We start from the raw sequence: 71,452 nt of genomic DNA, 5'->3' as shown, positions 1-71,452 counted from the left end.
GAAGCGGTACGGACTCCAGCATGGCCCACCTCACATTATCACCATATATTTCTTGGAGTCCATGCGCGGCAGACGGGCGATCTCTTCTCCCTCCCTCGTTTCTCTCTTCTAAGCCGACACCCGCCGAGCGATTAGATTTCGGCTATCGACTATTTATTCAATTACAGTCCCACATGTCAGTGAAATTGCAAGACAACGCGTGTCCCCTGTGGTGAGCGGCATGCGAGCCAGACTGTCGGGAGTGCGACGCGTACGAGTCGTAAGTGTGCCGCCGTTTCCTTTCGAACTTGCGAAGCGTAACATTTTCATGCGATCGATCGATAAAATGACGAGGGCGGTGCTTTCCCGCTCGTTAGGCGGGCTAGTTCGAGTGATATGACGTGCTACAGTGCCGTCCACTTGCTCCATTTTTATGTAAGCAAGATAAAAATAGAGGACTGTTAGCAATTATAGCATGATAGTTAGGGCATCTCCAGCGCTGGCCCACATATTTACACCGACATTTGTCCGAGGACACTGATGGATGCCATCTGATGCTGCCCGCATACCTTTCGACAACTATATGAACTAACCGGACGAAATTCATGCAAACAAAGCAAATTTCAAATTAACTGGATGAAATTCACTACATTTCGAAAACTATTCCTACAAACTAGACGAAATTCATTACATATTTCGCACAAACCGTACTAAAACCTACTGTAAACCTAATCTAACGATCGCCGGCGCCCGACCACCATGTCCGGCCATGAACCCGAGAAAGCCGGCCATTGCCTTTGCCTCCTCCTCATCCGCCTCGATAACCTCCTCCTCCGGAGCACAAGGTTCTGAAGATTTCTGCCTCCACGTCACCGTCAAGCGGCTAATCCGCCGCCGATGTTTACCCCACCAAGCTTGGCGTCGACTGAGTGGAGTAGCGGTGGCCTTCCCGGGACCAAAGCGGCGGCAACCTACCGTGTACTACTCTTCCTTGCTGCCGGCTGCGCCCATGCACGCACGCCGTCATCGTGGTCGTGGCAGTGGTGGGCGGCCGGGGGGGTGCCGGCGATCTCCTTCGTTTGCCTGCGACAGTACGTCGAAGAGAGCTTTGGAGCGCGCCCGGAGCGGAGCCGCCGATGTCCCTCGTCTGCTCCTGCGACAGTACGTCCAAGAGAGCTTCGGAGAGCCAGGAAGCCATGGTTGGAGTGGTGCCGACAGAAGGAAGGGGCCGGAGGAGGATAAGTGTGGGTCTTTGGCTATGGCTGGGAGCTGGGGCTCAAGTTAATATAGCGGGCGAATGGCAATGAGCCGCGGTAGATCGATGGACAACTGGCACCGGAGTTGGTTCGTTGGGCGTGAATGCGGACGCTGCTTCGGTGACTTAACTGCAGATGCGTTGAGTTACTAACATGTGGGCCCAACGGGCATCTGGCCCGCATGTCAGTGACACACCAATTGCACCTGCAGTTAAGTCCGGTGAATGCGGCATTGACATTATGGAGAGACGGTGACCGTTTTAGGCGGGAAGCGTGCGCTAGCGATGGAAGGGGTTTCGGTGTGCAGTGGCACTAAGATCGGTCGCTCACAATAGTACATACTCCATACCATACTACCATAGTACCCTCTCTAGCTAGGCTGTTTTATAGATTGTCGTTGTGATGGACGATATACATGAGAAAGGCCTTCCGAGTATGACTGTTGGTGTTGAGCCAGGTGAATACATGCTCGGCGTTCGCGTATGCCTCCATCAAACGTCTAAACAGTAATGTCAGGCACCGCCAGGGCGCGCAGGTGATGGGCTCGCCGTTTGCGTTGTGCCATGAGCAGGACTTTGATTTACAGGGCGACGTGCATGCATTAGCATGCTTTGACAGTGTGAGCGTGAGTGTCTGACGCGAAGTATTTCATTTTCATTTGGCTGACGAGGGTGCGTTGCAGCGACGGGTCCGTGGTTTGATTCCCCACATACGCATAATTTTGGTTTTTACAGTATTTCTTTCTCCATTGACAGGTAGGCCCGCGTAGATAGATAAAGAACACGAGCTGATGAGGCGCATGCGAACTGTTTGACTGGTCAACCAGACAAATACGGAGCTATACGCTGAGCCAGTGACCGTATAACCACCATATCTCGTATACAATGATCAAAGTGAGCTATCAAGACAAGTTTGATGACCGCCAATGCATTTTACTCGGTAATAAATGACCAGGATTAAAGGGGAATCCAAATTTGCTTCGTCTTCTGTCCTTGAGCTCTTGACAAACCAATCCACTATACGGTTGTCCAGCCACTCCACCCCAGAGCTCTCACCAAGCATCGTTCATGCCACCGTGCCGCACACTAACCGGTAAGGCAGCTAGGGCATCCCGCCGTGCCGAGTTCCTCACCGCCCATGACCGCTCACAAAATGGTAGGGAAGCGGTGGCATCCCGCCGTGCCGAGTTCATCGCCGCTCGCGACCTCACAACTATGTGGGAGGAATTTGAAGATGCCAAGGCCGACTGGGCGGTAGAGCAAGAGGCGGCCAAAGCCACACAGAGGGAGCGGAAAAGTCAGAAAGCACTCAAGAAAAGAGAGGCCTGCCGCCGCAAGAAAGAAAAGGACGCATGCGCTGCTGCGGAGAGGTCGGCGGAGATCCAAGCACGGTGGGGTGTCGCCAACAAAGCCGGGAAGGAGAACGACGGCGTTTGGCTAGCATGTGAGAAGTAGTAGTACTAGTAGTTAGTGTGTGTCTGTGTCTGAGTACGAGCATGTACCAGTACTACTAGTTATTACTGTAGTTTTTAGAGCAAATTACCAGTACATTAGCCTAGACTAAATGGAAAAATTCCTATCCTATAGCATCAAATGGCATCTCTTTCTCTATAGGAATTGAGATGCATGTCATCTCACTTCCTATGATTTTCATATTCCTATAAATTCCTATCCTATGAACGAAAGGAGGCCTCTGTTGGAGTAACTACTGTAGCTAGCAGTACTGCTGGTACAGTAGTTTTCTTCAAGAAGCGGAATTCAACGAAGTCATGATGGTTCCTTCGTCCGAGCAACTTCAAAGTGGGAAGTGGGCCTGTGATTTGACGGCTCATTAGTCATTGTTACTGCGGCGCGACGACCTGGGTGACTCTCCCTTGGAGTTCTGCGTGCATGGCAAGTGGACCAGGATGGTCGACGTCCCACATGTTGGCGAACGGAAGTATTCTTTCCGATATCGAGGAGCAAGGAAACCGCGTGGTATAGTATCACTGCTGATTGGTTCGCAAAAAAATAGTATCACTGCTGATTTATAATTATTTTTTATTTCTGATGAATGCTAGCGTTTCAACTCTTACGATGAAGGGTGCCAAACACGGCACGTGCTGGATGTCCCACACGTCAGCGAAAGGAGTGGGACATGAACAGCGTGGTAGAGCCCAGCGTAAAAAAACAGCGTGGTAGAGCGTCTCCACTTCTTCCACTTCTGGGTCGGAGACCACACGTAGTAGTACTTAGTGGTATGAACGATACAAAGTGCGACCTGGAGAGAAAGACACGTCTAGTTGGAAGGTCTCGGGGCATACACGTAAACAAATATAAAAGTTAATATGTGCCTCCAACTAATATAGTAGTAGTAGAGTACTTAGGCACGTACTCCATAACATCACCGTGCATTGCACGTACAACATTTAGTGGTAGTACGTAGTAAGAGACAAATGCCGCCCAAGAGTTCCCTTCTCGACCCACTTTTGGGTGTTTGGTAGAGTGTATGGAGGGTGCATGAGTCCACACTAGTTTAGCACAAATACACTAGAAGCATGCATGAAGAGAGCATGCATGAAGAGGGGTGTTGAGTTGAGCATGCATGAAGAGGGAACAACTATGCTGAGACGAGAACGCAACCAAACACACCCTATATGCCACGCATGTTCATACCATTTGTGCCTTTCTACTTCACTTACTGCGCTACATTACTCAGGTTCGTACGTCCACTCCTGGGTACATGTCCGTCTCGTAGTTCCAGTCCCACGTGTTCTTCATATAGATGGAACGATCCTTGCATAACACGTGCACCTTGATGCTAGATGTCTCGCGTGTTGGCAAAAGGATGAACAAAGCTCACGTAAAAAAATAGAGTGGAAGAACATAGATTCCGGACGACCGAGAAGGAGCAAGGAACCTCGTGGTGGAGCGTCTGCACTCATAATATTTAATATTATTCAGCGATATAAAATTAACCAATCATCTCCACAGTGGACTGGAAGAGTACGAAACACGGCAGCCCAGTGTAGTTACATCATACTAGTACATGGCTAACCCACGCTATCACCATATTTCTTGGCTTCCGTGCGACACCTATCTCTAGTAATCCAGCAGCCTGTATCGCTTCTCCCTCCTCGTCTCTATCAAAGTGCGGCGGGCTGGCGTTTTTGCCGTCTATTGAGGTCGGTTAACTCATCACATGTTAGCGACATGCCAAGAGCATTCTAAAAAAATTCCTTTCACGTTCCGTTTTCAAAAAGAAAAAAATCCTTTCACGTACGAATTTGCCTGTATGCTTTGAGCAACTTGCATGTCCTATACTGCTCCTGTTTGATACTCTAACTTAGCTAGAGGTTAGACTAACTCATGACTAACCCTGAACTAACTGTAGCCAAAGAGGTGTTTGGGTGACAGGGTTAGATTGACAATAAATGCACTTGATGGAGAGAGAAAAGTGATTTTTCAGTGGTCCCAATGAGAACTATCTCCAGTTAGCACCTCTTGGGTGGGATAGTTTTTTTTGGTGGGTTCGGTGCAACTTGCTCCAATTTAAACCCTCATGCTTGGATACTTTAGGGCTATTTGAGCCCCAACTAGCTCAAACTAACTCTAACCCATGGATCCAAACAGGGCCTATGGCCAGTCTCGACGCGGAGCAGTCGCGTGCACCGGGAAGCGGCGCTCTCTCGGCCGTCGCGCCACTTCAAAGCCGGCGCCAGTGAGAGGTCGCCTCCGCTCTGGCCAGGCATTAATGCGGCACTGACGCTCCAGGGCGACGCTGACCGTTTCACGCGGGAAGCGCGCGCTGGCAAGGGAGTATAGGTTTTGAACCGTTTCAGGTGTAGTACTGGTAGTTTGCAAAACTACTCAATTATTGCACTCAGTTTCCTAAGAAATTGTGGTAAAAAACGTTACTCCACAGCCCGCTTCCCTTCTCCTTCCTCTTCCACCGCCCGCGCATGTCCGCGGGAAGCGACCGGTCAACCCTTATATAGGAGTGCTAGCACAAAAAGATGCATGCATGACCACTAAAATTTCCATATTAAAGCGCCGCTCCGGCGGGAGTATGGCGTATGTTGTTACCTTCGGCCGGGCCATGGCTACCGGGCGACGGCGACCAGAGAAGAGGCGGCGGGAGGGGAATGAATGCAGCTACTGTTTGGGTTCGCCTTCCGGCTTAAATAAATGCGCAGCATCACGTGTACCCGCGGGTGCACAAATTGTAACATACGTGTCTGCTTAAGTGGGCGTCACGTAACTGGTGTGTGTGAGAGATTCTGAGAGACAGACTACGTGTGTGCGAATCTACTCTTCGGACATGTACTCAACCTTTTGCACTGGGATATAAGTATAATGGTATTTACTTTAGCTAGTGATTTACGTGGCCATGTTAACGTGGTTGTGTCAAAAAAATGTCACTTCCTGCTCGTGATTTGCGTTATATAATTACAAGCAAGATTCTCGTGCATTGCACGGAACATCAATATGCATTTTTTTTACAAAACACCTATTGTGATTGACCCATGCAGGAGTAATCTCATGTGTAAAAATTAATGATATCTCGAGAATTTTATCGGAAAACTGGTATCTCGAGAATGTCATCGAAAAAATGAAAGATGAGAGATAAGGCGAGGAGGAGTGGAGCATAGTGGTGACTGGTGGTCAGAATGGGTGGAGGCATGGGGATGGAGGGCACCGGCAGGCGGCAGCGACCACCATGCATGCTAGATTGTTCCAGAGACTTATTCCTTTTTTAATTGCTGAGCAATGAGGTTGTGGGAGATAATGATGTGGAGAGAGGTGCGGGTATCTTTGGTAAAGTTATCATAGTTTGCTTTCTATCCGTCAGATATAGATCATACCGTGTGTATTAAAAGATGGCAGGCACACCATCATTGCCAACTCGTTTTTTATAAGGGTACAGATGATAAGTTTGCTGACTACTAAAGTAAAGTGGAATTTGTCCATGTTATGCAAGTAAATAAAGGTGATTGTTTATCATACGGGTAAGGTTGGATGAAGGGTGGTAGGAAAAAATGCTCCGCCTAGAGCATGTGTGTGTGAGATGGAGTCTTATTGTGTGTGTGGGGTGTGTGTGTGTGTGAGAGAGAGAGATGGAGTCTTAGTTTGTGTGCGTGTGTGAGAGAGAGAGATGGAGTCTTAGTGTGTGTGCGGAGGGTGTGCGTGCGTGCGTGCGTGTATGTGTGTGTGAGAGAGAGAGAGAGAAAGAGAGGGAGAGAGAGAGATGGAGTCTTAGTGTGTGGGGGGGTGCGTGTGTGCGTGTGTGTGTGTGTGTGTGTCACGGGGTGCTCTATGGCGGATGTAATTTAAGTGTGCATGACTTCATCATAGAGAGGTGATGTGTATGGCAGAGGCCACCAACGATGGGGTGCGAGATAGAAAATGCTCGTAGAGAGGGAAGAGAAGGTGTGTGCGCGTGAGAGGAGTCGATATCGAGAGAACGTGTTTGTTCGAGAGACACCGAGGAAGACTACTATATATCGATGGTGCATGTAGGCGGGAATTAAACAAAGGGATGGTCTTATTGGTTTCGGGGATATAGGGGAAGAGTGAGAGGCGGGGGGTAGCTAGAAGGAGATTGTTAAGTGTGAGTGTGTGTTTTACCCATCCAGGCGGAAGTTATGTGCACAAAAGAGGAGAACGATTCGATGTGGCGTTAGGATTGAGGGTAATTAACTACGTATGGAGACATAGAGACCTTGAACGTGCATGTGTGAGAGGTATACATGTATACGTGGGATGTGTGTGTGTGCGCGCCCATGATCGAGATAAAAGAAAGAAGACATAAGTCATAAGATCAACGACATGGGAGAGACGGATCAGTATGACAATATGCATGCATGTGAGAATGCAGGGAAGAAGGCCCGACAATTGAGCATGTGTTTTTGTCTTTAAGAGATAGTGGCGTGGGCTGGAGCATGCATCTATGGCGAGCAGAGGGAGTGAGGCACAACGATTGTGCAAAAGAGATCAACCTATAAATGCATATGTATGGAGAGACATATATAGTGTGGGTGATAGGAAGCAAGACTCCGTGCGAGAAAGAAATGTTGACGGAGAAACTACAGATAGATACAGAGATGGAGATGCTAGCTAGAGGGACATCCGCTAGTTTGGGTGTTGGAGATGACCGCCGGGTGGTTCAGAGGGTGAAGTTATATATGTGTGTGAGAGGGCACTTGACTGCATGTAGAGAGAAACATATGTAGTGTGCGTGATAGGAATCAAGAGTGAGGGCGAGAAAGAAGGTTGATGGAGAAACAGATAAATAGAAAGATAAAGATGCTAGCTAGTGTGCGTTAGAGATAGGAGTCGAGTGGATCAGAAGGCTGAGTTATGTGTGTGGGTGTGAGAGAGATAGAGAGAGGGTGCATGTGAGTCACATACAAACAGATATCAGAGAGAAATGAGATCCCGAGAGACGGAGTTTTGTGTCTGCGAGAGAGAAAGATATTTCACAACGAGAGTGATAGCTAGAGAGACATATGAGGGAACGCAAGATATCTCTAGGGAGAGAGAGTGTGTGTGAGCGACATACAAGAGAACAATGGAGAAATATGAGACCCTGGGAGACAGAGTTTGTGTTTGTGTGTGAGAAAGAGATATTTAAGAGGAAGAGTCGTAGGTTCTCATATCTAAGGAGCGAAAGACATCTCTGTATGAGGGGTGTGCGAGTGGCACACATGGGAATAGTAGAGAGAAATGAGACCCCGGGAGACAAAGTTTTGTGTTTGTGTGAGAGAAAGAGATTCCACATGGAGAATCATAGTTAGAGACACATAGCAGGGAGCGAGATATACTTAGAGAGAGATAGAGTGATGAAGGTCGAGGGAGAGAGTACCGTCAGTGTGTTACGAAGATAAAAGATCATTGTCGACATACAGGTAGCACGAGAGATACCTGAGAGACGATGAACGCGTATAGGTCCAGAGAGATAGTCCTATATAAGCATGAGTGATAGCTATATGAGACGAATATCTGGATTAAAGGGGATTCAAATATTTAAACTGGAGATCACGACATCGATAATATCATAACGCAAATTGGTGTATCAAACATGCATATTCATTTGAATTTGGGCACACGTGTAATGTTATATAGTTTATCAATATTGGTGATCCATAGATTCTTTAATTACAAACAATGCATGGTTTATATGCAATTAATGTCTAAACGGGATTACACTATATGTTGCGTGTGTGAAACACATTATACATGTTTGAGAAGTAAAAAAAACCGCATGAAACACACATTAATTGGAGACAGTTAGCGAGGAATGCATACATTGGATTTCAACATAAAGTGGTTTCAAATATTTGAAAATCCAAATTGATGGATACAACCTTATGAATCTGAGATCATGCCATTTGTAAACCATATTTATGTATAAATGGTGTTGTGCTTTTGAAAGTATATATAAAAAATGATGTATATAGAATGTAATTCCAATTGAAAATGGATCCCGCCCGAAAAAAATAGAATACAAACGGGATTCGAATTGAGTTGGCACGGTAAACGTGCACTCTGCAAAATTTGAACGAAGCGGGGAAAGTCGCAGTAACCGCCCGAAACCAAAATCTGCGAGATGGAAATCACTACTGCCTATCCCTGCCACGCAAAGCCTATCTGCTGGATTTCTATAGGTTTCGATAGGGGTAGGTTTGTAATTTCACCCAAACGTGACGTAACCGCCTCTCACCCGGATTCATACACGGTGGGCGCCAAAACACAGTGTGTCCTCGGCCGAAATCGACTCCCTCCCCGATTCATATTCATACACGGTGGGCGCCAAAAACAAACTCTCGTCGGCAAATATTCGGTGTATGCGAGATTACCGTCCTATCCCCAACCGACTAATGTTGCTGTGATGTAGTAGAAATTTGAAACGGGGGCTAAGTTTGTAAATTTCCTCGCATTTGAGACAAGCGCGCCCTGAATACATGGTTCCCCCTTCCTCTCTACCTCCCTTTTCCCCATTCGTACTCCGTGGGCGCCAAAACACCCTCTCCACCCCACCCTCCTCCGTCCGCCGCCGTCCGCCACCCCATCCACCGCCGTCCTCCTCCACCATGCCGAAGCTGATACCCCGACGCCGTCGTCCATTACAAGAGATCGACCTCTCTCATCCACGGCTTCGGACCGGGATCCTTGCATCCCGTCCTCTCGCTTCATCCCCGCCGTCGTCCACCTTGCCGGCGCCGCTCCTACGACCGTCTCGTCCACCGCGCCCCACCGCCACCGTCTACCCTCCTAGATCTGGTTCCACGCTGCCAACAGCCATCGCTACCGCAGCACCATCAAATTCTCAGCAGATGCGTACACGGAGCCGCACCAGAGGCGGTACTCTTTCGTATCTGCTCAACTTATTTATCGCAGCAAGAAAATAGATCGCCACTGCTTTACTCTGATTTCTTGTCTTGGTTGCGAAGTTGCCTTTGTCCAGTTTGCACCTTCAGATCCGCCATGGCACGCTCAACACTATACTCCCAATGCTTATGGTTTTCCCCTTTTATATTCCACACTAGTTAAACCATAGTAGACTAAATTTTTCAGAGCTCGCCGGAGTTCGCCGGTGCGAACGAAGGGGCTTGGGTGGTTGTGGGGCCTCGTTGAACGAATAAAACTCGATGCGGGTGGGGGTTGGGGTGGCGGTGGGGGGTGGGGGTGGCGGAGGAACACAGGCAGTGGGGGCCGGTGGTCCGGCCGACGGCCCGTGCGGTGTTCTGTATGGGAAGAATCAGAGACGAGGAAGAAGATTGGTTAGGAGACGTAGGATCTTCATCCAACCGCCTGAAATGGTCGAGAGACAGCTGGGAGTTGCATTCTTAATGCGCTCTGGTTCATCATGTGTGGGCACTGCGCAACCAACATTTCGTTATCCAAAATCTGCTTGCTCTTCTTTACCATGTTCCTCTTCCGTTCTTCTTTAATATGTACTCTCTCCGTTCCTAAATACAAGTCTTTGTATAGATTCCACCATGGACTACATATGGAGCAAAATGAGTGAATCTACACTCTAAAATGTATCTGGATACATCTGTATGTGATCCATAGTGGAAATCTCTACCAAGACTTATATTTTGGAACGGAGGGAGTATGATAGTAGTACAGTATGTTCCTTGTACTGAAGATGAGCAGGGACATTTGCAGTGTAGAGGTCTATACGGTCGGTTGTGATGGACACTTTGAGCCTCTTTGATTCGTAGGATCTTGTAAACATAGGAATAGGATTTGTAGTGGCCTGCCCACTTGAATCCTATAAGAATAGCAAGGAAATGCGGGGAGCTGTGTCGCCTTTGAGAGTTACACTGATATTAACAGTACCGCACCTTCACTTGAAGAGAGCTGGTATCCGAAGCCTTTCTAGCCGTACCGGCAATACTAGCACATATATTCCAGCAAGTTCCACTTTGCTGATTTTACTCTGATGCTTAAGGTTTTCCCGTTATATCTACACTATGATCTGTGTAGCTGCTTTGTGTCGCACTAGCAGCAGTCCACTCTTGAAGCTAAACACTGCAATGACTTACAAAATTGGCACCAAGGCATTGAGTGCCATTCTGGATGCAATGAAACTCATACGCTCCCCACCTGTTGACTCTTGTTCAGAATATGATCCTAATGACTCTTGTTCAAAATTGCCACATATAGAGAGACAACATGGAATTGCATTTCTTTGGGCGCTGTGATTCATCATGAGTGGGCAACCAACATTGTATGCAATGAAGCGGAACCTCAAGAATATGCTTCCTCTTCTGTTCTTTAACATGTTCCTCTTTGTTTATTCTGTATTTAGTACGTACAGTATGTTCCTTGTCAGGAAGGGGCGCAGGGACATCTGCAGTCAACAGCTGATAGAGCTGGCCTGTACGTGATCGATAGGCTTTCAATTACTAGCGGCAATACAACACCGTATTTTCAAGCCAGTTCCACTTTCCCGATTTATATATCGTGGTTATGGTGTACCCCTGTTATGTACACTATGATCTGCCTAGTTGTTGTGTGCTCTTGTTATCATGGTTTGGCAATAAACTCTCTATACAGTATATTATGAACCTATCATCTGCCAGCTATCCTTACTTCTGGAGCCTATTTTTTGTGTACTTGTGCCAGATTATATAAATGCACGCACCATATTACAGCACACATGAGCTCTCTCATCAGAATCCAGTGATAGCACACAAGTGTTTACAGGGGCGCCCCTATATTAGAATATCATCTGCATTACAAAGATAATCTCACAACTATTTATGTTTTCATGGTTCTCAGATATTATACGCAATTACAGTGAATATCAGAATCCGCGCATCAGAAGAATATTGTGGAACACTGCAATGACTTACAAAATTGGCACCAAGGCATTGAGTGCCATTCTGGAAGCAATGAAACTCATACGCTCCCCACCTGTTGATTCTTGTTCAGAATATCATCCTAATGACTATTCTAACCTCGAGGAGTCAAAGGCAGATGGCCTGTCCTGTTCACCCATCAAGGTGTCTGTTCTAATTTGGCAAGGTTTTATTGATTGCGCGTATCTTGCATATGTTGTCTTGCATTTCTTCTACTTTGTTGCACCGCCATCTTCTTAGTTTACTCATCATATAACTCGAGATGCCATGCCCATCCATTATCAATACATATTCCATCTGTCATCATACGATGTTTTTCCACTCAAATGTTGTTCTTGTACATCAGACATCAAAAAGGAAGAGGGTGATTGCCGAACCCGAAGGAGCACCAACAAAGTCCTTGGAAAACGTGATGGTGCCAGAGAAATCAGACAGCGCCCCACTTATATTGGCTGTACAACTAGTGACACAAAACGTAGGACCGACTCCAGCAGACTATACCCATACTTCACTGGCCACACAACTAGCCCCACCACACAGGACCTGCACTCTAGCAAAAGGTATACCGATTTCATTTGCCATAGCACCAGTAGTACCACAAAAAAATCCCACTCGAGCAAAAAGTACAGCAAGTCCATCAGCCGAAGACCTATCCCAACGGCAGAGACGGACAATTCCTGCAGATTGGAACCCCATTCCATTTATTCCCAATTTAAAAGACAATGCTTTCAATGTTGTTAGGGACTACGTGCATATATTCCCATCATGGGAAGATTATAGTGAAGACAAACACCATTTTCATATCTTCTTGTCCAACTTACGTGTAAGTGCTATTATCATGGTTATTATTTTCTTGTTTTCTGCTGATCGAACACATCAATGATTTACATTAGGCCAACTCCACCGCGCGACCCCAAACGGACGTCTGTTTTGTCCGGTTTCGGTCCGTTTGGGTAGGGGTTTGGGGTCGTGTCCGGGCCTGTCCTGGGATGCGGTGGCCGTGCGCCCAGCGCGCGGCCGCATCCATTTGCCCCATCCTATCCATGAGGGCCAAAAATGCCTAAATTTGCATCAAACTACTTCCAACCCAAATGTTTGTCTGAAAATTAAAATAGTTTTACAACCCAATTGAAATTGTCTTAAATAAAATAGTTTTACAACCAAATCGAAATTGTCTTGACTGAACATAAATTGGACCAATACATCTATTGGTTGCCAATGTGATCCCAGACGTGCTCAACCAAGTCATTTTGAAGATTCAAATGAGTGTGCCAATCACGCATCTCACGGTGGAATTGGACAAACTGTTCAAATGTGGCTGGGTCTTGGTGCAGGGGCTCAATATTTTCACCTTGATAATCAAATCCTTGGTCGAAGATACTCTCATCACGCTCATCCTCGATGATCATGTTGTGAATGATCACACAAGCAGTCATCACCTCCCAAATCTTCCTTTCATCCCATGACAGTGCAGGGTTTCGAACGATACCCCACCGGGACTGAAGCACACTGAAAGCACGTTCCACATCCTTTCTAACACTCTCTTGCATTTGGGCAAATCTTTTTCTCTTCTCACCTTGGGGTTTCGAGATTGTCTTCACAAAAGTTGACCACTGAGGATATATACCATCTGCTAGATAGTATCCTTTGTTGTACTGGTGGCCGTTGATCTCAAAGTTGACAGGTGGGGAGTTTCCTTCTGCAAGCCTCGCGAAGACTGGAGAACGTTGCAGCACGTTGATATCATTGTGAGAACCTGCCATACCGAAGAAAGAATGCCATATCCAAAGATCTTGCGATGCCACCGCTTCTAATATGACAGTGCACCCGTTAACATGCCCCTTGTACTGGCCCTGCCAAGCAAATGGACAGTTCTTCCACTCCCAATGCATACAATCAATGCTGCCAAGCATGCCTGGAAAGCCTCTAGCTGCATTGGTCGCCAATAATCTCTCTGTATCAGCGGCAGTTGGCTGCCTCAAGTACTCTGGGCCAAACACCTCGATCACAGCCTGGCAAAACTTGTACATTGACATCAGACATGTTGTCTCACTCATATGCACATACTCGTCCACCAGATCGCCTGGAATACCATATGCAAGCATGCGGATGGCCGCGGTGCATTTCTGGTAAGAGGAGAATCCAAGCTTGCCAAGGGCATCTGTCTTGCACTCGAAGTGTGGGTCATGAGCAACCACTCCCTCTCGGATACGATTGAACACATGCCTTGCCATACGAAAACGGCGACGAAATTTATCCGGCTTGAAGAGCGGGGTGTTGGCAAAGTAATTGGCATAGAGCAGGGCATGGCCTCTCTCCCTATTGAGGTTCAGGTTGGGAGCCTTGCCAGGGAGTGACCCCCTGTACCGAGGAAGCTGCCGTTGAATATGGTCGTTCACGACCAGTGCAGCCATCACAAGTTCTTCATCATCCGACGACGAATCGTCCGATGAACAAAGGAAGTGATGGAAGAAAAACTCGTCTCCACTGTCCATACCTTTGTTGGCAAAAGTTCGAACACCTTGCGGTCGCGGTGGCGAAGCGGCCGCGATGATCACCTCGACGTAGCAGGGGTGGTTGTCGGCCGGCTACTGGCCGCTCTGGAGCTCTCGTCGGAATCTGCCTCGGCCGCCGTGGTCCGTCGCCGGCAGTCGTGTCCCCTCCGGCACCGGCAAGGACGACGACAGCCAAAACTACGGCGAAAGCGCGGGTGTGGTGGCGGCCATGTCCAGACGTGGTTTGTTAGGACGGCGGGGGGGCTGCGCGGTGAGGAGGCGGCCGGAGAATACGGCGGCGCCGGCGGCGGGGCGGGGCGGGGAGAGAGGGTGAAGCATTGGGGAGCGGAGGGACTGCTAGTGTCCCCGATAGGCGGGCCACGGGGGGGCAAGGGCGTGCGTCGCGGTCGTCTGCGCGCGTCCGTTTCACCCCAAACCAAGCGCAAGTTTGGGCCTGGGATGGGTCGAAAACGGAAGGAATCCGGACATTTGTCCGTTTGAGGCTGTGCGCTGGGCCGCCTCTTTTGTCCCTTTTACCCCAAACGGACGGAGTCGGACAGGATAGGGTCGCGCGGTGGAGTTGGCCTTACATTGTTGTAACTAGGTGAGGGTCAATCTGGATAGTCATGATGAGCAAAGCTTGCTTGTGCTTTTCAAGGAAGCATTGCAGCAGTATCGGTGTTACTGAGGAAATCACACTTTGATGGCAAGTCTATAAACAAATTTCCGGTGAAGTCTCTTGTGCTAAATTTAGAAGACATTGAATGGAAAAACCTTCTTATGCACTGGTCTCGTTCCCAGGATGAGGTATTGTCTATGAAATCACATGACAATTTGAACTTCTACTTTTCCGCATGTGCTTTACGGATCTTTTTTGCAGGAAATTTGCTCGAAGAAGAATTCCAGTTTGAAAAGAACGACAGGATATAGCAAATATGCTACCCGCCGCTTTGCTCTTGTTAGTACCTATTGTCTTGTATCACTGTACTTGCATACATACCTGGTTCATTATGCAGTATGCATGATAGCTTGCTTATCAATTGTTTGCTCCAAATTATCTGATCTGTATGAATGTTTACATTAGTGTAGAATATATCCAATGCCAATGAATTTTTTTAGCTCTGCATTGTTCTTGTAAGTACATGCTATCCTTTATCAGTGTACTTATATTGACAGGTAGTTGTTCATGTACCATCACTCTGCAACTTATTTTCCTTTGCCCTCCATTTTCTACACATCAGACCTATATTTACTCTTACCATAAGGTTGGTACTGAAGAAGTTTAGCTGTGCATTGCTCTTGGCTGTGCCTTTTGCCTGTATCGCTGCACATACGTTTATAGCAACTTGGTTATGTAGCATCACTCTTCATCTTATCTTAAATATTCTCCATTTTTTCGTATATTATCACATATATATATATACTCTTAACAAAATGTAGAATAAAGGCAATGCTTATGAAGAAGATTTTGTGGTAAACTTCTTGAATTGCCCCCCATCAGCATGGACAAGGGCTTTATAGAGCCTATCTTCACCAGTAATGTAAGTTTGTCCTTCTCAAGCCTTCAAAGTTTGTTGTGTATATTTGGTTAGGCATGAATGCAACAGCTGTTTATTTTTGGTGTTTGCATCAAATTGCATGTTTAAAGTTTATTATGTAGTTCATAAACAAAAGTTGTCCTTCTCAATTTATGTTTTCAGTTGTACAACCAAGTTCCTTCTTCATACCATGTAAATTAAACTATACAGAGCAAGTGATCTTCTTTTGCACTGCATGTATGCTTCTATTCTTCATCCGTAATCCAATGGTGTGGTGAACCTACCCACTACAGCACAATGTCATATTCTGCAATGTCTTAACTATGAACAATGTCATATCATTCTACTATTATTTAAATCGTCTTTTTATTTGCCAATCTGAAATGGGATAAATTGATAGCACACAAACCATTGATACTTATGAGTTCTTGATCTGTAATCCAGTGGTGTCGTGAAGCTGCCAACTCCTTCACAATGTCATTTCCTGCCATGTCTTGACCTGAACAATACCATATTGTGTTAATGCATTTTTAAACTGTGTCACTTTATTCGTCAGTAAGAAATGTGATGAATTGTCAGCACTGATACTTTTATGTGCAAAACCTGTCATCTATCTGCTTGTTTATCTTTCAGAGTGAGGAAGATATAAGTGTTGAATAAGCGCAGTCTCATCATCTTGCTCAGGTGCTTGCGCTGCAAGTCGCCAGCAGGGCTAACCTTTCTTGAACTCTATTGAAGTGCTGTCGGTTTTGTATATTATTTTGTCAGCGTGTTTATTTGCACTGGTGGCGATCTTTGATGCCCAGTGTATGTAATCTATTGTCTGCTTGTGCTTTATTATCATAGTGGCGAACTTTGATGCCCGGTGGATGTAATATGCCATAATTTCTTTATTGTATAGTCTAGGTTTTTTCTTATTCATGATGCTGCAGTTATTTTACTATATATATATATATCCTGTCTTCGCGGTAAAGCAGCCAAACCATAAAATTACGGTACATAATCGGGTCATCATGCAATCATGATGTATGATCCGCATCATGGGCCCCGTCAAACTGGCTCACTAGTAGATTCGGGTCTTTAATAGGCCGAGTAACCCCCGGCCCTCTTTTCGCAAGAAAACTCAATGGGCTTTTAGGAGGCTGAGAAGTAGGTTGGGCCTGAAACGTGTCGAACAGCTCACGGGCCGGCAGCAGCCCAAAATGGACCCCAGCCCATGATTGTGCGAATCAAATCACGGGCTTTTAACAGGCCAAAATTGTCTCGGTCCTTATTTGGCCCAATCAGATATCGGCTGCGAGCAGGCCGGATGCAAACCGGGCCGTAGTTAGGCCCAACTATATGACGAGCTTTTAACAGGCCGAAATTAATATAGGGCCGAAATGTTAAACGGGCCCTTAACAGGCTGAAACTAATATCAGGCCGATTTACTAAATGGGCCTTTTGCAAGTGGGCCCAAAAGCATAGCGTCCAGTTAACAGGCCGAATCTGATATGGGCCATAATTGAGGCCAAAGCCTCTTAAAGGGCCAGACCTGATCTGGGCCGTGATTTGGCCCAGAACGAGGGAGGCTTTTAATGGGCCCGATCTCATATGGGCCATTATTAGGCCCGGAACATGGGAGGCCATTAATGGACCAGATCAAATATGGGCCGGCATTTGGCCCAAAACATGGCAGCCAGTTAATGGGCCGGCCTACTAGAGTCCTCAAAATCTTGTGGGCCTACAGCTGGGCCGGCCCATTAGTGTCGTCGAAATCTTGTGGGCCTTTAGCTGGGCCGGCCCATTATGATCTGCAAGAATTTTGTGGGCCTTTACCTGGGCCGGCCCATTATGGCACACAAAAACCGTGTGGGCCTTTACCTGGGCCGGCCCATTATGGCCCGCGAAATCTTGTGGGCCTTTAGCTGGGCCAGCCCATTATGGTCCACAAAATCTCGTTGGCCTTTAGCTGGGCCGGCCCATTATGGTCCACAAAATCTTGTGGGCCTTTAGTTGGGCCGGCCGATTTAAACTTGATGGGTCGTGCCACGTGTCGAGGTATCATAGGCGTCTTCTGTCCAATGAGTGGATGACATCTGTCCCAACGATGAGCCGACACGTGTTTCCTCCAGCCAATGATGATTTTACACGTGGAAAATCCCCATTGGTCAGGGCTGTTAATGGGTTATCGAATCCAAAACCCGACCCAATAGCTTAACGGTGTTCCGTTATGGTGGATGCCACGTGTCGGTCACCCTTGACGAAAGCACTTCTGTAACGCGCGATTTATTGTCACGGAAGTGGACACTTCCGTGATGATAATTTTGGTAATGTCATGGAACACTTCTATGACAGCACAGGTATGACTATCTTGATTCTGTCATAAAATCGTCATGGATGTACATGCATGACAAAAAATGCGACCTACTGTGACAAACACGTATCATCACGGAAGTGTACTTTTTTGTAGTGTATTGTGACACATCTTACTAAGTTGAATGATATAGCTGTCCTTTTTGCTCATGATGAGAAGAATCACTATTATTATATTCTCAAGTTATTTCCGTTCTCATTAAAGGGTGATGCTAAAGCTTGTATAATACTCTTGCTCCTGGTTGTGTGTGTAGTCCCCAGGATATGATTTATTATTTCTCTGCAAAATATTTCCCTGCTCATAAAAAACAAGCTGCCTTGTAGGAAATAATTAACTTTGCGCAAATTGAAGAAGAGAGTCTCCCACAACCTGGGGGGAGGCTTCTCCAATTTCTTAATGCTTTGCCTGATCATCCTCTTAAGAAAAACGAAATACTTGATATCTTCTGCAATGGACTAACCGATGCTTCTAGGGATTTCCTAGATAGTTGTGCTGGTTGTGTTTTCAAGGAACGAACTATTGGGCAAGCGAAAGAATTGTTGAATAACATATTGAAAAACTATGATGATTGGACTCCTCCTGAAACACCTATTAAACCCACTCCGAAGAAGAGGGTTAACTTATATCTCAGTCCTGAAGATATGCAAGAGGCAAAGAAATCTATGAAGGAAAAAGGTATTAATGCCGAGGATGTTAAAAATTTACCACCTATCAAAGAAATTCATGGGCTTGAAGCACCACCACCACCTAAGGTGGTAGAGGTAAAATCTTTAATGAAATTCAATGATAGTGATGATCCCCATAATAAACATCCTAGTCAATGCCTTTATGAGTTTGATAATTACATTAGAAAACAATATCACTTCAATGCAAATCTTATGAAACAATTGAAATACAATTCTGATATGATTGCTCGCTTAAGTGACTTGTTATTTAGAATCTCAAATGTTGTTATAGGTGTAGGAAAGCATGCCTCTATGGTTCAAACTCAATTAGAACAAGTTGCTAAATCTCAAAGAGAGTTGCTTGATGAAATGAACAATAATATAAGTGACTTTTCTATTAGAGTAGCAATTAGAGGAGGTAAAATGACTCAGGAACCACTTTATCCTGAGGGACATCCTAAGAGAATTGAACAAGACTCTCAAAGAATTAACACTGATGCACCTAGTCCTTCTAAAAATAAAAATAAGAAGAAAAACAATAGGACTTTGCCTGCCTCTAGTGAACCTGATGTAGAAAAACCTCCTGATAATGATAATGAAATTTCTATCGCTGATGCTGAAACTCAATCTGGTAATGAACACTCACCTTCTGATAATGAAAAGGATAATGATGAGGTTCATGAAGACACTCAACCTAATAATAAGGAACCAGACAATGATGTTTAGATAGAACCAGTTGTTGATCTTGATAACCCACAACCCAAGAATAAAAGATATGATAAAAGAGACTTTGTTGCTAGAAAACATGGAAATGAAAGAGAACCATGGGTTCAAAAGCCTATGCCCTTTCCACCTAAGTCAACTAAAAAGAAAGATGATGAAGAATTTGAACGCATTGCTGAAATGATTAGGCCAGTCTTTTTGCAAACTCGCTTGACTGATATCTTAAAAATGCCTCCTTATGCAAAGTATATTAAAGACATCATCACCAATAAGAGAAAAATACCGGAAGCTGAAATCTCCACTATGCTTGCTAATTATACTTTTAAATATGGAGTGCCTAAAAAACTTGAAGATACGGGAATACCAACTATACCTTGCTCCATTAAAAGAAACTATGTGATAACCGCTTTATGTGATTTTGGAGCTGGTGTTAGTGTTATGCCTTTCTCTTTATATAAAGGACTTGATTTGAATAAACTCACACCTACTAAAATATCTTTGCAAATGGCTGACAAATCAACTGCCATACCTATCGGTATTTGTGAGGATGTGCCCATTGTTGTTGCTAATCTTACTATTTTGACTGACTTTGTTATACTTGAGATGCCCGAGGACGACAACATGTCGATTATCCTTGGTAGACCCTTCTTAAATACCGCAGGGGCTGTTATTGATTGCAATAAAAGCAAGATCACTTTTCATATCAATGGTAATGAGCATACGGTGTACTTTCCGAAGAAACAATTCCAAGTGAATGGTATTAATGTTATTGAAAAATCTCCGACAATCACTATTGGAAGTTTCCAACTATCTCTACCTACTGTTAAAAAGAAATATGAAACGCTTATTGTTGGGGACATTCATATCCCCATTGAGGTAACTTAGTGATTTATGAAAGTTCTTCGGTTTCATGCTAATCGAAAGTGGTTGTTAATAAGACTTGATCAACCTTATTAATGGATCATTTTTGAGAGGTATGAAGCTGATGAATTTAGTGAGCATTGCATTTTGTCCCAACTTTTTGTTTTCTATTTTTATTAGTTAAATAAAATAAAATGCCATGCTTTGTCTGTTTTCTAATTTTTCCGTGCAATAAAAATGACCCAAAAATAAAAGTTCTCAGAATGCCCTGAAAATTTAACTCGATTTTTTCTGATATTTCTGAATTTCTGGTGCAAATAATATCAGAGAGAGGTACGCCAGGTGGGCACAACTCACCTGGGCGCGCCAGGACCCCCAGGCGCGCCCTGGTGGGTTATGGTCCCCACGTGGGCCCCTCACTTACTTCTTCTTCCCACATCACTCCATTCACCCAGAAAAAATTCACCATTTCTATCTCTCTCGTGTTCTTGCTCCCGAAACCGCGGATTTCGTTCTCTTTGCTTGGAGCTCCATTTCCGAAACTGTTTTGGGGATTTGTTGCTTGGTATGTGACTACTCCATGTGTCCAATTAGTTTTTGTTTTAGTGGTTTATATTTTGAATAATTAGCTACTCTTGGTGTTGTTGTAGATGAGCTTGCATGTTGAATTCTTAAAGTTCTAAGTAGTTTGAATGCTTGCTATGGACTCTATGCATCCCTATGAGTGTTGCTATCGTTTTTGTGAAGTTTTGTTGAGAAAAAAAATGTGGACTAATTTTTTTAGACTTTTGTTCATAGGAAAAAGATGAGCTTCTTTATGAAGTTTGATTTCAAGAAGAACTCCAAGGGGGTTATTCAGGAGTCATCTGACAATGATCTCCATACCCGGAGGTTGGCGGAGTTACGGCCGTGCGAGTGGACACATAATCCGTTCATGGAAGGGGCTAGAATCCTTCAAGAGTTCACACAATATGTTGCTAATGCCGGCCTCACTAGCTTCATGCATCTAAATGCAAACAGTATCATATCCTCACAAACTCCTTTGTGCAAAACTTTCATTTTCATTCTAGGAATAATCCCACTGAGGTGCAGTTTAATTTATATGTTGAAACCCACCATATACCACTTGCTAAATTTTGTGACATATGCATGCTCCCTTCTGATGGTGATGTGGTAGAGCCTAAGCCCTCACAGTTTGAAGGGTTTTACCGTACTCTAACAGTGGGGGATGAGAGAGGCGTATCGAGCACCACTGTTGTTAGCCTGCAGTGCATTATTTTACTATATTTATTGCAAAGTGCTTGCTAGCTAGAGAGAAGGTGGGTGCACTTAGCGCCCCAGACTTTGTTGTTTTGCGTCGTGCAATTTATGGCGATGACACTTATAGCTTGGGAGCTATTGTGGCACGTCGCCTTCACCTTAACAGATCTAAGGGTAAAATACATGGGGGCATTTACGCTACTCGTTTGGCGACTCACTTTAATGTGCAGATACGCCAGCATGATCATCCTTTGCCCAGAGCTTACTTAGATAGAGCAGCTATGGAGGACCACCAGTTTATTACTACTGATTACCCTAATATTGATATGCCTTACAACTTAGTTTTCAGTGTGAAAACTCGTGATATTATTCCCCTGCCTGCACCTGCTTTGTTTGATCATGTTGCCAGGGGCGGATACAAGATTATGCCTGAGGACGTTGTCGCTTACCGGAACAGCCTGGCTGCGGCACAGGAGGACCCTCAACAGTGGGACCCTCTGGTGCCTGCTCCCCAGCACTTCAATATTAGACGTCACGGTTTCTACGACTGGTGATCACCAAGTTAGACCAAAAGCCTAAGCTTGGGGGAGTACATATTCCCACCGACATTACATTCATGTTCACATATTTCATTCCAGTTGTCGGTGTTCACACTTTTTCATTGTATCATCCATGTTAAATTTATTTTCTCGCTTTCTTCTTGTGTGTTTGAAAAACCTTGAGAAAATCCAAAAATATGTCTCTTGCTTCTTTTTTATTTTTCTTCCTAGTTTAAATTATAGCACTAAAAATAAAACCTAAAAAGATTTCCTTGTTCTTCTTTTACTTGTTGGAAGCTTTCCCGTGTAAATAGTTTTTCTTTTTTTTGCTTTTCTCTTTTCAGTTGCTCGTTTACGAAAAACCAAAAACTCCAAAAATATTTCAGTGTGTTTCTCTGAATTTATTTTCTTTTTGTTGAGTCATACCAAGGAGAAGACCACGATGAAAATGTTGAGTGGCTCTCATTTGCATTATAGTTGATCTAACGAAGGGCCCGTATTACCTTGTCTTCTCCTTTTGAATAAAATGTTTGCAGATTCCAGCTTAGTCCACGACACTCTTGCACTATTATTATTATTATTATTATTATTATTATTATTATTATTATTATTATTATTATTATTATTATTATTATTTTCAAATCGTTCGATCGTGCAAGTGAAAGGCAATAATGATGATATTAGATGAACTGGCTGTGGCAGAGAGAAACGGGTATGAACTCGACTTGTTCTGTTTTTGTAAATATGTTTAACCTAGTATCCATGATTCAGCCTATTATGATCAAACCTGTTTGCAATGATAATTAGAGATTATAGTTTCTCATGCCATGCATAAGTAGCTAGGATGAATAATGACGTATCTTGGATATCAACATTGCGTTAAAATGATTGTGATGTAGTATGATGATACGGTATCCTCCTCTGAATGTTTGAGTGGCTTGACTTGGCACATGTTCATGCATGTAGTTAAATCAAAACCAACATAGCCTCTATGATATTTATGTTCATGGTGTTCATATCCTACTCATGCTAGTATCCAATGTTAATTATGCATAATGCATGTTCATGACTGCTGTTGCTCTCTAGTTGGCCGCTTCTCAACCTATTTGCTAGCCTCACCTGTACTAAGTGGGAACTCTGCTTGTACATCAAAAACCTGAAACCCAAGTTATTCCAGATGAGTCCACCATACCTACCTATATGCGGTATTACCCTGCCGTCCTAAGTAAATTTGCATGTGCCATCTCTAAAAACTTCAAATAAATATCCTTTTTGTGTGCCTGCATCATTCATGGAACGACATGAGGTAGTCGGTATCTTCCATGCTAAGCGGGTTATTTGCAGGTCGAGTGTTTATTCACTCGCCATCGCATGAGAAAAGGGCGGTAATAGGGATGCCCAGTCCCAAATTGCAAAAAGAATTGATCTCTCAAATAATCAAACAAAAACTCCCAATGGAGTCAGAACCTTTACCTTTCCACTTGGGAACCGCCACTAGCATGCTTAGCATGGGAGATATTAATAACTGATGGTCGTGAAGTAAATGAGAAGGGTGCATGTCTCAAAATTTTATTTACCTCTATTTTAAAAACTTGAGCTCTGGCATCTCTGCAAATCACTACTTCCCTCTGCAAAGGGACTATCTATTTACTTTTATGTTGTGTCATCACCTTCTCAAATAAGCGCCAAAACCTGAGAGCATTGCGGTCATGCTGATGCATTGTGTGTAGCTAATGTTGGGTGCATCATGACTGGATCTTTTCTACCATGAATTACAATGTTTAGTCGCTGCTTGAACTTTGGAGGTGCTCTGCATTTATGTTTTGTGGTCTCGTAAAGGGCTAGCGAGATACCACTATTGTCATATTATATCATGGTAGTTTTGACAACGTGTTGCTGTTTGAGATATCTTATTGCTGCTCTCTAGTTGATTATGTCATTGATATGAGTTAATATAATTTTTAAGAGTTCTTGTTGACATGGTTAGTTATAATCTTTACTGAAAACCTGGGTGTTGTTTAAGCTTATTTATGAAACAAGAGCAAAAGAGTTCGTAAAAGTTTTTTTTTTCACTTTCAGTTTATCAACTGAATTGCTTGAGGACAAGCAAAGGTTTAATCTTGGGGGAGTTGATACGTCTCCGTCGTATCTACTTTTCCTAATGCTTTTCCTCTTGTCTTGGACTCTAATTTGCATGGTTTGAATGAAACTAACCCGGACTGACGTTGTTTTCAGTAGAACTACCATGGTGTTGTTTTTGTGCAGAAATAAAAGTTATCGGAATGGAGCGAAACTTTGCGAGAATTTTTTGTACAATAAAAGAAAATATCTGGAGCCAAGAACCACCGAAGGGGGGCACCTGGGTGGGCACAACCCACCAGGGCGCGCCACCCCCTCTAGGCGCGCCCAGGTGGGTTGTCCCCACCTGGTGGCCTCGACGACCCTGAAACCGATGCTATAAAATCACTTTTTTCCAGAAAATAATTAGGAAGAAAGAATTATCATGTTTCACGAGACAGAGCTGTCGTCGTCTCCTGTTCTTTATCTGGAGGCCAGATCTGGAGTCCGTTTGGGGCTCCGGAGAGGGGGATCTTCGATCTTCGTCATCACCAACACATATCCATCACCAATTCCATGATGCTCCCCACCGAGAATGAGTAATTCCTTCGTAGGCTCGCTGGTCCGTGAGGAGCTGGATGAGATTCATCATGTAATCTAGTTAGTTTTGTTAGGGCCTGATCCCTAGTATCCACTATGTTCTGAGATTGATGTTGCTATGACTTTGACATGCTTAATGATTGTCACTTTGGGTCCGTGTGCCATGATTTCAGATCTGAACCGTTTATGTTATCACCATTATATCCATGTTCTAGATCCGATCTTGCAAGTTACAGTCACCTACTACGTGTTATGATCCGGCAACCCCGGAGTGACAATAATCGGGACCACTCCCGATGATGACCGTAGTTTGAGGAGTTCATGTATTCATCGTGTGCTAATGCTTTGTTCCGGTACTCTATTAAAAGGAGGCCTTAATATCCCTTAGTTTCTAATAGGACCCGCTGCCACGGGAGGGTAGGACAAAAGATGCCATGCAAGTTCTTTCCATAAGCACGTATGACTATTTATGGAATACATGCCTACATTGTATTTATGAACTGGAACTAGTGCCATATCGCCCTAGGTTATGACTGTCTCATGATGAATATCATCCAACAAGTCACCGATCCAATGCCTACGAATTTACCTTATATTGTTCTTGCTAAGTTACTACTATTGCCACTGCTATAGTTACTGCTACAAAATCATTGTTATCACTGTCACCGTTACTATTGTTGTTGCTACTACTATCAAAACTATCATATTATTGTGATACTGATCACTTTGCTACAGATAATTAATCTCCAGGTGTGCTTGAATTGACAACTCAGATGCTAATACTTGCAAGTATTCTTTGGCTCCCCTTATGTCGAATCTATAAATTTGGGTTGAATATTATACCCTCGAAAACTATTGCTATCCCATATACTTGTGGGTTATCAGCCATCTCGTGGCTTTTCTGGCCTCCCCCGAAGCTTTGTGGTTGTCTTGTGGTCCAAGAAAATTGTCAAAAAAATTATTTCGTTTGGACTCCGTTTGGTATTGCTTTTCTGTAGAAGACAAAAACAAGGAAAAACAACAACTGGCACTGGGCACTATGTTAATAGGTTAGTCCCAAAAAATGATATAAAATAATATAATAATGCATATAAAACATCCAAGATGGATAATATAATAGCATGAAACAATCAAGAATTATAGATAGGTTGGAGATGTATTAGTGCCCTCTCCGTCGCCGCTGCCAACATGCTCCTCTTCATCTCCAACATCATGTTGGCTGGTAACTTGTCTCATTCCTTTATGTACGTCATCTACATGTTTGAGTGAATTACTAGTTCTTGGGGAATAGGATGAACACTAGTTTGTACTAGCACCGAATAATTTTGCGTGATATAAAATAACATTTTAATGTATTGTTAATGTTCTTCGTGTTGTTGGGTGAAGTGCACCGTCCAATATTTGCCAATTTTGGATACAAGGATATTACTATTGGATGAAGTAGAGAGTGGAGAAAGCAAGTGCTAGCGCGATCTCTAGGGAAGTGGAGGAGAAAAAGTGACAATAGTATCCTCTATCTATCCTGTCTCTACCAATTCGATAGGGAAATAACGGAGACCGCCCTTTGGCCGCATCCACGGGACGTGATCCTTCCCAATCTCCTCTCCACCGGAGCTCCTAGTGCAAACGGAGTTCGTCTTGCGTCCAAGCCCCCTTGCCTCTATCCCATGGATGGATCAGAGTCTCAATCACCAGGAGAGCCTCCATTCTAATGGATCTGGCCGTGGGCTACTCCTACTCCTTCGGCCAAAAATGATCTGGGTCGGGTAAGAATGGAAAAGAGCACACAGACACACAAAGGATCAGGTGGCAAGACCCAAACCTTGTTCTGAAACCCAACTTCCCTGCAAAAAAAAAATCATATTGATGTCAAAATTTTCGTTTTTTATTTCGTGCAACATTTTAAATTTTGATATGAAATTTTGTGACAACATACATTAATGTTGTGTCAATATACTAGATTTTTTTAAATTATGTAGTAGATTTTTTTTATTTTTTTTTAATATTTTCAAATGCACTACGCGTCCGGTGCACCGGTAGCACACCGCTCCGCACTGCAACGACGGGGTGACAAAAATGAAATTTCTGAAAAATGAGGATATTGTTTCGAGATTTCGTAAATAAAATAATTAATAGATAAAATCACATCGACGAGCCAAAGTGCTGCTCTGCTCTCGAGCTCAAATGGGCTGCCCGCAGACAACTGCTCCTGTGACTATCCACCTTGCGCATCCAGAATGCGCAGCTCGTGGGGCATCCTCGCCGCCGTCTCCGGACACCTCACCGTCCGTCAAGCTTCAGCGGCTCCTGGTCACCACTCCCTCCCCGTGCGCACGCTCCAAACCCTAGCCCAGAGGGAGCCTGTGTGCCTCAAGAAGCTGTCGGCACCCGACACCGGTCCGTGATCGCTGATTCTGATCCCCCCCCCCCCCCCCCCCCCCCCCCCCCCACCACACACACACACACAACACACACCTCACCGTCTTCTTTAAGACCCTCACCCCCTCTGAGACAAATTGACCTAAAGTCTCCACTTCTGGTGGCCCTAATCCTGTTTGGGAGCAGGGGTCCTGGAGCTGACGCTGCAGCGGCCAGAGGTGAAGAACGCCATCAGTTGGGAGTTGATGACAAGGCTGCGGGGCGCGATCCACAAGATTGAGGCCGACGCGACGGCCAAGGTTGTCCTTGTTGCGAGCTCCGTACCGGGAGTCTTCTGCGCAGGCGCCGATCTCAAGGTCTGTTCTTGCTCAGCCTGGTGATGCAGTGGTTATTTTAGACTGACACCACAGGGGATTGTGTGAGTGTTCATGTCTGAGTACGATACATGAGAGAACACCGGATGATAAAATTCACTAGCGGCTCTTGCGTAAAGTTTTCGGAGAAATGGACTGGTGATGTGTATAGCTGAAAAGGAATATAAATATTCAAAATCTATGTCACGAAGAAATTGAAGATGCTCTAGTATGGTGGGTTGTCAAAAACAGAGACTCGTGGCTGGGAGAAAATATGAAACGAGCTGGCATCTAGAAGGATATCTAAGTACGAGACAAGAAAGATAATCCTTGCTACTTTGCTAGGAAGGACATAAAGGTAGTGGGGTCAATGACTAGTCGACGGTGTGGCTTAAAGAGGAGCAGCTATGAATTATCATATGCATGATTAGAGGCATTTTCAGCATGGCCCTAACCTAATCAGTTGAGTAGCAGTTGATGAGATTTCATCGTTGCGCAGGACAGTTGAGTATTGATTGCTCAACCAATTATTTGACCTATCATAACTAGCACGCTATTACTTGCGAGTGTCACATGAGTTTTGTTATTCGGATCAGTTAAAGAATTTGAAACATCAACTTTGTTCTTTACTGTACTATACTATGACGAATGTTTTGTGTTAACACTCGGATTGTGTAATTTGTACTTCTGCAGTATATGTTTGTTGCATATATTTCACATGGATAATATCTTAGAGCATTTCTTTACTCAGGAAAGGAGGCACATGAGCTCTTCACAGGTTAAAGAATATGCTAATTCCTTAAGGTCTACATTCTCGTACTTTGAGGTTCATACCTGGATCCATACCTTAAGCATGCTCTTTTGCCTCCACATATAATTGTATATCAGCAACATAAATAATGATTACACATTTAACCAGCGAGATAAATATGGATTGGAGGGAGTACATTATATTCAAATTATGGGCATGACTCATCCCTCTTATCATTTGTCATTGGTTGTACTATATGTTAAGTTGTTCTTACATCATGCGGCTTGTTTGAACAGGCACTCTCCATTCCAACAATCGCCGTCATTGAAGGAGCTGCTTTGGGTGGTGGGCTAGAACTTGCTCTGTCATGTGATCTGCGTATATGTGGTGCTGCCTTTAATATTCAGTATATGCTAAACATTTTCACCTTATGGAACATAATCTTGCTACAGTTCTTTAAATGTTTGAATGCATGTCTTCCTACTGATTCGCAGGAGAAAATGCAACCCTTGGACTGCCAGAGACAGGCCTTGCTATTATTCCTGGGTATGTGGCCAAGTGGCCAACAGACACACAATGCTCTGCTTTCGGCAATTAATCAGTTGAAAAGTTACAAAGATGCCCTGAAAGTGATATGCTTTTCTCCTTTGAATCGTTCGTGCTTTGCTGAGGAACGCGACTCTAATCGAATCTTGTTAGGATTCAGAAAGAAGAGTCCTGCCTCCTACCTGCTTTGGAATTAGGAATCCGCCTCTGATAAGGGGTCTTGAATTTTATTTTTCATACTTACCTGCATATTGGAATAATTTAAATAACAGGACAATCCTTAATAATATCAGTTGCTATCTTAATGACAAGGCACGCGTACCAAATTAATTTTCTAGTGGAATCAAAGCCGGCACCTGTAATTCTGATGAAAATGGTTGCATGCATTTAACTGCCGTAAGTATATCTGCTTTCTTTTACCAAAACTAATAGAAACCTTCCTCCAAAACTAGCTTAAATAATGTTCTTCAGTCAGTGGATAACCTCCCTTTGCTTGCTGTAATATGCAGAGCCGGGGGTACGCAGCGTCTTCCAAGGATCATCGGAAAGTCCAGAGCGAAGGAGCTGATATTCACAGGCCGCAGATGCGACGCAACTGAAGCTGTCTTGATGGGTAACAACAGCCTCGTCGTGTTTTCCTTCCACCATCATCAGTTCTTGAAAGAACAATAAAAAATGAATGTCTGCACTGCAGGATTAGCAAACTACTGCGTTCCAGCAGGGGAGGCCTACGGCAAAGCTCTTGAACTCGCCCGTGAGATAACGAAGAAAGTAAGGACCATTTTCAGTTTTGAACATTCATAGAAAATATTATCAGCGAGAGCATGCTTCCGTTTCAGTATATGAAGCCCAAAATTCAGTGTAAGCATATCATGCGGGTAGAGTTGTGCTCGATCATTTTGTATGCCATGCAACATGGCTATGTATAAGATCCATCGTTTTAGGTGTTCTGAAGCCGATTCTTTGTGGCAGGGCCCTCTGGGGGTAAGAATGGCCAAGAAGGCCATCGACCAAGGGATGGAGGTAGCAGACATGCGCTCCGCTTTGGCTGTCGAAGGGGAATGCTACGAGCAGCTGCTGCACACGCAGGATCGCCTCGAGTGCCTGGCTGCATTCGCTGAGAAGAGGGAGCCCGTGTACACTGGAGAGTAGTGTCATTGTGTACACAGGATGTTGACGTATAAATGCATAGCCCACCTTTTCCCACCATCTTAAGCTTTTGAGTGAACTAGCTGGTGCATGCAATTCTACATGGTATTGGAGCCAAGAAGTCATGAGTTCAAGACCCGGCTGGCGCAAATTGAAAGTAAAAAAATTGCAGCACAGGGAGGAGAATAGTTTTTTTGTTGTTGTTATTTTCAGATGCACAGGAGAACAGTGTTGATGTGCCATGATCGTCTCTTGCGGGGGTTGGCCGGCCATGAAATGTTTCAAAGATTCCGGTCTTGGGAACCTTCTTGATGGTTCTCAGCCTTTTTTTTCGGTTCTGGGAACTTTCTAGGAGGTTCACTTTCTTTTTTCTATTTCTTTTTCTTTTTTCTTCTTCTCTTTTTTTTAATTTTTCTTCTCTTTTTCCAAGATTTATTTTCAGAATTTTACAAATTTTCAAAAATGTTCAAACTATTCCATATTATTTTTGCATTTAAGAAAATGTTTGGCAAAAAATGTTCAAAGTTTCAAAAAATGTTCCATTTTTCTGGAAGTACATATATCCAAAAAATGTTCGCGTTTCCAAAGTTGTTCGAGGTTTTCAAAATTGTTCTTCGTTTCAAAATTGGTTCTTAAATTTTAAAAATGTTCGTGCTTTCAAAATTTTGTTTTAGTTTCCAATTTTTTCACAAAACTTAAAAAATTCACAATTTGTTTTTGTTTCGAAAAAATGTTTGGATTTCAAAAACAATTTGTATGTAGTTTAGAATTTTGTTCATGTTTTGCAAAAAAATGTTCAAAGTTTTCAAAAAAGTCCGGTTTTCAAAAGTTTGTTTTCATATTCATGAAATGTTTGCAACTCTCAGATATTTCAAAATTGTTCTTCATTTAAAATTTGTTCTTAAAATTTAAAAGTGTTCGTGCTTTCAATATTGTTTCTGTCAAAAATTTATTCCCCCTTTTTAGATTTTGTTCAAAAATTTAAAAATGTTCATGTTTCTGGAAAAAGTGCGGGAATTTCAAAACAAATTCATGATTTGAGAATATTCGAAGAATTGTTCATAAGTTTAAAGAATTGTTCATCATTTCTTGAAGAAGATTTAAGGTTGATAGTTCCATAGTTCTTTTAGTTTCGCTATGCATATCTACCGCAAGGGCCCTGAGCGCGTCGCTGCAGGTTCAAATCGTGAACCATTTTTTGCGATACCCTTGTTCCGCTGCGCATCACAATGGGCCGACCCCAAGTAGACTGCCCCCTGTGCGATTGACCGACTATTTGCTGCAAAGAGCGGCATATAGAAGGTCCCCTACCAGCTGCCCACCTCGTGGACTCCCGGCCGCAGCAGGTGAATGGATATTTTACCGTGGGCCTGGTTGGTTGTCCGTTCTTTTTTTTTTTTTTTGAGGGGTGGTTGTTCCGTCGAAATCACTGATTGAGGAGTTTTTCCTTTTTTCGTACATCCGTTTATTCAAAATGTTTCATCTTTTAAACCATGTGTTTTAATCTCGAATCGTTTTCATCAGCGGATTCTTCACGTCGAGATCTTCAAAAATAGATCCCATGTTGATAGGTTTTGACGAACTTTTTTTCACAAAAAAACCGGTCAAAAAACTCGGACGAAAAGCCGAACAGGGAGCATGTTTTTTCCCTTTTTGAAAGATGCACAGTCGTACCTCTCATGAAAGCACAATCGCGCCTCTCGCGGAAGCAAAAATGTGCCTCTCCTGAAAAAAAAAACACATTTTTTTTCGTTTCGAGAGGCACGGCCGTGCCTTTCGAGGAAGCAAAACCATACCTCTCGCGGAAGCAAAACTGTACCTCTGGCGGAAGGAAAAAAATAGAAGATGCGTTTTTTTGTTTTCGAGAAGCATGATCGTGCCTCTCGCGAAAGCAAAACCGTGTCTCTCATGGAAGCAGAAAAAACATGTTTTTTTACTATTTTTTTTCAATATTTTTCCCAAAAGCTAAGAAAGACCGGTGAAAAACCAACGAGTAAAAAAAACCTGAAAAAATCGTTTAAAAAGCTAAAAACGCGTGCGAAAACAATCGAAATGAATGCCCATAGTACGACACGTGACAGCGGCTGAGAGCGCGCCAAGTGACACGCTCTTAGCCTACTCCGAGTGATTGTTCGGAGGCTCCCGAGGAGCCCTGGCCAACTAGCTGCTCTCTTTTTTTTCCATTCTTGATCTTAGCATTAGCAAGACAGGGCCACCTGGACAATCTAGGTGGGCCGACGCACGCGATGGGCCTCTCTTCTTCTCTTGTCTCCCCAGCATCTGTGTGGCTTTAGTTCCGTGTTCGATACTAGGCTTTGTGCTAGCTCCTCATCAATTAGTGCCCACACACATCTCGAGCTAGTGCAGTTTACCAGAGAATGTCTCCATGAGTCAGGAGAACCGCACAATCCGCATTGAGCATTATCAGCCATGTGTCGGTGAGCCCGGATGTCCTTCATAGGCAGAGAATGCTTCGATAAGCGCCAGAGGAACATCCTCACCTTTGCCGGAACCTGGGTTCTCCACAATGTTTTCCATGCTCCTTCCTCGACTGCAGTATTTGAGGTACCAGCCGTACCTTCAAGCCATGCCTCCCGTCTCTGTCTCGTTGCTACTAGCATACGATAAGCTGATTTGACAGTGAAGTTTCCACTTGTTTCAAAATTCCAGCTCCAAAAATCCTGAAGGTTGCGAGTGCACACTGGGATCCCCAAAATGATGCTTGCATCCATAGGCATGAACACTTGGTTGATTAGCTGACTATTCCATGTAGCGCTTGTGTGGTCGATGAGCTCCGCAACTATGATCGGTGGATTAGGGTGAATGCTCCCATATGGTCGTAGCATCTCATCTCTTGGCAGCCACGGGTCCTCCCAAATGCGAGTAGATTGACCATTACCAATTCGGCGGATGAGCCCTTGTTTAAGTGTGTCCCTGCCTTCGATAATGGCTCGCCATATCTGACTTGGATGGTTGCCCAAAGTCGCCTCCAGGATGGTGGTTCCAGGGAAATATATGCTCTTCAGCACACGGGCACTCAGGGATTCTGGTGCTTGGAGCAGTCTCCATGCCTGTCGTGCCAACATCGCCATATTGAAGAGTTCAAAATCTTTAAAACCTAGGTCTCCCATTCCCTTCGGTTGCGTCATGCTTTTCCACGATACCCAATGAGGCTTTCTTTTGCCTTCTTTGCTTCCCCACCAGAACCTCCTAATGAGCATGTTGAGATGCTCACATAATCCCCTTGGAAGTTTAAAACAGGACATGAGAACACCGGAATTGACTGAGCCACAGACTTGATTAAAACCTCCTTGCCTGCCGATGACATGGTGTTTTCCACCCAGCCCTGCACTTTGCTCTATAACCGATCTTTGAGGTATTTAAAAGCCCCATTCTTCGAACTCCCAATATATGATGGCATCCCAAGGTACTTCTCATTAGTGTTTCATTGGGAACATTGAGTAGGCCAAGCAGTGGCTTTTCACCTTCATGCAGTCACTTGCTCATGATCAATTTGTTTTGCTGGCGGTCACACTCTGGGCGATATGGACTGCACGTCGCAAGGCTATTCATGAAGGAATTTTCCAATCGCCTCAAGCAACTAATTCTTTTGTCAAGCGATTCATTGATGAACTCAATATGATCACCATGAGAAGCCCGACGACGACAAGTGGAGCTCCAGCAACAGAGCAGACATGGGCGATTCGCCCCAAGGCTCCCCCTGCTGGTTTTGCCAAGATCCAGGTAGATGCTGGAGTGAGAGCGAGGAAGGGTGGATCGGCTGCGGCAGTATGCAGGGATGGGCAAGGCAATTACCTTGGCAGTTCAGCGTTGGTGGTAGCTGGCCTAGAGGACCCAACAATTCTTGAAGCAATCGCTTGCCGGGAGGCGTTGGCGCTGGCGGAAGATCTTAACATCCACAACCTTTTCATTGCATCTGACTCCAAACAACGGTGGCTGATATTTCATGTGGAGGCAAAGGAAGGAGTGGTTCTATCATACATGAGATTAATATTAGAGCTTCTACGTTTCAATGTAATTTTTGTTTTGAAGGTCGTGCGGCTAATGTCGACGCACACAAGGCGGTGTCTCAGGCATATTGGAAACTTGGTGACTCGCACTTTTGGGCTGGCCTAATGGCGGCAAAGAAACATCTCTTTCGCTTTGGGTCTTTCGCGATAAAGGACGGGTCGGAGATTCATTTTTGGGAAGACATCTGGCTAAGCGGTGCCACTCTCCAAGAACAATATCCAGCCTTGTACAACATTGCTCGCGATAAGAATAATACTATTGCGCAGGTGCTCAGTTCATCCCCCCGAATATTTCGTTTAGGCGGGATTTGAGTGGCCCCCGACTTATGTCATGGCATAATCTTTTGTCCCGTCTGGATGCGATTAGCCTGACAGGAGGGCGGGATGTGTTTTGCTGAAACCTTACTACATCAGGGTCTTTCATCGTAGACTCTATGTATTGTGCGCTCACGCATTCTGAGGTACCGGTGAGTAATAATAAGAAAATTTGGAGATCGAAGATACCACTAAAAGTTAAAGTCTTCATGTGGTATCTTTGTAGGGGAGTTGTTCTAACCAAAGACAACCTCACACGGCGCAATTGGCAAGGGAGTAAGAAGTGTTGTTTTTGTACTCATGATGAGACCATCAGACACCTCTTTTTCCAATGCAACTTTGCACGTTCTACGTGGTCAGTCATCCAAATAGCGTCAAGTTTATATCCGCCCACAGGTGTTGCCAATATTTTTGGTCATTGGTTGGACGGTATTTCAAATAGGTTCAAAACGCTACTAATGGTGGGAGCGTATGCCTTACTATGGTCGCTTTGGCTATGTAGAAATGATTTTGTTTTTAATGACCAAAATGTTTCTCCTTTGCAGGCTATTTTCCGTTGTACGCACTCGCTTCGTATGTGGTCTATGCTACAACGAGCGGAGGTCCAACCGCTATTCAAGGCGGTGTGTACGCGATTGGAGCAGGTGGCTACGGGGGTTTTTACCCAACATGGATGGCAGCACAACCTCCGGATCGGGCCATCTCACCTTTCGACATAGGCACAGTGTCGGTTTATAGGACTCTACTATTGCCGATTTATCGGTTTTTGTTTTTTTCTGGTTGTCAGACTTTTGGTGTTTCGGCTGTGTGCATTCTAGTTATGCAGAGGCGGGGTGTTGCTCATAATGCTTTGTATCCACTTGATGCTACATTTTTGAGTTAATAAAATCGTCTTTTATCAAAAAAAGTCTCGGTCTGGGGCACCATCTCTGGTTAGGCCAACCCCATTATTCGAGTTGTATCCCACCCATTGTGATCTTTGATGAATAAAATTTGGCTTTCCCCAAAAAAAATCTGCGTGGCTTTATCGATGGCGTACGCGTGTTCTCCGGATGACCGGCCGACGGCGCCGCGGCGCGCATTCCTGACGGCGGGGCGGCGGGGTTTCCGGTTGGTCACATCTCCAGCGGCCTATAGTCTCACGCGACAGCGACAGCGGAGCTGCGGAAGAGTCGGGGGAATTTGGCCGTCTCCTCACGCGCGTACCACTGACCCTGCCACGAGTCACAATGTCTATCCAAGCGCGGCGGTTGCTGACTCTGCCTCTGCTCTTTCCTCCGCCCAGCACCAGTCTCCCACTCTCGCCCGACTCTCCACCATGCGCAGCCTACGGGGCCTCCTCGCCGTCTCCGGCCACCTCGCCGCCCGCCACGCGCCGCCGAGCGGCGCCTCCTCGTCTCCCCACAGCGTCCTCTTCGCCCGTGCCCTCCAGATCCTCTCCCAGCCGGAGCCCGTCCGCCTCCACAAGCTCTCGGCGCCCGACTCCGGTCCGTCGCTGACCACCGCATCTCCTTGGGGATTCTGGAATTTGTGTTCTCAAGCTGTGGTTGGCTTCAGGGATCGTGGAGCTGAGGCTGGAGCGGCCGGAGGCCAGGAACGCCATCGGGAAGGAGATGCTCAAGGGGCTGCGGAGCGCCATGGACAAGGTGAAGGCCGACTCGACGGCCAACGTTGTACTGGTAGCGAGCTCCGTGCCCAAGGTCTTCTGCGCGGGCGCTGACCTCAAGGTGCCACCTCCACCACTCCTACTTATGTTGCATGTTTGATAAATTTGTGCTCTAGCTAGTTACAAGAATTCATTCCGTCGGCTTATGATTTTGATCCCTGTTGAGGAAATCGAGAGAGCTGAAGATGTAAGTGGTCCAGTACTTAATTTCATGCCAGGTTGATATGATAGGGTAGCTGGCAAGCTTTGGTTAGTAACATAATACAGTAGATGTGTGAGATTGCCACATTGGTACACTGGTGAATAGTGCTATGGAATTATTGTCTAATCCTCCGAGGTCAGTCAAGAGCTAACTGATTCAAGAAATAAGACATGTCCTGGTTGGGTTCAGACAACATATGGATGAGCTAGTTTCTCAAGGAATGTCAGTTGAGCTGATGCCAAAACATTCATCAGGTTTGCACCTTGTGTAAGTAATAAATTGATAAATTATGAGGTTAAGATCAGGCTCTGACTTATAAAGAGAAATGTAAACATGTTTAATCAGGTGGATCACTGGAGCACTGTAAACTCTAATCAGCACAATACCAACTAATAAAATTGTTGTGTTGGTGCTATTTGCCTGTGAAGCAGTTCGTTTGAACTTTGAAATGGATGCTACTTTGTGGCATACATCATAAGTTATGTAACTAAAATTATCAGACTCGTTGCATAGAAAAATGGTGAATGCCTGGGTTCTACCTCCTCTATCTTTTCCTTTGTGTTCTACTGATCACAATCCATTTCCTGATCGCAATATACGGTACATTTGACAGGAAAGGAGGTTAATGGGCCCTTCTGAAGTCCGGGAATTTGTTAATACCTTGAGAGCTACATTCTCATCCTTTGAGGTATGTAACAGGATGAAACATTTTAATATAGCATGCTACATCCAGTGTATTAGTTAATATTATGCTTTTTGGTGATGAGAGAAAGCACTGTGTATCGCTGCTCAAGTTGTATGCATGCTCGTCTTCCTTATTACTACCTAATGGTTCGTTGAAGCCTCATCGTACATGTTATTTTATCTAGTATGTTCATAACACTTGCAAAGTTTTTCTTGTGTGAACAGGCACTCCCTATTCCTACAATAGCTGTTGTTGAAGGAGCTGCCTTTGGCGGTGGGCTAGAGTTGGCTCTTTCATGTGATCTTCGTATATGTGGTATTGCTTTTATTCTACAGTGCGCAAGTTTCATACATCTTATAGAAACCAGTTTTGCCCCCTCCTTTCAAACAGTTGAATGCATTTCTTCAACATGTTTTGCAGGGGAGAGTGCAACATTCAGCTTGCCAGAAACCGGCCTTGCTATTATTCCTGGGTATGTGTCCAGGATGGCGCTTTACTTTTGTAAGTAAATTATGTGTGTTGACGTTGTCTTGAATTATCAAGTATTCATCGCCTTACAAATTGACCTAGCATTTATTCGCCAAACATTTTCATTTTATGCAATATTCACTCCGGTGCATTACTCCATACTAGTACAAATTCAAGTGAGGAATTGCATCCTAAAAGATGCAAAGCTGTTATGTGGATTATTGTCCTTTAATAGCATGTCATATCTGAACTGGTTTGAGAATTGCTGGAATATCTTCAGTGAAATGATATGCTTCAGCTGTTAACATCTACCTCTTACAATACATAGAGCTGGAGGGACACAGCGTCTTCCAAGGATTGTTGGAAGGGCCAGAGCAAAGGAATTGATATTCACTGGCCGTAGATTTGATGCGACAGAAGCTGTAAATATGGGTAAGGCCAAACTTGTTATGCTTTCTTATTGTTATGACTTCTTGTTACTTAAGGAGGCTTTTAACACTTTTTAGAAGAATCGGCATGACTTGTATGTTTGCATGCAGGGGTAGTGAACTACTGCGTTCCTGGTGGCGAGGCTTATCAAAAGGCTCTTGAACTTGCCCGGGAGATAAATCAGAAAGTACGACTTTTTTTCTTAGCATATTTTGTGCTTCATTTGATATGATTGTGGCGCAGTTCTTTTTTTGCAAATTTGTGACCATCTGCGTTCCTTGGAAATGCAGTTTCCAGTTCTTTCTGCAATAACAAACTTGCTTGAATTTAATTCTACGAGTATAGCGGTATTCTAGATGTTCTGATAATAGTTCTTTCTTTCAGGGTCCGTTAGCGATAAGGATGGCCAAGAAGGCCATCAACGAAGGGGTGGAGGTAGACCTGTCCTCTGCGTTGGCTGTCGAAGAAGAGTGCTACGAGCAAGTTCTGCACACTCAGGATCGCCTTGAAGGTCTAGCTGCATTTGCAGAGAAAAGAAGACCTTTGTACACAGGAAAGTGAGGCCGTACTGAAGTCAGCCCTGTTAGCCTCTTATGTCTTATCTGCTGATACCCTGAAGAATGTGTCCTTGTTCCAAAAAAAAAAAAAACCTGAAGAATGTGTCTGGGTTGCTAGATTATTTGCAGATGTATGTGCTACATCTTCTGATTGTCATGATCGCCTAAAACTGAATGAACCGCACCCATGTAACTGTAAGGTAGGAAAGCTGCATCTGGAGATGCTGCGGTTTGGTTTCGTCATTGCATTTTTCTTGGATAATCCAGGCTTGGGTAGAAGATGGACTGGACTGGACTGGAGTCGCTGATTGTGCCTTTTCTTTTCTACTCTCTCCGTTCCTAAATATAAGTTTTTCTAGAGATTTCAATACAAACTACATACGAATATATATATACCTACTTTAGAGTGTGGATTCACCCATTTTACTTCCTATGTAGTCTATATTAGGACCTCTAAAATAACTTATATTTACGAACAGAGCATACCTGCCGGAACAAGCACGCCGGCTCAAACCTAGAACTCAGACAGAGCAACCCTGTCTGCCATGCATGCAAGCCAGCCATGATGAGCTTTGAGGGCCGGCTTCCCCCCCTGGCTTGTCAAATCGTCATGGTGGTGGGGGCAAAACCCAAGAGAAGCAAAACCTCCCCACAGGCTCCAGATCCTCACACGCTTTTATCAGGCCGAAGCAAGCAGACATCATTTCGTCCACGACAGAGACGAGAGCTCCCCAAGACCAGAAGAGCCTCCCCACAGGCTCCAGACTCCTGCAGTTTTCCCATATTCGGCGGTTCCAATGCCCTACATGGCCATGGCCAGGGAGCAGCAACAGGAGAAGCCATGTGGTTGTTCCTTCATGTCAAGAGCTCGCCTAAAAAAAAAGGAAAAAGAAAAAGAGCGCGCCTGAAAGAGTGGCTCCGATGCCCTGCCCTGCCCTGCTTTTTGCCTATAAACTGGGGCCGGTAACTATTTCTTATGTTGGGGCACAATCCCAATCTATATGATCTATATCTACTAGCTAAAAGGCCCGTGCGTTGCAAGGGGAGAAAAAAAATACCACATGCTTTTAATTTACAAAAAAAATCTATAATTTAAGAATTTGTAGCTAGGGCCTGTTAGAAGGGATAGAGGGGCGCAGGTACCACACGCTTTTAATTTATATCTATGCATGAAAAACATGTTCTTTTCCAGACAAAAATAATGATGAAACAGAGACCAATATCTATGACATGTATGTCAAGAAATAGTGATGAAATGGGGGCGTAGGTACCTGCATCCACAGGAGACCATACAAAAATATTCTTTTCCAGACAAAAAAATAATCTCTTTTTATGATTAAAAAATCATGTATCTTTTTAACAACCTTTTTAACAACTCTTCATGTATTAAAGAAATATGCATGTGAAAAAGTGTTCAAGAGTTACCCTAAATTGATGATTCTTAAACTGAAACTGCCATTGATGCACACATGTCTCCATAGTGTGCTAATATGCCATCGTTTGTTTTTGTCGTTTTTCTTTACTCGCCCGTAACAACACCCCATTCCGAACATGACATGAATAAATGCATGACCACTTGTCCTTTTTTTTGCATTGATGAAATCTACATGCAAGCCGTGTTGAAATAGAACATTTGTAGAATATTAAACTGCACTTTTATAAGTTAGGACCATCTTTATTTGGGCCGTAGCTGCAAATTCTTAGATTATAGACCATTTTCTGTAAATTAAGAGTGTGTGGTATATTTTTTCCCCCGTTGCAACGCACGGTCCTTTTATCTAGTCTCCACTACTATTAAACAAACGAGTTAAGGCAGAAACATTAGATCTCAGCCACATATCCATCATTCATCAATGGACCAGATTGTCCCAATGTTGTATCACATCAAATTAACATATTTATTTATTAATTTTAATCATTTTCACAATAGCTTAATTAGGAACCAATGCACCCTAATTCCAACTTCATTATCTCCACTATTATTAAACAAACGAGTTAAGGCAGAAACATTAGATCTCAGCCACATATCCATCATTCATCAATGGACCAGATTGTCCCAATGTTGTATCATATCAAATTCACATATTTATTTATTAATTTTAATCATTTTCACAATAGCTTAATTAGGAACCAATGCACCCTAATTCCAACTTCATTAGGAAACAAATAATCACACCATATATGATGTATCATTTCTGGAACTCCGTAATTAAGAATCATTACACCTTAATTACACGTTCATTAGGAAGCAAATCGTCACACTTTATATCACGTAATTAAAAAGACACATTAGACAAGAAACACGTGTCACACTCCTCTCATCACCATACCTCCTCCTCCAAAACTGTCTCCCCCCAAGTTAAAAAAAAACTTCAACACTGTATCCCCAAGCTCCCATCGCTGATCAACCTGCGCTTGCGCGGTTCTCTCCCATCGAACGCCGCACCCAACTCGACCTTCCGTGGAAGAATACTAAAGCTATAGAATGCAATAACACCCCTCAAAAGTTTTAATATATACTTTTTGCATTGAAAATTTGCATGTGCTAGTGTCTCTTTTTTTGTGAGGGTTAGTGACTCATCTTTGTATAGGAAATTTCCTCCAACACAACAAATTAAATCATTATATCATGTGGCAGAGAAAATAATTCATTCATTATTAGTAGTACATAACTAGACTCTTATTATTTATTTATTTTTGAATATTTAGGATGAAAATATTTTTTTTTCGTAAGGAATACGTGCATTGCACGTGCACGCTAACTAGTGATACTAAACAATCTACCGGTCGGTTGACGTTGTGATCTGCAGGGTTAATCATACCGATGCATTCCTCCTCCTCCCCTGATCATGGCGTTTCCTCGGTATTCTCAACAATCTCCTCTGCATCCTGGCTTGATAGTATTAGAGCATGGTTAATAGTATAGCCCACGGCCAGCTATACGAAGTTGCCGGGTCACTTGTAGCCAACCTAATAGCTCATTCATACAATAGTTAGCCATACTAGTATGCTATACTATTAATATATGACCCATCACTTTCTCTCACAATGGGTGCTGGAGCTCGTGCTACAACCGGGTGTAAGTTTGTAGCCCGCTTTTCTTCTCTCTCCTCTCCTCTCTCCTCCACCTAGGCACAAATCTGATGTGGCATGTCTTATAGTCCGCCTACGTCACCCTATTGTACTTGCTCCTAGAATGCAAGATAGAAGATATTGTTGCTGCCGCTGTTGCTTCCGACGGCCATGAGCGTATCGAAAGTCATAAGTGTGAACATGACATTGCCTCTGGCCCTAAAGATGTTGGAAATGGAAAGTCGTGTTGCGGCACCGGCCAATGGGTGGGGTGGACACTTGAGACAGATTGTGTACTAGTTTCCCCAGCTACAAGTATTTCGGTACAAAGGGAGTAATTTGCATGCATGGCATGGCATGGCAAAGTAATAATATTCGGTTAACTGGAAGTCGGACATGTGTCAATTATTTCATACAAGATAATATTGAGCTCAGTTCAGATTGATCCAAGGTGTTGGTCATCTCAGTTCAGGTTGGACACATGAATGATTAACATTTAAATATTGCGGACCAGACTTTTATGGTATTCACACATTTATCATTGAGGACTAGGCTCGGTGTGTAACTGAGATTAAAAATCCTAGTACTCATACTTAAAAGGCTATATGCATCCCTAGTTGATGCAGAGGTCGGGAAAGTGAAATTCTCCCCAATTTTTAAGGCCAAGCGTTGGGGTCGGGTGAAGGGTGTTCCCCCCCTCGTTTGCCCCCATGGGCGGCCAGGGGGAAACCCTAGCTGCCACCCGCCAGAGGCCTCTCACCCACCTCCACTACTCCTCGCCACCATGCCCGGCTGGCGTTGGTGGCGGCGCGGGGGGGGGGGGGGGATTTTCTCCTCCTCTCCTGGTGCTTTGCGGCGCGGGTCATGGTGTGCTGGTGAGGAGTGAGGCGCTCGTGCGGGGCGGCTTGGCGGCGACACCGCCATGCTGTGGGCGCGGTAGTGTGATGGTGCGACGGTAGGTGCACGGAATTTCTTGTGGGACATGCTGGCGCATTGGAGAGGCAGGGTGGCTAGCTGCGGCGACGGCTCCATCAGATCCAAGCATATGTCAGCGAGGGCTGCGGCGGCGTGGGATTGCTGGTTGGGGTCGCTGGCCTCGGCCCGATTTGGCCATGGCTAGTGGCTGGACGTGTTCGTGATGTCCGGTGACTGACCCATGGTCACCGGGTTGCGGATGGCGTGGTGGCGGGTGCGACCCGCCGTCAACTGGGCGGATCTCGACGGGTTCTTCTGATCACGCTGGGATTCAACCCTGGTCTGGGTCCCTGTCACCGTGGGCCACTCTGGGAGAAACCCTAGATCTCACGGGGATCGAGCGATGACGGTGCTTTTGAAAGATCGAGGATGTCGCCTAGAGGGGAGGGTGAATAGACGCTTTAAAATATTATGGTTTAGGCTTGAACAAATGCGGAATAAACCTAGCGATTAATTTGTCAAGCACAAAACCTACAACAACTAGGCTCACCTATGTGCGCCAACAACTTATGCTAAGCAAGATAAACAACTAAGTGATAGCAAGATATATAACATGAAACACTATGACTATCACAAAGTGAAGTGCATAAATAAAGAGCTCGGGTAAGAGATAACCGAGGCATGCGGAGACGACGATGTATCCCAAATTCACACCCTTGTGGATGCTAATCTCTGTTTGGAGCGGTGTGGAGGCACAATGCTCCCCAAGAAGCCACTAGGGCCACCATAATCTCCTCATGCCCCCACACAATGCAAGATGTTGTGATTCCACTAAGAGACCCTTGAGGGCGGTCACTGAACCCGTACACTTTGGCAACCCTTGGGGGGCGGTCACTGAACCCATACACTTTGGCAACCCTTGGGGGCAGTAACTGATACCCATCAAATTGTTCGGGGCGATCTCCACAACCTAATTGGAGACCCCGATGCTTGCCCGAAGCTTTACACCACACTGATTGAGATTTGAAGCACCACCAACCGTCTAAGGCGCCCAAGCACCCAAGAGGAACAAGCTCAAGGGTACCAAGCACCCAAGAGTAATAAACTTCTCAACTTGTAACTTCCACGTATCACCATGGAGAACTCAAACCTATGCACCAAATGCAATGGCAAGGGCACATAGAGTGCCCAAGTCCCTCACTCTCAAATCCCACCAAAGCAATGAAAGCTATGGAGAAAGTTGAGAGGAAGAACAAGAAGGAGAACACCAAGAACTTCAAGATCTAGATCCAAGGGGTTCTCCTCACATAGAGGAGAAAGTGATTGGTGGAAACATAGATCTAGATCTCCTCTCCCCCCCCCCCCAAAAAAACTAGCAAGAATCCATGAAGGGGTTGAGAGATAGCAAGCTTGAAGAAGGTCAACAATGGGGGGGGGGAATGCGAGCTCAAAAGATAAGGTTCATTGGGGAAGAAGACCCCCTTTTATAGGCACCCCCCGAATCAACCGTTATGCACTCAGGTCGTGCACAAGCGGCACTACCGCTCGGAGGAGCGGTACTACTGCTTAGCATGATCAGAACATCCCGAGACAAAAAAAAACACAAGCTGTAGTTCTGCTAGAGAGGTAGTACTGCTCGGGGGAGAGGTAGTACCGCCCAGAGAGGTAGTACCGCTTATAAGAGGTACTAACGCTCACTACTACCTCTCTACAACTGTGAAATCCGACACGAAAAATTGCATCCCCAGGGGCAGTGGTACTACACGCGGCACGGGGCCGCGGTACTGCCGCTTACAAGAGGTACTACCGCTCGAGAGGGCAGTGATACGTCTCCAACGTATCTATAATTTTTGATTGTTCCATGCTATTATATTACCCGTTTTGGATGTTTATGGGCTTTATTATACACCTTTATATCATTTTTGGGACTGACCTACTAACCGGAGGCCCAGCCCATATTGTTGTTTTCTTGCCTATTTCAGTGTTTCGAAGAAAAGGAATATCAAATGGAGTCCAAACGGAATGAAACCTTCGGAAAAGTTATTTTTGGAACAGAAGCAATTCCGGGAACTTGGAGTGCAAGCCAGGGAAGCGTCGAGGAGGCCACGAGATAGAGGGGCATGCCCTCCACCCTCGTGGGCCCCTCGAGGCTCCCCCGACCAACTTCTTTCGCTTATATAAGTCCATATACCCTAAAACCTTCGAGGAACAAGATAGATCGGGAGTTCCGCCGCCGCAAGCCTCTGTAGCCACCAAAAACCTCTCGGGAGCCCGTTCCGGCACCCTGCCGGAGGGGGGATCCCTCACCAGTGGCCATCTTCATCATCCCGACGCTCTCCATGACGACAAGGGAGTAGTTCATCCTCAGGGCTGAGGGTATGTACCAGTAGCTATGTGTTTGATCTCTCTCTCTCTCTCGTGTTCTTGAGGTGATACGATCTTGATGTATCGCGAGCTTTGCTATTATAGTTGGATCTTATGATGTTTCTCCCCCTCTACTCTCTTGTGATGAATTGAGTTTTCCCTTTGAAGTTATCTTGCCGGATTGAGTCTTTAAGGATTTGAGAACACCTGATGTATGTCTTGCCGTGCTTATCTGTGGTGACAATGGGATATCACGTGATCCACTTGATGTATGTTTTGGTGATCAACTTGCGGGTTCCGCCCATGAACCTATGCATAGGGGTTGGCACACGTTTTCGTCTTGACTCTCCGGTAGAAACTTTGGGGCACTCTTTGAAGTACTTTGTGTTGGTTGGATAGATGAATCCGAGATTGTGTGATGCATATCATATAATCATGCCCACGGATACTTGAGGTGACAATGGAGTATCTAGGTGACATTAGGGTTTTGGCTGATTTGTGTCTTAAGGTGTTATTCTAGTATGAACTCTATGATAGATTGAACGAAAAGAATAGCTTCATGTTATTTTACTACGGACTCTTGAATAGATAGAACAGAAAGGATAACTTTGAGGTGGTTTTGTACCCTACCATAATCTCTTCGTTTGTTCTCCGCTATTAGTGGCTTTGGAGTGACTTTTGTTGAGGGATAGTTATATGATCGAGTTATGTTATTATTGTTGAGAGAATTTGCACTAGTGAAAGTATGAACCCTATGCCTTGTTTCCTAGCATTGCAATACCGTTTGTGCTCATTTTTGTCATTAGTTACCTTGCTGTTTTTATATTTTCATATTACAAAAAACCTATATCTACCATCCATATTGCACTTGTATCACCATCTCTTCGCCGAACTAGTGCACCTATACAATTTGCCATTGTATTGGGTGTGTTGGGGACACAAGAGACTCTTTGTTATTTGGTTGCAGGGTTGTTTGAGAGAGATCATCTTTATCCTACGCCTCCCACGGATTGATAAACCTTAGGTCATCCACTTGAGGGAACTTTGCTACTGTCCTACAAACCTCTGCACTTGGAGGCCCAACAATGTCTACAAGAAGAAGGTTGTGTAGTAGACATCAGGCAGTACTACCGCTTGAGGCTTTAAGGAACACAACAGAGGAAATAGAGGATGCAATAAAGTCGGAACTGCCAGAACTTCTGCAAATGAGCTCCGAAATGAGCAAACTCAAGCTTGTTGGATAGATGACAACGAGTAGCATCCAAATAACGACTGGTTATAGGAGAAGAAGAGGCAGGGGAGGTATGCCTAAGATATAGAGGAGTGAAACCTCCAACCGAGAAGAACCGGCATAACCTCCAACATCGAAAACATCATAGAAGATGCATGTGAACTCCGTTTTCGATGAACTCGAGCTTGTCATGAAGATGACCATAAGCTCTACAACTCACCAAGAGAAATACCAAAAAAGAACCAAGAAAGATGATGCAAGGATGCAATGGTTTGAGCTCTCTACGAACGATACGATCAAGCTGCTCATCGAGAGCCCCCCTTGATAGTACAACAACTGATCCTATAACCTCGCCTCTCAAGTACCACCATGGGACCAGTAAAACATAAACCTATCAAGGGCAAACCTTTGCTTTGCGCATAGTCCAGTTGAGCTAGATGATGACGATCTTGACTCCCTCAAGTTAGACCACCTTTCTTGACTGCGTTGGCTCAAGGAAGACTAGTTGATTGCTGCCCATACTACACTATGGGTGAACCACTCTTCGGCACATATTCACAAGTCCATTGACACCACAATGGATGGCAAGCTTCAAGGATGATCTCTTTGTGATGCTCCACTTGAACTTGCACACCGCCATCTTGATGAAGATCACCACTTGATGTCATCCTCCATGGGTTGTATGAGATCTTTATCTTGACGCAAACCCATCGAAACATACCTAACCTAGAACTCTTACGTAAACCATGGGTTAGTACACAAAGCGTAATGGACAATGCTTACCATATCATGGGATCACTTGATCCCTCTCGGTACATATTGTGTGCTCTGTGTGTTGATCAACTTGATTCACTCTTTGACTTAGTCTTGATCAACCTTGTATCATGTCTTCTATATGACCACTCTTTGGATAATTCCTTAAATAGCACCTTGGTCATCTCATAAACTCCTTGAAACCAACACATGGACTTCAAGAAAAGCCTATGGACAAATCCTTCAAATATAACTCAAGACAACCATTAGTCCATAGAGATCATCATCAATTACCAAAACCAAACATGAAGGCACCACATGTTCTTTCAGCTTTTGTATCGTAGTCCCTCTTGAGGGCGTCGTCTTTGGAGTTTGCTCAGGTCGGAGGGACCAGCGACGCCGACGGCGTATGGATTGGTGGCATAATTGCCAATGAAAATTGCGCCGACTTCGGTCATGGCGGACGATGGCGGCGTCTCCGATGTCGTTTCCTTTTTGAGGCATCATCGTTGCAGTTTGCGTCATCAGGCTTGGGGTGCTTCAGGGGAAACCCTAGATCTGGGTCTCCCGGATCGTACGATGATGACGCCTTTGGTGCCGTTCGCCCTCCTAGGGGCATCGTTTGGAGCAAGTGTTGGCTGGAGGGGACTAGAGAAGGAGCGGTATTCCATCTACCGCAAGGCCGATTGCGGATCCCGGCGGCATGGCACTGCGGAGTTTTGGCGACGGGCGCGAGCGGATGGATACATGCAGGATGATGGTGCTATCTGGACCCATGGTGGCGTCGATGGCAGGCCTAACAAGGTTGGTGCGTCAGTACCTACTCTGGAGATGGACCAGTGGAAGATGGTGGCGGCGGCTTCTGAGAGTGCGTCAGACCAATGTGTGACACAGTCCTAGTATTGGCTGGGCTGGGGCATCCGGCTTTAGATGTTATGCTTTGATGCAATAACTGTTTGGTATTTGACGCGGATATTCGGCACCCCTTCATCAAGGGCATAAGAGTAGCGACAGGTGTTGCCAAGATGGTAGCTTCAGGCTTACTGATGTATTACTTTGTAAGGTCTTCATGAATAATTAATAAAGTGGTTGTAGCATCACCCAGATGCAGAGGCTGGGGTGTATCCTCCTTTTCATTTTTCTTTTAATTATTGCCAAGTCACATACAACTGTGCCAAGTCTAACTACCGCTTACAAAAATTACTGCAATTTTCGGCGTTCCATTTCCCAGCCAGTGTTAATGTGCTAAAATAGTTCTTTCTAGCTTGTGTTTGTTTCTCTTTTAAATTTTCTATCAGGATGTTAACGCTGGTGTATATGCGTTTCATTTCCTTGAGGTTCGAAAAATGAACCCTAAGACTTTTTTTGGCAACGTGTATCCTAAGATTTATCGAACATATATTAAACATCACTCCACATTTAGAGTCACATGGAAACGTGAATAGTTAGCTAAGAATATGACTGAAGCAATAAAAAACATACACAAAAATGTCCTTTTTCACCAAAACTTTGTGCACACATATAATCTCTGGATTTACATGCGGGGTTTTTCCTCGTAACTTTCAGCTTTTCAAAATGTGTATTTAGACAATGAATGCATATACACCTATGAGCCAAAGCCAATTTTCGGCTTGTAAATGCATATAAACATCCAAGATTGATACTATAATAATATGAAACAATCAAAAATTATAAATACATTAAAGACGTATCACATGCGTACAGAAGCTGCGCCACATTGATATAGAACAGAGGGAGTACAAGTTAATGTGTACTCCCTCCATAAAGAAATACTAGCGGGTAGTGCGCGGCGGCACGCCGCGCCACATGGATTAATTAGCTATTTTGTATTTTTGTATTATTTGGTAAGTTGTCCCAAGACCCGATTCATGGCAAAGTAGTTCATGCAAGGAGAAGGTACATCCAGTTGGTATATGCATATGTGATGTCTGGACGCAGAATTGCGAAGCTCTTGTTCTCTTCTTAGGCCAAAGATGTTGATCCTTCAGCTGTGCTTCACTACGCAGAATTGCGAAGCTCTTGTTCTCTTCTTAGACCAGAGAGAGCTCTTGTTCTCTTCTTAGACCAGAGATGTTGATCCTTCAGCTAGGTTTCGCTGATAGTTTTTGAGTTGTTAGATGAATTTTGTTCTAAAACTCTGTGCTAGTTTTCATGAATTTCGTTGTGAAACTTTACGCGATATACACAAAATCGTATACAACTGCAGTTTGTTTTGAAACTTTACGCTATATACACAAAATCATATGCAACTACAGAAGTTCCTGTCAATTGAAATGTAGATGTGATGGTAAAAGGCCACGGAAGAATGTAGTATATTTTAAATATTTCCAACTTGATCACAAAATGGTAAAACAAATATCTTGGGCAGTGGTTAAGACTTCACAAACCTCGACTGCTACAATATGTCAAATTTTCTCAAAGCTAACTTACATGAGAATAAATGTAACCATCAATATTCCATACGATTGTTCTCGTTCTTTTGTGCTCTAGATTATCTTACCTTTTTTCCGCATGCTCTATATATTGCAAAATAAAAAAAAACTGACGCTATTGCGCTGACGTTCGGTCAGACCCTCCCGCACGCGGCACAGTCCTGACCGCACATCTTCTCATGGTGTGTGCCTAGCTAGCTAGCTGCACTTGGACTGCACCGAGCTAGATCCACTATTCCCGAATCTGTGTAGCTTCTCGAATCTCCCTGCCTATTCCCCACCTCCACCATTCCCCGTTCTCCCTAGCTCATTTGTTCCTTGCATTGCCGGCTCAACGCCGCCCCTCGCCGTGGCTCCTGCGTCTCCTCTCAGCCCGGAGTAGGAATTGAGTGGTCCTCACCTGCGCAGCACGCCTCGGCGAGGTACGTGGTTGTCTCGAGGTAGAGGGTGGCTTAGAGAGGGAGAAGCCGGCAGACAATGTCATGAGCTCAGAAGAATAGGAGGAAGCGAGGCCGCGTGAGGCAGAGGAGAAGAAGCAATCGAGTGCTCCTCGCTTGCAAGTGAGGCCGCCAAAGCCGGAGGAGAAGAGGAAGCGGCAAGGTAGGGCGTGGTGGTGGCGGGATCTCCGACATGCTCACCATTGGGGAGTGGCGGCGGTCAGAGCTAGCTAGGCGCGGCAAGTCCCCATGAGAGGTTCACGGTTCAGATTTCAGACCATTCACAAGCCGTGCAGGTACCTACTCACCCAAGTGCTACATCTCCATGTGTCTAATCCCCATTTTTCAGCTAACTGCAAATCTCACACCATGTCGGCCCGCGGTTCGACATGGGACGTTTTGTGCTTCATCAAGAGCTTCTGCACAGTGAGCCTGACAAAGACGGCCGTCATGCTTTTCTCCCCTGTCAAGGTAAGCTACATCAACAGAAACACACAAATTGTATAAGCCTGCTTACATTACATATCATATAATAAACGCAATCGATCCTAGTGTTCACCGTTGATATGTGATAGAACACCAGCAGAAGAGGTGTGAATTTGTTCTTGTTTGCAGTATCTGTTTTGTTGCGGTTCACATGTAACAATACAGTGGCAACTAAATATATATTTTTTGCCATGACTAACTATATGCATCATTATACATGCAGCTTTCTCTAGCCAGAGTTTTTTTTTTGCTAATTCATAAAGAAATACATAGATTGAAAGGTTATTGCACAACGGAACAGTAGAAGAATGAGAAATTGGAGGGTATTGAGTTCACAGAAAATCTGAATGGCGATGCAAACACAAATGGCTTAAAAGAGCAAACTGTGCTTGGCTATGAAAAGAGAGGAGCAAAACTGTAGACTGCGACATACAATCACAGCTCGAATTCACATTCATACAGAAGCGTGAGAAATCACCCTGTACAGTTTCAATCACAGGAACCTACTTCCAGTCGTATATTGCTGAAATCATAGGACAGTAAACTATATCTCTAGCCTCACATGACTTCGGGAGCAACTTCATTCCATAGTGAGGCAGAAGTCACAGATGTTTCTATATATGCATTTACTGAATGGATGAGCTTTGTCCAGAATTACCCTGCAAGTGGTACAGCTCCAGTACCAAGTCTAACAATATAGTAGTGAAGAATCATAAAATCAGAGCACACTGGAGCCTGCGTTGTTCTTGATAGCACATACCTCAAGTAGAATAGCCCCTTCCATCTGGCCACTTCGTAGGTTGACTGATTTGTGAGAGCTCTGCAAAAAATAGAAGGGTTTTAGCCAAACATGCATTAGAGACAGAACATAGTTGCTCGTCGCGACAGAGGTGGAGCCGCCAAGGAGCGGGGGTAGCCCAAGCCCGAGCGTCCAGGCCGTGCCCTGCCGCGTCGGCGACGTTGTGGCACTCCTTGGAGAGACGAGGGCGTCCGCTGTGGCTGGCCGCAACGTGGCCGTGTGCCACGAACGGGCGCCCGGCGAGGACGGTCTGACCGCGGATCCTGCTCCCGCGTGGTCCACGGGGTTGACGCCCGGGTCGAGCGCCCGACGACGACTCCGCGGGGGGCCGTTGCGCCGGAGCCGCCTACCGCGCAGGTTGAGCCGGAGGGTGCGCCGAAGAGCGGGCGGAGTCCGAGCGCCCTGGCCGTGTGGCTGTGCTCCGCCACGTCGGAAACGGCGTGGCACTCGGTGCAGACACGGCACCTTCCGCTGCTGTTGGCGGCGATGAGGGAGGGGCGCCCACCGAGGAGGGGCCCGGCCGTGCGGATGGCGGATCCCGCCCGGGCCATCGGTGTGACGACGGCGATAGGAATGGCATGCCACGGTCTGAGTTCCACCGAGGAAGCACAACAGAGATGGGGCGAGGTTGGAGGGATAGGTTGTGTATGCAGCTGGGTTTCACGTACCTGCGGAAAAGAACGGCCGTCTCCAGCGCCGGGAGCGTTCGCCAGCAGTGGCAGATACATGTCACGTGCTCACCGCTTGCCCCCATGGCAGCGCCGTCCGGCTGCTCAGCCCACCCGCCCTCCGATTGATTGGGTGTTCCTCCAATCCTCCTCATGTGCAGCATAGCGCGGCTTTGTCAGCCAGTAGCGCCGGCACCTTGGGTACCCGGCTGCGACCGTCCCATGCTCTGTACGCACACCATTCTTTCTGCATCTTTCTCTTTGCCATGGACGAGAGCTCGTCTTCTGTTGGGCGATGGGAGACTCCTTATTTATACAAGAGAAAAGGCGGTGGGACCATAGACTGGATGGATCCACGAACGATCTCGAGACATCTCGCAAACCGACGTGGTGAAAACCGTGCCACGCGGCCCACGATTGGAGGAAGACCAGACATTGTAAGGGACAGATTAGACATTCAAAGCGGCGGTCGACCTCTCTAGAAATCCAAACGTGTAAAATGCTTTGCCAGTAAAAAAAAAAAGCTACGCCCAGAGACTCTTGAGCACACGCGTCGTGCTAACAAGGGCGGTAAAAAAATTTCCGAAAAATCCAGAAAAATCAATCCCTTGTAGGCCTAGTCTTCTTAGTATAAGAGCGTCATCTAAACGCTCTTATATTTCTTTATCAAGGGACAATGTTGAGGATATCGCTTATTGTTAGTGTCTCGGTCAGCTGAGGATTAGAGATTAATCGGAAATCGGGCGATTAATCGATCTTACCGGTCGGCTATTAGTCAACCATTTTTTTTTACAAATCCTAGGTTCTCAACACTAAAATATGCTATATTCAACACCAAAACAATATTGGGCAGAAGTGTTACCTTGATTCCTAGCCTTTGAATTATCGTATAATGACAAACAAAATAGTACAACAATACATATAGCATAACAAGGTCCACAAAATGCAAATAAACATAGTTTCTGCGAACATAGTGCTATGAATAGGCCCGATTTATCGGTAGATTCTTGATAAATCGCTTGTCATAGAAATAAATCGGCACAAACGATAAATGATGAAGATAAGACATAATCTTATCAGTCACCCCAAGAGTAGCGATAAATCGGACGATAAATCGCTGAATCAGAAGATTTTTTGAACAGTGCCAAGGGACTACATTGGTTTTTGTGGTTGAGACTAAAAGAAGTACAAAAACTAGGGAGCGTGGAGAGGAGAAGCACAATGCGAACGTACCAATATTGTCATCATACCGCTTCCTTTTACAATTGAAGCAAAAGGAACGCAACGGAACTAACAAAGACTCAAATAAAAGAACTCCCGACCAAGCTACCCTGCTACCCTTTGATGTACATAATCTCTACCATTAAAAGGGGAGATGAATAAAGTAACTTCATTGCAGCTACTTGTAAGGTTATTCCTTTTGCCGTCGATGTACTTTCTACTGAAGCTATAGCTATGAGAGATGGTCTTGCACTTGTGAATTCTCTTGGATTTAACCGTCTAGAAGCAGGGTCCGACTTGATGCAAGTGATTGAATTTTGTAGCGGTCAGACTAGATGGGGGGATGCAGCGACAGCAATCTTCGCGGAGCGTGTGGATACAACTACATCAATTGGGAAGGTCATCTATAAGCATTGTTATAGATGGTCTAATCAAGCAGAACATGTGCTAGCAAAATTTAGTTATTGTAATAAGATTTATGTAGTTTGGATGAACGAACCTCCTGACAAATAGTTTGGATGAACGAGCCACATATGTGTTGGTCAGTAAGATCATAAACGATGTATCTATTATTTCAGATTAATAAAGCTAGTCATGATGGTATTTCTAAAATAAAAGGGAGTTGATCTTGTCATCTCCAACTTGACTTTTTCCTTCCCATGCCTCACACTTCACTTTACTTTTCTTTTGGGGGTTTTGGTAATCTCAACAGAAACCAACGTAAATAGAATAACTTGAAATAATCAAAACAAAATCAATACTTTTCAAAAGCACCTCATGCATTAACTCAATCAACAATAACAACAACAACAACAACAACAAAGTTTGTAGTCCCAAACAAGTTGGGGTCGGCTAGATGTGAAACTCACAAGATCTCGCGACCAACTCATGGTTCTGGCATATACACTAGTAGAAAAAGGGGTAAATCTGAGACATATTAGTGCCGGTTTGATTTTGAGCCAGCACTAATGTGTTCATTAGTGTCGGTTCCAACGGCTAGCCGTCCGCTCTCATTAGTACCGGTTCGTGGCGAACCTTTGGCACCGGTTCGTGCCACGAACCGGTACTAAAGAGAGTGGTGGCAGGATGTTGTCAGTCTGGGGGCCCTCCAGCCCCTATAGTACAGGTTCGTGGCACGAACCGGTACTAAAGGTCGTCGTACTTAAACCCTTCGTCCACCCGAGCTCGCTCTATTCTTCCCCTTTCCCCTCACTTCCTTTGTTCTTCCCCTCTCTTCCTCGAGCTCATCATAAATTTTGCCCAAATTTTGTCAAGATTTGAAGGCCCCCATCCATTCAAATGATCACAAAGGTTAGCAACTTTGTCCTTTCATCTCTCATTGCTAGATTAGCTCTTGCAATGCTTTGTATAGTGATTAATTTGTGAGTTTAGTAATTTGGGAGGAATTATATGTGCTAGTATTTGATTTATATGCAATTTGAGGTCAAAAATAACACTTAGTTTGCATATGTAGGTGTGGTTTACTTAGTGCGTTCTAAATCTCCGTCGTAACCACCGTCGATCGCCCGCACCGTCCTGTCGCCGGCACCACCTTGTGGTGAGGCTCTTGTTCATGAATGTTTTACATTACCAAATTGATTTTGTGTGATTTGGATATATAGTTACTCATATAATTATCTTACCCGTACGTTGTTTGTTATACATAGTGCCATGGTTTTGATATCCGTCCCCGTCGGCCCTCGTCCTTGTTATGATTCGGATGTGGTATTTTCTCTTTTAAAACTAGTTGTTGCATTTCGTGTTTATGACAAATTATGCCCATCAAGTTGACATAGATATTTTTATCTAGGAGGTATGTGAACCGGAAATTCCAACCGACCCTATTGTCGAGAGGTTAACTTTTTTGAAAAAGAAAACGAGTATTTGAAAGAAAAATTGAAAAGAATTGAGGGGGAGAAGATGGAATTGGAGTTTCATGTTGCCGATGTTGTCGATGATCACAAGATCAAGATGGAGAAAATGAGGTTGAAGATTAGAAAGATTAGAAAATATGCCATTGATAGTGTGGCTTGCTATAATTATGCTGTTGGATCAATTGTTACCTTAGTTGCGATCTTGATCGCATTTGTTGTTGCATTTAAATTCTTTAGCTAGAGAGTTATTTTGTATGTTGCATTTAATTAAGTGTTGTATATGAACTTTATGTATGAACTTTATGTATGAACTTGTATTAATTTGGTCTATTCGGTGTTGTGTTATGAAGATGAGCCGACAATGGATGTATGATGACCGATGCTCTCCCGAGTTCATTAATGGCGTGCATACTTTTCTGCTTGCCGCTGAGGCAAACAAGCGGGCGGATGGTTTTATGCCTTGTCCATGTGCTGGCTGTAAGAATGGTCACAATTACTCTACGTCAAGAACCATTCACGTCCACCTATTTGAGTCCGGTTTCATGCCCCACTATAATGTTTGGACCAAACACGGAGAATTAGGGGTTATGATGGAAGACAATGAAGAAGAAGAGGACAACAACGGCTATCCTGGCCATGGGTTCCCTGAATACGATGATACAACAATGGGGGAAGAAGCTGAGCTGGCAATGCGGGAAGAAGCTGAAGAAGAGGCATCAGATGAGCCCGCTGATGATCTAGGTCGGGCCATTGCCGATGCAAAGAGAAAATGCGCAAGTGATTTGGAGAAGAAGAAGTTGCAGCGCATGTTAGAGGATCACAAGAAATTGTTGTACCCGAATTGCGAAGCTGACAAAAAAAGTTGGGCACCACACTGGAATTGCTGCAATGGAAGGTAGAGAATGGTGTATCTGACAAGGGATTTAGAAAGTTGCTGGTAATGATAAAGAATATGCTTCCAAAGGACAACAAATTTCCCGAGAGTACGTATGAAGCAAAGAAGGATGTCTTCCCTCTAGGGTTAGATGTGCAAAAGATACATGCATGCCCTAATGACTGCATCCTCTACCGTGGTGAGTACGTGGATTTGAACGCTTGCCCGGTATGCGGTGCATTGTGTTATAAGATCAGTCGCGATGACCCTGGTGATGTCGAGGGCGAGCGCCCCAGGAAGAAGATTCCTGCCAAGGTGATGTGGTATGCTCCTACAATACCATGGTTGAAACGTTTGTTCTAAAACAAAGAGCATGCGAAGGCGATGCGGTGGCACGGAGAAGACCGTAAGAAAGATGGAAAGTTGAGAGTACCCGCTGACGGTTCACAGTGGAGAAAAATCGAGAGAAAGTACTGGGAGGAGTTTGCAGGTGGCCCAAGGAACATATGGTTTGGTCTAAGCGCAGATGGCATTAATCCTTTTGGGGAGCAGAGTAGCAACCATAGCACCTGGCCTGTGACTCTATGTTTGTATAACCTTCCTCCTTGGTTGTGCATGAAGCGGAAGTTCATTATGATGCCAGTGCTCATCCAAGGCCCTAAGCAACCCGACAACGACATTTATGTGTACCTAAGGCCATTAGTTGAAGAACTATTACAGCTGTGAAATGGAACATGTGTACGTGTGTGGGATGAGCACGGACATGAAGAATTTGACCTAAAGACGTTGTTGTTCGTGACCATCAATGATTGGCCTGCTTTTAGTAACCTTTCAGGATAGACAAACAAGGGATGTTGCGGATGCACGCATTGTTTGGATGATACCGACAGTATATATTTGGATAGTTGTAGGAAGAATGTGTACCTGGGACATCGTCGATTTCTTCCGAGCAGGCATCCCGTAAGAAAGAAAGACAAGCATTTCAAAGGTGAGGCAGATCACCGGACGAAGCCTTGCCACCGTACTGGTGCTGATGTACATGATATGGTCAAGGATTTGAAGGTAATATTTGAAAAGGGTCCTGGCAGACAACCTGTTCCGAAGGACGCTGACAGACGCGCACCCATGTGGAAGAAGAAATCTATATTTTGGGACCTGCCATATTGGAAAGACCTAGAGGTCCGCTCCGCAATCGATGTGATGCACGTGACGAAGAATATTTGCGTGACCCTGCTTGGCTTTTTGGGCGTGTATGGGAAGACAAAAGATACACCAGAGGCACGGGAGGACCAGCAACGTATGCACGGAAAAGACGACATACATCAGGGGCAGGCCAGCTACGCTCTTACCAAATAAGAGAAGGAAATCTTCTTTGAATGCCTTCTCAGCATGAAGGTACCGTCTCGCTTCTCGTCGAATATAAAAGGAATAATAAAAATGGCAGAGAAAAAGTTTCAGAACCTAAAGTCTCATGACTGCCACATGATTATGACGCAACTCCTTCCGGTTGCATTGAGGGGGCTTCTACCGAAAAACGTTCGATTAACCATTGTGAAGCTATGTGCATTCCTCAATGCAATCTCTCAGAAGGTAATTGATCCAGAAATCATACCAAGGTTACAAAATGATTTGGTGCAATGTCTTGTCAGTTTCGAGTTGGTGTTCCCACCATCCTTCTTCAACATCATGACACACGTCCTAGTTCACCTTTGCGAAGAGATTAACGTTTTGGGTCCTGTATTTCTACACAATATGTTCCCCTTTGAGAGGTTCATGGGAGTCTTGAAGAAATATGTTCATAACCGTGCTAGGCCAGAAGGAAGCATCTCGAAGGGCCATGAAAATGAGGAGGTCATTGAGTTTTGTATTGACTTTATTCCTGACCTTAAACCGATTGGTGTTTCTGAATTGTGGCATAAGGGCAGATTGGATGGAAAAGGCACGCTAGGAGTGCATCAAATAATATGTATGGACGGGCATTCTCTCACTGAAGCACACTACACAGTTCTACAGAATTCCGCCTTGGTGGCTCCGTATATGGAGGAACACAAGAATTTTCTACATTCCAAACACCCGGAGAAGTCTGACGACTGGATTACACGTGAACAAACGAGGACTTTCGCCGCTTGGTTGCAGAAACGTGCCATGAATGACGACGATATTCAAAATGACCTGTACTCGCTGTCCCAGTTACCATCTTCGAATATAATGACTTTCAAAGGGTACCAGATAAATGGGAATACATTTTACACGATCGCCCAAGATAAGAAGAGCACCAACCAAAACAGTGGTGTCCGCTTTGATGCAACAACCAACACTGGAAAGGAAACATATTATGGTTACATAGAGGACATATGGGAACTTAACTATGGAGGTGGTTTGAAGGTCCCTTTGTTTCGGTGCAAATGGGTCAATATGACACGAAGCAGGGTAACGGAAGACCCGCAGTACGGAATGACAACAGTGGATCTCAACAATCTTGCGTATGCAGACGAACCATTCGTCCTAGCCAATGATGTGGTGCAGGTTTTTTATGTGAAAGACATGTCTACCAGGCCGAGAAAAAGAAAAGATAAGGAAGCGAATGGATCATACGACAAGCCAAAGCGCCACATAGTTCTTTCAGGGAAAAGAAACATCATGGGAGTGGATGACAAGACAAACATGTTAGAAGATTATGAAAAGTTTGATGAAATTGCTCCATTCACAATGAATATTGACCCGAGCATCCATTTAAATGATGAAAATTTTCCATGGCTATGGCACAAAGGGACACACGCGAAGAAAAAGTTTCACACCCAAAGTGGGATGTGATCGGCTTCACTATCATCACTTTCGTCTGTGTTTCACACCCAGGAGGGAATCTTTATAATAGTTAGGGTAGTTATGTGTTTTGGCATTTGAAACGCGGAGAAATTTTATGTGCAAACAAATTATTTCATGCATTTACTGATTTTATGTGCAAGACATGTGTTTTGGCATATGAAACTGGATGCACTTCGTGTACAAAATGGACAATCTCTTTCGAAGTATCAGGGTTTCGAACGAAAACTCATCTGTTACAAAGGCATTTCATTTTTTAAATAACCTAAGCATTGCCAAATTGAATATAATGATAAAACACACTAATATTAAACATAAGAAAAAAGAATCACTGGAAAATCTTTTTTCAAAATTAAGTTATTCACAAAGTAGTGATTCACACAAATTTCAAATAATTCAAAATTTAAACTATTCAAATTAAAAACTACCGGCACTAACAGAAAGTTTGTAATTTTTTGTACCTAAAGCAAAAATATTCACAAATAAACTCTAAATACAGTAAAAAACAACTAAAAATAAATAAAACAAAAATAAATCAAGCAAAAAAAATTAAGAAAATAAAAAAGCCTGCCTACTGGGCCAAAGCGGCCTGCATACGACTAGAAAGCCAACCTTTTGTTGGGCCAGGATGCAGGCCCGCAAAGGCCCAGTAGGCCCACAGGACAGCACAGAACAGGTAGACCCAGTAGGCCTGCTTAGGAGAGGAGCTCGAGAGAGCTACCGCACTGGGGCTTATAAACCAGTGCGGTAGCCCCTCGGCTAGCGAGGTGGGACTAAACTTGCGCACCCCCTTTAGTACCGGGTCGTGGCTCCAACCGGTACTAAAGGGGGGCCTTTAGTACCGGTTGTAGCCACCATCCGGTACTAAAGGGGTCGCTTCCCGCCGCTTGGCCTGGCCAAAACAGACCTTTAGTACCGGTTGGTGGCTCCAACCGGTACTAAAGTCCATCCTATATATACAGCACTTGCAAAAAAATCAGTTTCCCTCTCTGTTTCTTCTCTCCGTCGACGACACGCGCCGCCTGCCCCGATCGACGCCGTCGCCGCCCCTCGTCGCCGCCCCGGCCGTCCCTGTCCCCGTCGTCCCCGTCATTGCGCCACACCCCGTCGCCGCGCCCCGCCCCGTCGTCGCCGCCCCGTCCCGTCGCCCCGTCGTCGCCGCCCCATCCCGTCGCCCTGTCGTCGCCGCTGCCCCGTCCCGTCGCCCCGTCGTCGCCGCCCCGTCGTTGCCTCACCGGTGAGCTCACCCCGGCCGCCATGTCCCCCCCCCCACACACACACATTATAGAATTTTAGTTATAGATTTTTTTTTCTGTTTTTTAGTTATAGAAATGTTAGAAATTATTCTGTTTTGTAGTTATAGAAATATTATTAGAAATGTTAGTTATATAGAAATGTTATAAATTTTTTGTGTTTTTTAGTTATACAAATGTTAGTTATATAGAAATGTTATAAATATTAGAAATGTTATAGAAATGTTAGTTATATAATCAGAAATGTTAGAAATTTTAGAATTAGTTTTAGTTAATTAGATGAATTAGATTAATGTCAAATTGTTAGAATTTGCATATATATATAATTTTAGTTATATATCACAATCCAATGATTTAAAAATGTTAGTTTTTGCGGGCATATAGTATTTGTTCTCGATAATATGCCTGGCCCGCATCCTCACCGTCGACCCGTTCGCGACGACGTCCTGCTTCAGAGGACCCATGTCCGGGACTGGGCTCCGCCGGGCTGGCACTGGGAGGTGCTACCTGGAGGGGCGCGCCGCTTGGTGAGGAACCCGGCCTTGGGTCCCGTCGTCGACCCTGATGTGCTTTGGTGGCGTTCGCGTGGGCCACATTCAGTGCAGAGGGAGCCGGCGTCGCCGGAGGTGGTGCGTCGCCACGTCAGGGAGGAGGACGAGCACGTCCATCGCTACATGGCTGCTATGGACGTCAGGTTCTCCAATACTTGGCAGGTTCTTTGGGCAGATGACCGGAGATATGATCCTGTGATGGTTCCTTCTCTTTGGGTGTCCACCGTCCGTGCCCCAGGAACCGTGAGTGGCCTAGATTCTTCTGTAGTACTCGATCTTTATTAGGTACCTAGCCAGTGATGTATTCAATATATAATATTCGAGATGATGTATTCGAGATTATATATATTAAGACGATGATGTATTCGAGATTATATATATTAAGACGATGATTCAGTTTTTCCTTATTGATTGCATCCATGCATTGTAATTTGAATACTAAATTGTTTTATATTTCTTATATATTAGTTAAGTAAAAGCTATGGCGGACAATACCAACAGAGAGAGAGAGAAGAGGAATTGTTCGACATCATACGCAGCCCTCACAGGCTAGATGATCTGAATGAAGCAGATGACGGCTCCCAATATCTGAACAATATCGGAGAGGGTGATGAAAAGATATTCGATCTCGACGACCGAGCTGATGAAGTCATGAACTATGATTATGATGATGACACAGACAATGTTTATGATGACACAGACAATCTTCAAATAACAAAGACTACTGGCGAGGTATATTTATATAAGCAGGCATCATGGTGATCATCACATGTTTTTTTATTGAAGATATATTAACGAATCGATCTTTCTTCTTTTAGCCCTTCGGATCGAGCAAATCTGCTTCTACAGACAGCAAGACAAAGCGAGGCCTGGGCAGATTGTTGAAGGATGGTGTAAAGTACAACATCGAATCCACCAAACCTAGTAGCGAACCCCTCACGCCTAAGAACATTGCGAACAAGTGGTCTCGTCAGTGCGGAGTTCTTGTGAAGAACAAACTCCCGATCTCCATTCAAGAATGGAAAGAGCCAAAGACTAAACGTCCAGATGTTACTTGGGCCGACGACAGAGCCAAAAAAGACCTTTGGGAATCTCTGATGGAACATTTCACCCTACCAGATCATTTCACTGAAGCAGATGTGGAGAAAGTCAAGGGCGCTGCTCTTAAGAAGATGGCAATTGCATTCAACACCCACACGAAAACTGTATGGGCCAACTACCTCGCTGCAAAAAGGAAGACTCCAGAATTCACGGGAACACTGGAGAAGCAAAGAGAACACTGGGACGATTTCGTGAAATTCAAGGATTCAGAATTATCTAAGGAACGGTCGATAAAAACAAGGCCAATGCCGCAAAAAAGACGCAGTTCCATAGGCTGGGTCCAGGTGGCTACGCGGTGGGAATGCCTAAGTGGGATAAGTCTGAGCAAGAGATGGAGGATGCAGGTCACTCCGGTTACTAGGAGCTGCCCCCCCAGGTGCAGAACTTGGTTCTATGCGCGTGGGGGGGGGGGTGTTGGACCCGAAGACAGGCCTGGTTTCGCAGAAGGCAAGTCTAAAAGGAGCCGAACAGAAGATACTTGATGCAATAGAAGAAGTTCGAAGGGGGGTGTTCACGCCCAACAGAGAGCACGACGAGCTTACGCGTGCCCTAGGAACTCCTGAACACCCGGGAAGAACACGAGGCAAGGGCGTTATTCCCTGGTATGAGGGCTTTTTGGACTAGAACGACGACTACAGGTCTCGTGCAAGAAAGAAGATGGAGGAGGAGAAGAAGAGGAAGCTGGAGGAGGAGCAGAGGAAGCAGGACGCAGAACGCCTTCAAGGCCTAGAAGCAAGGCACGCAGACTTGGCACTCAAATTCCAGCAGCAGCAACAGCAGATCGACTCACTTAGCCAGGAAAGGGGGTCTCAGTAGCGGCAGTAGCAAGCGGATGATCGTCCATCATTGGATAGCACCATCCCATCCATGCCAAGAAGCAGCGTTGGTTCTGCCCCGGGCAACACACTGCTGGATACATACCCTATGGATGACATCATAGAGAACACTAACTATGAGCTACACTCCAAAATGAAGAACATATCCATGAAGGTGGCGGACGGCGTTACTTTCACAATTACCGCCGAAGCAACCTTCCATTGCATCCCGATTCCAGAGGGCTATGCTCGTGTCATGGTTGATGAAGTGGTGGAGCCATATTCGATGCTAGCACTTGACATTCCTGGAGGTGATGGCGAGCACACACTAGGAGAGGCCATACACCGTATCATCCTATGGAGAAAGGATTGCATCATCTTTCCAAGTCAACCGACACCGCGTCGTCTGCCGACTCCTCCTCGAAGTCTGCCACCGAGTCAGCAGACTCCCGCTCCTCCAAGTCCACGCACGCCTGAGCTGACTCCTCCTCGAAATCCGCCACCTCCTCCAAGTCCTCGAACGCGTGAGCTGACTCCTCCGGTTTCAAGTCCGGCACAACGTCAGTCCACTTCTCCGGTTTCAAGTCCGGCACCGTGTCAGGCCACACCTCCTGCTTCAAGTCTGGCACATCGTCAGGCCACTTCTCCTGCTCCAACTCAGCCACGTCAACCGCCTCCGCCGTCTCAACAATCACAGAAGAGACACGCCACTGCTATGGTGCGTAGCGGTACGAGTCGAGGTAGTTCAGGAAGTACAGGCGGAGACAAGCGATATAAATATGGTCCAAGCCTCGCTCCTCTTATTCAGAGGCCTTACGACATGACCGAGGAGCAAAACACAGCCATAGTGCAGGCCCAAGTGGATGCCCATTTTGCACCGAAACCGGCACCGCTGCCAAGGGAGAAATTGCCCGAGGAAAAGATTGACCACTTCATTCGTATGGCTAAAGCACCAGCTCCCAAGCCTGTTGACTCAGACTATGAGCGCCAAATCAGGAAGCTACATCGAGAACGGCTAAAGAAGGAAGCGAGCTCGAGCTCGAGCCAACAAGCAGCGGGCAAAAAATGCGGGAAAACCGTTCCCCAGCTGGGAGAATAGGCGGCGCAATCGATCCCCCCGCTTGTTGTGCCAACAACACATGAGAGGACGCCGTGCGCCCAATATTATTGTGGGCAAACCATTAACGTTCCCCAGCTAGGCGATGTGGTAATAACGGAGGAGCATATAATGCAGGATGAAATGCTCAAGATATATGTTGGAAAACTCCTCGAAATTGAGCCCATGTCTCCGCTTAGAGAGGAGGAAATAAAACGGAAATATGTCCGGGGCCAACCTTTGGTCGAGCCAGACAAGGTCAAGAACCTCCCAACAAGAATGTATGAATTGCATCAATGGTACATGAACATTACCAAGATTTCCAATCGAGAGTCCCTCATGGTGAATGTCAAGAAAGAGCATTACTACCATGAGAAAGTTGTGTGCGTTGAGTATTCAGAACTATTTCAGTTATACAATCAAGACGCACTCGACAAATCTCTCGTCAGTTGCTATTGTCTGTAAGTGATTTCTTTCTGTAATTTTTGATCAATCATTACATGTAATTATCCTCACTATATATTCTTTTCTGTGGTATTATGCAGGATGAAGATGTATGAAATGAAAAAATCTGGACGCTATGGCATTGGATTCATTGACCCAAATACCATTAATGAGTACACATGGAAACTTGCAACTTCTCAAGCAAGTGTAGAGGAAAGCATGCTAGAGTTCTTGAAGCAACTCAATACCAGTGAAGATATACTACTTCCTTACAACTTCCTGTGAGTCACACTGTCTTGTAATACAAATTCTGTTTTTGCTTACTAGCTAGCTAGATGTTAATAATTAAGTGTATACGGTTTACGATAGTTGATTAATTTTATGCACATGCCCGCTTAATTAAGACATGCAAACGTGTGCGCATGCGGTTACCACTGGATCTTGTTAGACATTAAAGTTGACAAAGGAACAGTTGAAGTACTGGACTCACTACTTAAAGAAGATAAAGACTACACCATCATGAAGGGGATAGTCAACAGGTAATTTCAATCATTATTAACTATATCTCGGCCTATTATTAGTTCATCATTTCCTGATATGAACTATTTAATAACCCCTTTATTAATATTCTTTGCCGGCGGGCAGGGCTTGGGAAAAGTTCATCAAGGTGACTCCAGGAAAATGGCCAAAAAAAGTTGTTTTGGCATCGACCAAAGGTAAGTAATTAAGTAGTACTAGCTAGCTACCATCTTTTTAATTCTTGTTTCAATACCATTAATCAATTATCATGCTTGATTAATCATTATCTGATTCAATTCCATTCTCGTAAAGGCCCTGAAGCAGGCGCCGGGGAATGATCTGTGTGCATTCTACGTTTGCGAGAATATTCGCATGATGGCGTCCGAAAGGAGCAGATCTCGAAGACATGACTGGGTACGTTTCTCAGAACACTATTCACACTATTATTGATATCTTGTCACACAACTAATACACATGCATATTGATCTCCTTCTTAACAGTTCAGAGAGGTGCGGGATAAGCTCCTACTAGCGGACCGCATACTAGCACTTCAAGAGGAAATAGCCGGATTTTTGCTCGACCAGGTCATAGATCCCAAAGGAGAATACTATTACCCGCTACCGCCCCCATGAACCACTTGTCATCGTGCTCCGAAGGCACCAAGGCAACATGTAGGATAAATTGTATATGTATATACATGTGTATGTGTGAATAATTAATGGTGTTGGTTGTGAGACATTCGATGATATGTATATATATGCTATATATATATATGCGGTTCTACGTACGAGAAAATCTATTTATATATATGCATAACGTGTACAATTTGTAGTATCGTGAAATACCAACAAACAAAAAAGAATTAAATGGAAAACAAAGCCAACCCCCTCCCCCAAACATTTAGTACCGATTGGTGTTACCAACCGGTACTGATGTCCTACACGCACCCGGGCCTGGCTCGTGCCACGTGGTGACACTTTAGCGTCGGTTCATGACGAACCGGTACTAAAGGGGGGGGGGCTTTAGTCCCCACTCTTTACTGCCGGTTGCCAAACCGGCACTAAAGGCCGTTACGAACCGGCACTAAAGGCCGGTTCTGCACTAGTGATAGATAGTAAGCTTCCACGCACCCCTGTCCATATCTAGTTCTTTGGTGATACTTGTATCCTCCATCTCTCTCTTAATGGACTCCTCCCATGTCAAATTTGGTCTACCTCTGCCTCTCTTGATATTCGCCGCACGCTTTAGCTGTCCTCTATGCACTGGAGCTTCTGGAGGCATCCGCTGAATATGCCCAAATAATCTCAGACGATGTTGGACAAGTTTCTCTTCAATTGGTGCTACCCCAACTCTATCTCGTATATCATCATTCTGGACTCGATCCTTCCTCGTGTGGCCACACATCCATCTCAAAATACGCATCACCGCCACAACTAACTGTTGAACATGTCGCCTTTTAGTCGGCCAACACTTGACGCCATACAACATTGCGTGTTGAACCCCCGTCCTGTAGAACTTTCCTTTTAGCTTTTGTGACACTCTCCTATCATAGAGAACGCCAGAAGCTTGGCGCCACTTCATACATCCGGCTTCGATTCGATGGTTCACATCTTCATCAATCCCCCATCCTCCTGCAGCATTGACCCCAAATATCGAAAGCTGTCCTTCTGAGGCACCACCAGCCCATCGAGGCTAACCTCCTCCTCCTAGCACCTAGTAGTATTGAAACTGCACATCATGTATTTGGTTTTAGTTCTAATAAGCCTAAACCCTTTTGATTCCAAGGTTTGTCTCCATAACTCTAACTTCCTATTTACCCCCGTCTGACTACTAACACCACATCATCTGCAAAGAGCATACACATGGGATATCTCCTTGGATATCCCTTGTGACCTCATCCATCACCAAGGCGAAAATATAAGGGCTCAAAGCTGACCCCTAATGCAGCCCTATCTTAATCGAGAAGTCATCAGTGTCGACATCACTTGTTCGAACACTTGTCACAACATTATTGTACATGTCCTTAATGAGGGCAATGTACTTTGCTGGGACTTTGTGTTTCTCCAAGGCCCACTACATGACATTTCACGGTATCTTATCATAGGCCTTCTTCAAGTCAATGAACACCATATACAAGTCCCTCTTTTGCTCCCTGTATCTCTCCATAAGTTTTCATACCAAGAAAATTGCTTCCATGGTCGACCTCCCAAGCATGAAACCAAACTGATTTTTTGTCACGCTTGTCATTCTTCTTAAGCCGTGCTCAATGACTCTCTCACATAGCTTCATTTTATGGCTCATCAGCTTAATTCCACGGTAATTAGTACAACTCTGAACATCTCCCTTGTTCTTGAAGATTGGAACTAATATACCCTTCTCCATTCTTCTGGCATCTTTGCTCGAAAAATGAGGTTGTAAAGTTTGGTTAGCCATGCTATCGCTATGTCCCCAAGGCCTTTCCACACCTCAATGGGGATACAATCAAGGCCCATCGCCTTGCCTCTTTACATCCTTTTAGCCTCATTGACCTCAGACTCCTAAATTCACCGTACAAAACGCATGTTGGTCTCATCAGAGGAGTCATTCAAAGAGAGGGTCATTAAGGAGGAATACTCCTTCTCCATTCCTCTGGCATCTCGTTCAAAAAGAGGTCCCCTTGAGCTTCCACCACTTCGTTCTAGCGACTTTGGCACGCTTATCCCACTCAACGCGATTCCGAAAGTGGAATTCAGTAACCACCATCTTATGCCGAGGGACAAAACTCTCCCCAGGTATCACCTTACAATCTAGGCATGCACGCATATCTTCTCTTCTTGAGAGGATGAAATCAATCTGGCTAGTGTTGGCCACTGCTAAAAGTCACCAGATGTGATTCTCTCTTTTTAAAGAGGGTATTAGCTACGATCATGTCGTATGCTAGAGCAAAGCTTAAGACATCTTTCTCCTTCTTGATTACTGATGCCATAATCAAAGCCCCCATGCACACCTTTAAAACATGTGTTAGATGTACTGCTACCTCTTGAGCACTGCGTTGGATTTCCCCGAAGAGGAGAGGATGATGTAGTAAAGTAGCGTAAGTATTTCCCTCAGTTTTTGAGAACCAAGGTATCAATCCAGTAGGAGACCACGCACAAGTCCCTCGTACCTACACAAAATGATAGCAACTCGCAACCAACGCTTAGGGGTTGTCAATCCCTTCACGGTCACTTACGAGAGTGAGATCTGATAGAGATAATATTTTTGGTATTTTTGATAGATAGATGCAAAGTAAAAAGTAAAGGCAAAGTAAAAACAAAGCAAGTAAATAAAGTGATATAGATTGATATGATGAGAATAGACCCGGGGGCCATAGGTTTCACTAGTGGCTTCTCTCGAGAGCATACGTATTGTACGGTGGGTGAACAAATTACTATTGAGCAATTGACAGAATTGAGCATAGTTATGAGTATATCTAGGCGATGATCATGTATATAGGCATCACGTCCAAAACAAGTAGATCGAAACGATTCTGCATCTACTACTATTACTCCACTCATCGACCGCTATCCAGCATGCATCTAGAGTATTAATTAAAAACAGAGTAACACCGTAAGCAAGATGACATGATGTAGAGGGATAAATTCATGCAATATGATAAAACCCCATCTTGTTATCCTCGATGGCAACAATACAATACGTGCCTTGCAACTCTTTCTGTCACTGAGTAAGGACACTGCAAGATTGAACCCAAAGCTAAGCACTTCTCCCATTGCAAGAACTACCGATCTAGTTGGCCAAACCAAAAAGATAATTCGAAGAGACTTGCAAAGATAACTCAATCATACATAAAAGAATTCATAGAAGAATCAAATATTTTCCATAGATAATACTGGATCATAAACCCACAATTCATCGGTCTCAGCAAACACACCGCAAAAAGAAGATTACATCGAATAGATCTCCATGAGAGAGGGGGAGAACATTGTATTGAGATCCAAAAAGAGAGAAGAAGCCATCTAGCTACTAGCTATGGACCCAAAGGTCTGAAGTAAACTACACACACTTCATCGGAGGGGCTATGGTGATGATGTAGAAGCCCTCCATGGTGGATGCCCCCTCCGGCGGAGCTCCGGAACAGGCCCCAAGATGGGATCTCATGGATACAGAAAGTTGCGGTGGTGGAATTAGGTTTTTGGCTCCTGTTCTGATCATTCGGGGATACGTATGTATATATAGGAGGAAGGAGTACGTCGGTGGAGCTCCGAGGGGCTCACGAGGTAGGAGGGCGCCCTCCACCCTCGTGACCGCCTCTGGCGCTTCTTGGAGTAGGGTCCAAGTCTCCTGGATCACGTTCGGTTGGAAAATCACGATCCCGAAGGTTTCATTCCGTTTGGACTCCGTTTGATATTCTGTTTCTTCAAAATACTGAAAAAGGCAAAAAACAACAATTCTGGGCTGGGCCTCCGGTTAATATGTTAGTCCCAAAAGTAATATAAAAGTGGAAAATAAAGCCCAATATAGTCCAAAACAGTAGATAAAGTAGCATGGAGCAATCAAAAATTATAGATACGTTGGAGACGTATCAGGCATCCCCAAGCTTAATTCCTGCTCGTCCTCGAGTAGGTAAATGATAAAAAGAAGAATTTTTGATGCGGAGTGATACTTTGGCATAATTTCAATGTAAATCTTCTTAATTGTGATATGAATATTCAGATCCGAAAGATTCAAGACAAAAGTTCATATTGACACAAAAATAATAATACTTCAAGAATACTAATCAAAGTAATCATGTCTTCTCAAAATAACATGGCAAAAGAAAGTTCATCCCTACAAAATCTTATAGTTAGGCTATGCTTCATTTTCGTCACACAAAGATGTTCCCAACTTCTATACCCCCGATGACAAGCCAAGAAATTGTTTCATACTTAAATAATCTCAAACTTTTTCAACCTTCACGCAATACATGAGCATGAGCCATGGATATAGCACTATGGGTGGAATAGAATATGATGATGGGGATTGTGTGGAGAAGACAAAAAAGGAGAAAGTCTCACATTGACGAGGATAATCAACGGGCTATGGAGATGCCCATCAATTGATGTCAACATGAGGAGTAGGGATTGCCATGCAGCGGATGCACTAGAGCTATGAATGCTCAACAAAAAAAACTAGTGGGTGTGCATCCAACTTGCTTGCTCATGAAGACCTAGAGCATTTGAGGAAGCCCATCGTAGGAATATACAAGCCAAGTTCTATAATGAAAAATTCCCACTAGTATAAAAAGACAACTTATGAGACTCACTACATGAAAAACAAGGTGCTACTTTGAAGCACAATATATGAGACTCACTACATGAAGAACAAGGTGCTACTTTAAAGCACAATATATGAGACTACATGAAGAACAAGGTGCTACTTTGAAGCACAAGTGTGGAAAAAGAGATAGTAGCATTGCCCTTTTTTTGGCCTTTCTCTTTTTTTTATTTGGGCAATGCTCTAATAATGATGATCATCACACTTCTATTGATTACAACACAAGGATTACAACTCGAAACTTAGAACAAGATATGACTCTATATGAATGCCTCCGGCGGTGTACCGGGATGGTGCAATGAATAAAGAGTGACATGTATGAAAAATAATGCATGGTGGCTTTGCCACAAATACGATGTCAACTACAAGATCATGCAATGGTAATATGACAAAAGTAATGCATGTCATGATAATGATGGTGGAAGTTGCATGGCAATATATCTCGGAATGGCTATGGAAATGCCATAATAGGTAGGTATGGTGGCTGTTTTGAGGAAGATATAAGGAGGTTTATGTGTGATAGAGCATATCATATCACGGGGTTTGGATGCATCGGTGAAGTTTGCACCAACTCTCAAGGTGATAAAGGGCAATGCACGGCACCGAAGAGGCTAGCAATGGCGGAAAGGTGAGAGTGCGTATAATCCATGAACTCAACATTAGTCAAAAGAACTCATATACTTATTGCAAAAATTTAGAAGTCATCAAAAATTCAAGTACTACGCGCATGCTCCTAGGGGGATAGATTGGTAGGAAAAGACCATCGCTCGTCCCCGACCGCCACTCATAAGGGTGCACAAGCTAGGTACACTTCATGTTTCAAATTTGTTACATAACTTTAACCATACGTGCATGCTACGGGATTTGCAAACTTCAACACAAGTATTTCTCAAATTCATAATCACCCAACTAGCACGACTATGATATTATTACCTCCATATCTCAAAACAATTATCAAGCATCAAACTTATCTTAGTATTCAATTCACTCAAAAGAAAGTTTCACATATCTTGAACACCAAGTATATTAACATTAAGCAAATTACCATGCTATTAAAGACTCTCAAAATAATCTAAGTGAAGCATGAGAGATCAAATAGTTTCTTTAAAACAAATCCACCACCGTGCTCTAAAAGATCTAAGTGAAGTACTAGAGCAAAAATTATCACGCTCAAAAGATATAAGTGAAGCACTATGAGCAAAACTATCAAGCTCAAAAGATATAAGCGAAGCACATAGAGTATTCTAACAAATTCCAATTCATGTATGGCTCTCTCAAAATATGTGTACATCAAGGATGATTGTGGTAAACTAACAATCAAAGACACAAATAATACAAGACACTCCAAGCAAAACACATATCATGTTGGTGAATAAAAATATAGCTCCAAGTAAATTACCGATGGAAGTGGACGAAAGAGGGGATGCCTTCCGGGGCATCCCCAAGCTTTGACTTTTTGGTGTACTTGGATTATCTTGGGGGTTCCATGGTCATCCCCAATCTTAGGCTCTTGCCACTCCTTGTTCCATAATCCATCAAAAGAATTCACCCAAAACTTGAAAACTTCACAACACAAAACTCAACAGAAATCTCGTGAGCTCCGTTAGAGAAAGAAAACAAAAGACTACTTCAAGGTACTGTAATGAACTCATTCTTTATTTATATTGGTGTTAAACCTACTGTATTACAACTTCTCTATGGTTTATAAACTAATTTACTAGCCATAGATTCATCAAAATAAGCAAACAACACACGAAAAACAGAATCTGTCAAAAACAGAACAGTCTCTAGCAATCTGTAACTAACGCAAACTTCTGGAACTCTAAAAATTATACCAAAATAGGAAGTCCTGGAAACTTTGTTTATTGATCAGTATCAAAAAGAATCAACACAAAAGCACGTTCCTGTGATTTATCATAATTATATTCGTGCGTGCAAAGTTTCTGTTTTTTAGCAGAATCAAATCAACTATCATCGTAGGTTATCCTATGGGTCCTACTTGGCACAAACACTAATTAAAACATTAAACCACATCCAAACAGAAGTTAGATGGATTATTTATTCCTAAAGAGAAGCAAAAACAAAAAACACAAAATAAAATTGGGTTGCCTCCCAACAAGCACTATCGTTTAACGCCCCTAGCTAGGCATAAAAGCGAGGATAGATCTAGGTATTGCCATCTTTGGTAGGCAATCCATA

At 44.4% G+C, this 71,452-nt stretch overlaps 3 protein-coding genes and 1 long non-coding RNA gene across 8 annotated transcripts; 3 read left to right on the top strand and 1 right to left on the bottom strand.

Moving 5' to 3' along the window:
* Positions 1–26,881: 26,881 nt before the first annotated feature.
* On the top strand, positions 26,882–29,919 carry LOC123134337 (probable enoyl-CoA hydratase 2, mitochondrial). 2 transcript variants are annotated; one of them, XM_044553605.1, is made up of 8 exons: positions 26,882–27,078; positions 27,247–27,416; positions 28,165–28,239; positions 28,461–28,551; positions 28,659–28,710; positions 29,220–29,323; positions 29,405–29,481; positions 29,683–29,919. In XM_044553605.1, the coding sequence occupies exons 1-8, from the start codon at positions 26,919–26,921 to the stop codon at positions 29,860–29,862; spliced, it is 909 nt and encodes a 302-aa protein (XP_044409540.1). In that variant the 5' UTR covers positions 26,882–26,918; the 3' UTR covers positions 29,863–29,919. The 2 variants fall into 2 exon arrangements, with proteins under 2 accessions (XP_044409540.1, XP_044409541.1); XM_044553606.1 differs by lacking the exon at positions 28,165–28,239 and having other exon boundaries at positions 26,884–27,078.
* A 5,410-nt stretch (positions 29,920–35,329) lies between these two features.
* LOC123137747 (probable enoyl-CoA hydratase 2, mitochondrial) lies at positions 35,330–38,580 on the top strand. 2 transcript variants are annotated; one of them, XM_044557595.1, is made up of 8 exons: positions 35,365–35,692; positions 35,763–35,932; positions 36,687–36,761; positions 36,983–37,073; positions 37,179–37,230; positions 37,555–37,658; positions 37,766–37,842; positions 38,040–38,580. In XM_044557595.1, the coding sequence occupies exons 1-8, from the start codon at positions 35,524–35,526 to the stop codon at positions 38,214–38,216; spliced, it is 915 nt and encodes a 304-aa protein (XP_044413530.1). In that variant the 5' UTR covers positions 35,365–35,523; the 3' UTR covers positions 38,217–38,580. The 2 variants fall into 2 exon arrangements, with proteins under 2 accessions (XP_044413529.1, XP_044413530.1); XM_044557594.1 differs by having other exon boundaries at positions 35,330–35,692; positions 36,983–37,230.
* Positions 38,581–48,915: 10,335 nt separating this feature from the next.
* LOC123137745 (uncharacterized) lies at positions 48,916–51,848 on the bottom strand. Of its 3 annotated transcripts, none has more exons than XM_044557591.1 (3): positions 51,391–51,847; positions 50,684–50,743; positions 48,916–49,900 (listed from the first exon to the last, which is right to left on the bottom strand). In XM_044557591.1, exons 1-3 carry the CDS (start codon positions 51,552–51,554, stop codon positions 49,783–49,785), a joined length of 342 nt encoding a protein of 113 aa, XP_044413526.1. In that variant the 5' UTR covers positions 51,555–51,847; the 3' UTR covers positions 48,916–49,782. The 3 variants fall into 3 exon arrangements, with proteins under 3 accessions (XP_044413526.1, XP_044413528.1, XP_044413527.1); XM_044557593.1 differs by having other exon boundaries at positions 48,916–49,913; positions 51,391–51,844; XM_044557592.1 differs by lacking the exon at positions 48,916–49,900 and adding an exon at positions 50,354–50,582 and having other exon boundaries at positions 51,391–51,848.
* LOC123137746 (uncharacterized) lies at positions 49,787–53,214 on the top strand. Its single transcript, XR_006468483.1, has 2 exons — positions 49,787–49,908; positions 52,935–53,214. It is a non-coding gene; the product is annotated as an uncharacterized lncRNA (long non-coding RNA).
* The last annotated feature ends 18,238 nt before the right edge of the window (positions 53,215–71,452 follow it).

Source organism: Triticum aestivum, chromosome 6B, assembly GCF_018294505.1.
Source record: "Triticum aestivum cultivar Chinese Spring chromosome 6B, IWGSC CS RefSeq v2.1, whole genome shotgun sequence".
NCBI classification, from domain to species: Eukaryota; Viridiplantae; Streptophyta; class Magnoliopsida; order Poales; family Poaceae; genus Triticum; species Triticum aestivum.
Note: the sequence above shows the minus strand (reverse complement) of the source record. Positions and strands in the feature narration are given on the sequence as shown.

Coding starts and splice junctions, on each gene's coding strand:
- LOC123134337 (XM_044553605.1), top strand. CDS start 26,919: ATGCGCAGCTCGTGGGGCATCCTCGCCGCCGTCTCCGGACACCTCACC. Junction 28,552..28,658: donor ATGTGATCTGCGTATATGTG/GTGCTGCCTTTA, acceptor ACTGATTCGCAG/GAGAAAATGCAACCCTTGGA. Junction 29,482..29,682: donor CCCGTGAGATAACGAAGAAA/GTAAGGACCATT, acceptor TCTTTGTGGCAG/GGCCCTCTGGGGGTAAGAAT.
- LOC123137747 (XM_044557594.1), top strand. CDS start 35,524: ATGCGCAGCCTACGGGGCCTCCTCGCCGTCTCCGGCCACCTCGCCGCC. Junction 35,933..36,686: donor GCGCGGGCGCTGACCTCAAG/GTGCCACCTCCA, acceptor TACATTTGACAG/GAAAGGAGGTTAATGGGCCC. Junction 37,231..37,554: donor GGCCTTGCTATTATTCCTGG/GTATGTGTCCAG, acceptor TACAATACATAG/AGCTGGAGGGACACAGCGTC.
- LOC123137745 (XM_044557591.1), bottom strand. CDS start 51,554: ATGCTGCACATGAGGAGGATTGGAGGAACACCCAATCAATCGGAGGGC. Junction 50,744..51,390: donor ACGGCCGTTCTTTTCCGCAG/GTACGTGAAACC, acceptor TATTTTTTGCAG/AGCTCTCACAAATCAGTCAA. Junction 49,901..50,683: donor AAGGGGCTATTCTACTTGAG/GTATGTGCTATC, acceptor TTACCTTGACAG/GGGAGAAAAGCATGACGGCC.